Here is a 72,089-nt window from a genome sequence, read left to right on the forward strand (position 1 = left end):
TGCTTATGGTTAGATGATCAATTGTCTATTACTCTGTCATGCTGTATCTTCAAACCTGATTTTGAGTCCAAACTCTACAAATTTTAAATGTTGTGACCTTAGACCAATTTCTCAGACTTTTTGCATTGTTGTTTCTTCATCTCTCAAAATAAGGTAGTAATTCCCAATTAACTCACAGATCTGCCACCGTGGTTCAGTAATCAATGTTATGTTCATATCATCTTTCTCCATTGCTTTATTACTTTCATCTTGGCCTAGGAGCACTGTGCCTAATTAAAATAACTAACTCTTTCAGTTTATTCTGAATGTTTCAGGACAGAGATGTAAAGAAAAGAAGGAAGCTGCTTGGGGAAGACACTCCTAAGGACTGTGTGTTCCAAGACCTGAAGTACTTAAAATCCCATGTTTTACATGTCACTGTAATATTGAGGTCATATTGCTACCCATAATTTTGCTCTATGTGTATGGACAGTTATTATCTTCTTGTGGCTTTCAGAATAACCAGTACCATGCCCTAGGCTTAAACGGAAGTTTTGCCTAACTAAGTTTCTATGTGGAAGACTTTAGAAGAGCTCAGGGATTGTTCAGTGGGGGTAAGACAGGAATGATTTCAAAAACTCTTATTTATACTCCACAGCTTTGACAATGATCTTATTTTAAGATATATTTTTTTAACTTGAAGAACTGTTCTAAGAATGAACATATTTAGAAATACGCTATATCAAGACAACATTAACGCCATGTATAAATGCTTTACAAATGATTTATGATGTATTTTAAAGTGATGTTCAGTTATAACACAGCAACAGCCATTTCAAATACATTTACTTTAAGTTACCCCATTGATCATAAATAGCACACTTGAAAATGCTAAGCAATTATATTGAAATGTGACATCCTTTTTGAACAACAAAAGATAATATAGTTCTTATTGATGTTAAAATTGTTCTACCCTATAAATAGATTGTTCTTAGTATTCACAGATTGCTATATACTATACACAGTGGAAAAACATAAAGGAAAAAACTATCGTCCATATTTTTTTAGAGCAGTCCTAGGATTTGAGAAAAAATCCAGTTTATTCTTAATACAATAACAAGAGGAGTTTGTTTTTCTGACAACTCTAATGACTCCTAAGATGTCTCCATTGTTTATCCGTTGCATCCACTCTCCCTTCCACCTGCTCATCCATTAGCCATCCCGTTATTAATATTAATTAAATAATAAATATTTATTAAGAGTTTACTAGGTGCCAGGACCTATGCTTAGCTTGGAAGATAAAAGTGTTGGCAACATAAGGTTTCTACTCACTTGCAGTTTACAGTGGAGCCAGTAATACAGAAAAACAGGGTAACAATGCAGTGTGCAAAGACCGCAGGCAGGTGTGCAGAATGTTCTAAGAACACATAGCAATGAAACATCCTGGTCTTTGGGGATTAAGGGAGAATATATTATTTAAACCGAAATATCCAAGGGAAGAGAATTGCTAAGGGTCCTCCAGGCTGAGCGAATAGCATATGTGCAAGCCTGGAGGCAGGAAAACGTGGGATTAAAAAAAAACATTTGGAAGTTCATCAATTTGGAAGGTGATGTAAAAAGTGGTACAGGCTAAGGCTAGAGAAACAGATAAGGATGAGGCTTGGGGAGTCTTTTAAGGAGGGTGGACCTAATTCTGAAAGTAACATTAAGATGGTGAAGCATTTCAAGCACTGAAGGAATTAACGTGATCTGATTTTAAGTGAACTATTCTGACTTGTCAGCATTTGAAAACACCTATACTATTAAAGCAGGAGTTTATTCCTACCTAGTTGCTGAATCCAGACTAACCTAGAAAGATCCACTCGCACTGGGAGAGGAGACTAGAATCTGTTTTGTGGCTTAGATTAACTGTCCACTCTACCTATCAGATTCTCAACCGCATTCTTGCTATGTTCTTACCTTAATGATCTACTCAGTCCAAAAAGCAGGGCTTCTACCTTGGTTGCTAATTAGCCTTCCTGTTCCACTTCCCCCAAACCATCTCAGCCTCCTTGAAGAGAGTACCTGTTACTCATGTCCTTCTAACATTTTTTGGTACTGTATGAGATGATTTGTCTTTATTTCCTATCACTAGCTAGGACTTTGAGCAAAACCAGGGACTCTTGTAAAAAGTAAAATGCATATCCACATATTCCGATCTGGGTTTCCCAAATGTTTGGACCTAAGCCTCAGAATACTTCTTGTTTTCTTCTGTGGATCCGTGTCAGTCAAAATAATGTTTCTGATCTTTATTGTCTGGAGCTTGGGTTTTACACTGGATATGCTTTTCACGTGACTTCTGTTTTGCCCTTCTGGCTGATTGTGATATTATCCAAAACGTTGATCCCTTTTTCTTTTCAAATGCACATACTACAGACTCATGGTATATGCATGCTAAGTCCCTTTAGTCGTGTCTGACTCTTTGTGACCCTGTGGACTGTAGCCCGCCAGGCTCCTTTATCCATGGGATTCTCCAGGCAATACTGTAGTAGGTTGCCATCCCCTTCTCCAGGGCATCTTCCCAACCCAAGGATTGAACCTGTGTCTCCTGCATTGCAGGTGGATTCTTTACTGTTGAGTCACCAACTCACATGAAAACTGACCCTGTTGAATACTTGTTTCAGACAGATAAGGCCCTAATTTATTACATCTTCTTGGAAACTATAATCTGGATAATTTAATAATATACCAAAACTGTAAAAGCCTTAGCCCTTTAACAGTCTAGTCCTGTATTTCTTTTTCTTTCTTTTTTTATCTTGTTGTGATACAAGTTGCTTTAAATTTAAACTTATTTGAGGCAGTGGACTGTGATCTCAGACACATGAAAAGGTCCTCTGAGTAGCAATGATGTGCAGCTGAGTCCAAATGGCTTATTTCATGGGAGATTAAAATCATTCTAAAATACTCATCAAGTTCTCATAATTTGAGTCAAAATAAAGCAACAGATTAGAAACAATGGAGCATACTAGTATGAAAGAGAAAAAATGACAGCCATCCATAGAGAATGAAGTTCAATTTACTTAATGCAAGCCCAGAAAGTATAAAGCATTATCAAGGTATATAAAACAAAACACTTATGCAGTTTAATAATGCATCTTAACAATAAGACTGAATCACCAAGAAATAATAATATTTTGACTTATGTACTCTGTGGAAGAAACTATAGAAATGCTGATACATTTTAAAATGTTTTCCATCATAAGTAGCTAAAATATAAATAGATGGCACTTAAATAAGTGTTTGTAATAACAGTAGAAAATGCTTTAATGTTTGGACTATTGTTTCTAATGGCAGCAACATGTCATGTTCAACTCTGTTTCTCATATAATATTTGAATGCTGTAAATAAAACATAATTTAGTGGAAAATAATAGGCATAGGCAATATTCAAGAGACTTGGGTATTCTGACTCTGTTTCTTATCAGTTGAATGATCTATGGCAAGATATTAAACCTGAGCCTCATTTTCCTCATTGATAAAATGAGAGTAATTAATAATCACTTTTCCATAATGCTCTAAGAATTACACACTGTAAGTAAAGTACCAAATTCAATATCTGATATATGACTACTGAGTAAACGTGCCATCATAAAGGGTGGTAAAAATTGTACATGGCTATATTCATTCTTAAGATAGCATTTCCCATCTGGGAACTTATTGCATGGATATTAGAACAAGATTTATATAAACACCACATGGTATCTCCTTAATTTCAGATGCTCTGTATGAGAAGTGTTGCCAGATTTCACATTAGAGTCTTTCTTAATACAACAGAAGTCGGACATTCTACAGATGGGAGTTCCAAGGTCTAGAAAGGGTAGAGAGAATTGGCTGAGAACATACAGAAGATAGCAAGTCTCTGTCTTCTGCCAAGAATATTTACTCAACCTCCAGCCCTCCAAGGTTCATATTGGCATCTTAAACATCTTGCTGAGCATCTCTACTTCATGTTCTGACATTATTTGAAATTAGCCCAGAGGTGGCCCTCTTGTTTCTATGTCTGTGGCTTACGGAGAAGCATTTGATAGGGGGTAAAGATATAAGCATCTGAATGCAGAGTTCCAGAGAATAGCAAGAAGAGATAAGAAACCCTTCTTCAGTGATCAATGCAAAGAAATAGAGGAAAAGAACAGAATGAGAAAGACTAGAGATCTCTTCAAGAAAATTAGAGATCCCAAGGGAACATTTCATGCAAAGATGGGCTCGATAAAGGACAGAAATGGTATGGATCTAACAGAAGCAGAAGATATTAAGAAGAGGTGGCAAGAATACACAGAATAACTGGACAAAAAAGATCTTCATGACCCAGATAATCATGATGGTGTGATCACTAATCTAGAGCCAGACATCCTGGAATGTGAAGTCAAGTGGGCCTTAGAAAGCATCACTATGAACAAAGCTAGTGGAGGTGATGGAATTCCAGTTGAGCTGTTTCAAATCCTGAAAGATGATGCTGTGAAAGTGCTGCGCTCAATATGCCAGCAAATTTGGAAAATGCAGCAGTGGCCACAGGACTGGAAAAGGTCAGTTTTCATTCCAGTCCCAAAGAAAGGCAATGCCAAAGAATGTTCAAACTACCACACAATTGCACTCATCTCACATGCTAGTAAAGTAATGCTCAAAATTCTCCAAGCCAGGCTTCAGTCATACATGAACCGTGAACTTCCAAATGTTCAAGCTGGTTTTAGAAAAGGCAGAGGAACCAGAGTTCAAATTGCCAACATCTGCTGCACCATCGAAAAAGCAAGAGAGTTCCAGAAAAACATCTATTTCTGCTGTATTGACTATGCCAAAGCCTTTGACTGTGTGGATCACAATAAACTGTGGAAAATCCTGAAAGAGAAGGGAATACCAGACCACCTGACTTACCTCTTGAAATATCTGTATGCAGTCCAGGAAGCAACAGTTAGAACTGGACATGGAACAACAGACTGGTTCCAAATAGGAAAAGGAGTCCGTCAAGGCTGTATATTGTCACCCTGCTTATTTAACTTATATGAGGAGTACATCATGAGAAATGCTGGACTTGAAGAAGAAGCACAAGCTGGGATCAAGATTGCCAGGAGAAATATCAATAACCTCAGATATGCAGATGACACCACCCTTATGGCAGAAAGTGAAGAGGAACTAAAAAGCCTCTTGATGAAAATAAAAGAGGAGAGTGAAAAAGTTGGCTTAAAGCTCAACATTCAGAAAACGAAGATCATGGCATCCGGTCCCATCACTTCATGGGAAGTAGATGGGGAAACAGTGGAAACAGTGTCAGACTTTATTTTGGGGGGCTCCAAAATCACTGCATATGGTGACTGCAGCCATGAAATTAAAAGATGCTTACTCCTTGGAAGAAAAGTTATGAGCAGCCTAGAGAGCATATTCAAAAGCAGAGACATTACTTTGACAACTAAGGTCCATCTAGTCAAGGCTATGGTTTTTCCAATAGTCATGTATGGATGTGAGAGTTGGACTGTGAAGAAAGCTGAGTGCTGAAGAATTGATGCTTTTGAACTGTGGTGTTGGAGAAGACTCTTGAGAGTCCCTTGGACTGCAAGGAGATCCAACCAGTCCATTCTGAAGGAGATCAGTCCTGGGATTTCTTTGGAAGGAATGATGCTAAAGCTGAAATTCCAGTACTTTGGCTACCTCATGTGAAGAGTTGACTCATTGGAAAAGACTCTGATGCTGGGAGGAATTGGGGGCAGGAGAAGAAGGGGACGACTGAGGATGAGATGGCTGGATGGCATCACTGACTCGAGGGACGTGAGTCTGAGTGAACTCCAGGAGTTGGTGATGGACAGGGAGGCCTGGCGTGCTGCGATTCATGGAGTCACAAAGAGTCGGACATGACTGAGCGACTAAACTGAACTGATGTAAGAAAAATATCTTTAAGATTGGATTTATACACCCAACAGATGATTAAAATTGAAGTTGTATTTTCAAGGAGCAGAATGTGAAAATCAGTGCTAAAATCTCTCCCAGCTACGCTTATCAATGCCACTTACTAAATTTAGCCATTATTTTTGTCAAAATAAATCAAAACTTAGTCATCCACATTTTTTTTCAGGGAGTAAACTTGCAGTGCTTTGCCCTAAATTGACTTTTCAAGATCATCCTTTTCTTTAGCTTTTTTTCTTCTCATTCCCTGTATCCTTTTAGCCATTGTTTGCTTCTGTCTCTCTGAAAATATCTTTTTTTTTTTTTCAACTTTGTGTTCTTGGTATGGCTCTAGTCCAGGTGCCACATGTTTGCCAATTAGGTGAAGGTGAAGGTGAAGTCGCTCAGTCGTGTCCGACTCTTTGCGACCCCGTGGACTGTAACCTACTAGGCTTCTCCATCCATGGGATTCTCCAGGCAAGAATACTGGAGTGGATTGCCATTTCCTTCTCCAGGGGATCTTCCCGACCCAGGGATCGAAGCCGTGTCTCCCGTATTGGAGGCAGAGGCTTTAACCTCTGACACTTGTGCAAAATATTTTAATTGGTGCCCTGTCCAATTTCTCTTACTTTGTTATTTTGTGTATTGTTTTCAGACCACTTGTATGAAAACACCTCTTTCCTTTTGTTCAGTTGAGCCCTTTGCTGGATCCTCCAAAGACAAAACAAAAGACAGTCTGCTCTGGACCAACATCCATTCTCTTTTCTGATTTCTTTGTTTCATGCATTTTGTTCTTTTCCTATTTCTTACCTCAAATACTTAGTTTCTTCATTTTCTAAACTTCCTTCTTACATGAATGAGGGCTGTTTCCAAGACTGCATCCTGTGATTATGAATCTGGACAGTATTATTTTAATGACAGTATTTAGCATATCATGCTATATTATTACATTATTTAAATTCACATGTATAAAAGATATTTCTAAGAGTGTTATTTATTCATTGCATGAGGGTAGATTTGTTTTTTATTATGGTAAAAAAAATCACATAATATGTTATCTAAACACTAAAACAAATTTAAGTGTATAGTATATTGTTAAGTATAAGCACGGTGTTGTACAGCAGATCTCTAGAACTTCTCCATTTGATGACTGAAACTCTAAACCCTGTGAACAGCAGCTCTCCTTTTCTCCCCCGTTCAGCACCTAGCAACTACCATTCTACTTCTTGAAAGTGCAAGTCATTCGGTTGTGTCCAACACTTTGCGAGCCCATGGACTATACGGTCCATGGAATTGTCCAGGCCAGAATGTTGGAGTGGGTAGCCTTTCCCTTCTCCAGGGGATCTTTCCAACCCAGGGATTGAACTCAGGTCTCCCGCATTGCAGGCAGATTCTTTACCAGCTGAGCTACAAGGGAAGCCCAAGAATACTGGAGTGGGTAGCCTATCCCTTCTCCAGCCGATCTTCCTGACCCAGGAATTGAACTGGGGTCTCCTGCATTGCGGGGGAATTCTTTACCAGCTAAGCTACCAGGGAAGCCCAATTCTACTTCTTAATCTTATGAATTTGACTACTTTGGATGCCTCATATAAGTAGAACCATGCAGTATTTGGCCTTCTGTGACTGGTTTATTTTACTTAGCATAGTATCCTCAAGTTTCTTTCATGTTAAAGCATATGGCAGGGTTTCTTCTTTTTTTATGACTGAATAACATCTCATTGTATGCATATACCACATTTTCCTTATCCATGCTTTGGTAGATAGACGTTTATGTTGCTTTCATCTCTTGGCTCTTGTTAAGTGATGCTGCAGTAAGCATGGGAGTGCACATATTTCTTTAACATCTTGATTTCAATTCTACAAAATTAAACATACTCTTAATATTTGTTGTTCATCCTCTCAGTCATGTCATGTCCAACTCTTTGCTACCCATGGACTGCAGCATGCCAGGCTTCCCTTTCCTTCACTATCTTCTGCAGTTTGCTCAAACTCATGTCCAGTGAGTTGATGATGCCATCCAAATATCTCATCCTGTGTTGCCTCTTTCTCCTCCTGCCCTCAGTCTTTCTTTCCCAGCATCAGGGAAAGTTGGCTCTTTGCATCAGGTGGAATGTGATCCAGAAATCCTACATCTTGGTATTTACCAAAAGGAGTTGAAAACTTATGTCTACAAAATCCTAAACATGGATGTTTATAGCACCGTTGTTCATAAATTACAGAGCTTTGATGCACTTAAGCTGTCCTTCAGTTAGTGAATGGATTAAAAAAACTGGTATATTCATACAATGCAATATTATTCAGTAGCAAAAAGAAGCCATCAGGCTATAAAAAGACACAGGGAAATGTTAAATGCATATTAGGAAGTGAAACAAGTCAATCTGAAAAGGCTACATATTGCATTATTCCAAATATATAACATTATAAAAAAGGCAAAACTATGAAGGCTGGTTAAAAGATCATTGGTTTTCAGGGCCTGGGGAAGGGAAGGATGACTAGGTAAGCACATAGGCTTTTTAGGGTGGTGAAACTACTCTCAGTTCAGTTCAGTTCAGTTCAGTTGCTCGGTCGTGTCTGACTCTTTGTGACCCCATGAATCGCAGCACGCCAGGCCTCCCTGTCCATCACCAGCTCCCGGAGTTCACTCAGACTCAGGTCCATCGAGTCCGTGATGCCATCCAGCCATCTCGTCCTGGGTTGTCCCCTTCTCCTCCTGCCCCCAATCTCTCCCAGCATCAGAGTCTTTTCCAATGAGTCAACTCTTTGCATGAGGTGTCCAAAGTACTGGAGCTTCAGACTAAAGTGGTGGAGACATCAGTAAATTTATCTAAATCCATATGTACAGCACTGAGTGATGTATCTGTGATATCAAATATATATTATTAAATTTTAATTTTTTTCTACTACTGTCCAATTACTGAGCAACTTTCACTTTTGCTTACTACTTTTTTTCAAATCCATAAACAGTATAGCACTTATAGTGATATATCTGTGATGTCAAATGTACTGACATTATTTCAATTTCAATTTCGTTTATTTTTTGCCTACTATTCTGTGCTACTATTGGAGAAGTATACTGAAAATATCATACTTCAACTTAAATTTTTACCAACTTTTCTTTATAAATCTGATAATTTTATTTTGTATATTTGGATGTATTGCTTGGTACATATGAATTTGTAACCTGACATACTTTCCTTATCACTTATGCCTTTTCTTTCTTATAGTCTTTTTATTCCATCTAGTACTTTTAAACAAAAATTCTACCTTTTGATTTTAAAAAAAAAGCCTGATTTTTTTTCTCTTAATTGTTTTTTGATTTGCATTTGTTTGTCTCCTTCCTTTTAGCCTTCCTATTCAGTATTTCACATTTCTTTTTAAATGTATAATTTTAAGTAAGATAACTGAGTTTTCTTTTATATTTGACCTGTTTGCCTGATGATCTCTTTCTTTTAATGAGAAAAGTCAGTTCTTTCATGTATTGCATAGATTGATAAAATTTATTTTACTTACATATTTTACTTGATGTCTATTAGTTTTTAAAGTTATTGTTTGCCTTTTTCCTTTTAAGTTTTCTTTTTCTTTTTTTGATCAAGCTTATTCTCATTTTTCCTTTGTAACTCTAAAATTTTTATTAAGGTTACTATATTCAAATTAAGAACATATCATGTAAAAAGGGATATTAATAGCAATCTCAACAGAGGAAAGAAGACAGGAAAAGCAATATAAGGAGGCTGTGTATAAAGAGGAAATAGTAGCCCGGTCAGTCAGCATCTGGAGTGCTCATGGTGTGGAGCCTGGCTTCAAGGGCCATTCACTGGGTACAAAGCTAGTGGATTTTATAGCTATTGAACTAAATTTCCCCTCAACTCCTTCCAGCTCAAGAAACTTTGATTCTATTAATACAATTAGCCTCATTTTCTCTGGAATAATTAAAATTCTTTATCTGCTACCTTTTTCTAAAATCTTAATGAGAAAAATTCAGAGAAAAGATATAGCAGTGTCCTTTTACTCAATGATTACTCAAGATCTTTCATGTTTATTACTTTTCTTCCAACCTGTACCTTTCCTTCTTATTGTCGTGTAACTCTCCCTGATCCATGGAGCATGCCCCCCTGGAATCAGAACATAGATTTTCACTATGAGCCTTGGGCAGCAAAGTGAAGTGGAGAGCTGGAAATTTCCAAATGAATAAACTCTGCAATGGTAGGAAAACAAAAGAAGTATGAAAAATTATTTTTTAAATATCAATTTTAATGCAGTAGATATGAGTTGAACACATTTTGATTTCTTTAATATTTTTATTTGGATATGTAAAGAATATATTTGTAATAGCAAGAGAGTTAAGGTCGCATCTTATGATTCCCTAACCAGCTGTACATCATAGTCTCCTGGGCAGGTTATTACTAAATGTGAATTTTTAGACTGTACTCTAGAGAGTCTGACTTAGAAGATTTCATGCAGGCCCCATGAATCTGTAGTTTGAAATTTCTCCTTGAATGATTCTATTCATAGAGAGCTTGAAGAACTACTAAGAAAAGGGCAAAACCCAGTTTGTTGTTTCTTTCTCTAAGATTCGAATGCATAAAATTTTAAACTCAAAAATGTTGATATTTTTGAATGAACTGTACAGCCAATATGAATAGGTCAGAGTAGTGGTAGTCACTCAGTTGTATATGACTCTGCCACCCCACGGACTGCAGCTCATCAGACTCCTCTGTCCATGGGATTATCCAGGCAAGAATATTGAAGTGGATTGTCATTCCTATCTCTAAAGGATCTTCCCAACCCAGGGATCAAAGCCAGGTCTCCCGCGTTGCAGGCAGATTCTTTACCATTTGAGCTACAGGAAAGTCTATGAATATGTCAAATTCAATCAAAACAAATAATTATGTAGTCCAAGTGTCACATTTAAAGCAGTTGTGAAAATTTACTGGAGTGGGTTGCCGTTTCCTTCTCCAATGCATGAAAGTGAAAAGTGAAAGTGAAGTCGCTCAGTTGTGTCTGACTCTTTGCGACCCCATGGGCTGCAGCCTACCTGGCTCCTCCATCCATGGGATTTTCCAGGCAAGAGTACTGGAGTGGGGTGCCATCGCCTTCTCTGGCTGTCCATCTAGTGACAGAGTTTCTATCTTAATTTAATTCATCTTAGCAGATTTAGCATGATCCTTTTTTCAGTCAGATCACATATTTAGAATACATAAGAATATACTCTAAACATATTATAACACCAAAAATGTAAACAAGTGAAGGCTATGTTAAAGTGGAATAGCAAATCACCATTTACTATATACATGACAATCCTGTAAGAACCAAAATATGTAAATACGGCTTTGATTCAATATGTTATTGGTCTCAGAGCAATATACTTATTCCAGTTTTTTACATGCCAAAATGCAGTGACTTTTTAAAAAGGAACTGGTGATAATTGACATTGCAAATTTGTATGGCCACCAAGAACATTGAAATACAAGCTAAGGTAGATTATTGATTACTGTGGATGAGCAAGCCATTCTTTCCATTTTGGTCTCATTATATATATATATAAATCCAATGTAGCATCAGAGATTAATGTTTGCAATTGGATTTGAAGCTGCCTTTTTACTTTTAACATGTATCATGTATTCAGATTTAGTTTGCAGTTAGCACCTGCTGCTGCTGCTGCTGCTGCTAAGTCGCTTCAATCATGTCCCACCTTGTGCGACCCCGTAGACGGCAGCCCACCAGGCTCCCCGTCCTTGGGATTCTCCAGGCAAGAACAGTGGAGTGGGTTGCCATTTCCTTCTCCAGTGCATGAAAGTGAAAAGGGAAAGTGAAGTCACTCAGTCGTGTCCGACTCTTCACGACCCCATGGACTGTAGCCCACCAGGCTCCTCTGTCCATGGGATTTTCCAGGCAAGAGTACTGGAGTGGGGTGCCATTGCCTCCTACTAGTACGTAAATGGAATAATCCAAAATTGAAATTATATGCAAATAAAAACCATCATTTCACCCAAAATGTATCTTTATTTTAGTTTCAGACGTGAGCTTGCTATCCTGCATCACCCCTGACCTAGTTCAAGAATGTGAAGAGCAGCTATTAAGCCAGAAGAATAATTATTATCAAAGAAGGAAAACTGATCAAGTTGTTTGGAAAACTTGGACTTAAAAGATTTCATTGTTGTTCAGCATATCCCCACTCCTCTTACTGAGTGAAGTATTGTAACACATAAACGAGCTGTCTTGAATGGTATTTTTAGTGTTTAATACACAGGGCAGCAACTTTATAGCTTATATTCCTGATTATTCACATCTCTGAAGTGAGTTACTCATGATTTTCATTGGCACTTGACAAGTAAATTGATTGAAAATTAATGCTATGTATATCGTATGTTGCTCTTTAGCTTTTCAATATTGCAGTTGCTTCTTTGGAGAAACTAAAGTACCTTGGATGATATATTGATATTTTAATCTACATGAGTTTCATGGAAAGTATTACATGTTAATAAGAGGACCCATAGTTGTCTGAAAGTACCAATGGTCCACTTCAGCATCAAGTACTCTCATGTTGCCCATTCAGAGTGGCACACTTGAGTAACAGATATCTAAGAAGTATTTGATCCAATGAGAACTGCAATCAATGATTCTCATGCTCCAGACACTACAGGCAGCAACACAACCTGCTAAGCAAATGATTCACCAGGTCCCAGGGACCCTTTATTGTCTCATCTCTTAGACTGTATTATCTTTAATCTCTTTATGTTTTAATTAATTTATTTTTTAATTAAAGGATAATTGCTTTACAGAATTTTGTTGTTTTCTGTCAAACATCAACATGAATCAGCCATGGGCTTCCATGGTGGCTCAAACAGTTGAGAATCTGCCTGCAATGCAGGAGACATGGGTTCTATCCCTGGGTTGGGAAGATCTCCTGGAGAAGGGAATGGCTACCTACTCTTGCCGGGAGAATTCCGTGGACAGAGGAGCATGGTGGCCTAGGTACAGTCCATGGAGTTTCAGAGAGTCAGACACAACTGAGCCACTAACACCTTCACTTTCACTTTTCAACCTTTACTTTGACCTATCATTTCTCCAGCCAAACAGAGCAGAAATTCACTTTGCAAGGTTGTTTATGGGGAAAAACAGGAAATTTCCAGTTCTCCTAGGGAATCAGAATATTTATGAAATGATAAGTAGCAAGTGAGAGTTGTATAGACTAAGCACTAAGAGGATGATACAGAAAATTCATGGAAAGAAAGTCTTGTGAGGAATGTTTAAGAGAGGATGTGGGCCTCTAGTTCATTCTTTGATAGTGAAAGTGAGTATGTGCTAAGTTGCTTCAGTCGTGCCTGTTTGTGACCCCGTGGACTGTAGCATGTCCATGGATTCTCCAGGCTGGAGTGGATTGCCATTTCCTCCTCCAGGGGATCTTCCTGACCCAGGGATCAAACCCACATCTCCTGTATTGCCGGTGGATTCTTTATTGCTGAACCACCAGGGAAGCCCCTTAATAGTGAAAGGGACTTAGGTCAATGTGGAAGAGAGAAAAGTGAAGGAAAGTCTATGGAAGATTGACAGCATAAGCACAAGCAGAGCAATGTTACAACCCTTGACATATTTAGAGACAATTAAGAAATCTGTTTGGGTAACTATTGGTTTTTATGACAGAAAAAATGAAAAAATTGCAAAGGGAGGTTAATGCCAGAAAATAACAAAGATATGAATAGACAACTGATAGAACAAATTGACTGGAGAAGGCAATAGCAACCCACTCCAGTACTCTTGCCTGGGAAATCCCATGGATGGAGGAGCCTCATGGGCTGCAATCCATGGCGTCGCTAAGAGTCAGACATGACTGAGCATCTTCACTTTCACTTTTCACTTTCATGCATTGGAGAAGGCAATGGCAACCCACTCCAGTATTCTTGCCTGGAGAATCCCAGGGACGGGGGAGCCTAGTGGGCTGCTGTCTATGGGGTTGCACAGGGTTGGACATGACTGAAGTGTCTTAGCAGCAGCAGCAGCAGCAGAAGAACAAATTGAAAATGTCAATTAGCACTTGAAAAATGTTCAAAGTCATGTTGGTTAGGGAAATGCTAATTAAGTTATCAAGGTTACCGTTTAAACCCTTCAGTGAGGCAACAGTTTGAAAGATTAAAGTACCTATTCTAGAGAGGATATGGAGTAAAAGGGGATGTAATAGAAACACCTAGTGTACACGGGTATCTGGTCTTTCTTGCTGGGCACACAGGATTGCACAACACCCCCCACCCCCACCCCCGACCCCTTTGGAGTCCAGATATGGCAATTTTCCTAATTCTGACTAATCACTGGGCAATATGGACATGTGTGAATTCTGTATCCGAGCACTTACTTGTCCTTGACATTAGCCTGTCTCCCTTCTCACTTGCCATCATAATTTTGGATGAGACTTCACATGATTGAGGCTTCAAGATGACTATTGAGTTGATAGCCCCAAATTCAAAGAAGTCAGAGTTAGTTCATAAGGTCAGTTGGCTTGGAGAATTGCCTGGGCTTATGTATGATTTTGCATAAGTGAAAGTAAACATTTTTGTATTACCCCCAGAAATTTCAAAATTGTCAGTCACCATAGCACTGTCGAGTCTACTCAGATGGATACAGTTGTCTTCCCACATTGATGGAAGAAATGTGAAGGGTTAAGCCTCTTCAGTGGAGAAGGCAATGGCACCCCACTCCAGTGCTCTTGCCTGGAAAATCCCATGGATGGAGGAGCCTGGTGGGCCACAGTCCATGGGGTCGCTAAGTCGGACACGACTGAGCAACTTCACTTTCCCTTTTCACTTTCATGCATTGGAGAAGGAAATGGCAACCCACTCCAGTGTTCTTGCCTGGAGAATCCCAGGGATGGGGGAGCCTGGCGGGCTGCCGTCTATGGGGTTGTACAGAGTCGGACACAACTGAAGCGACTTAGCAGCAGTAGCAGCAGCAGCAAGTCTCTTCAGAAGGCAATCTAGCAGCACCTACTAAAAAACAAACAAACAAACAAACATAAACCTTTGATTGATCAAATTCACTGTTGGGAATTTATCCCATAGAAATAAAATGCCAGTTAGTAAAGCCATTACAAGGATACTTATTGTAACATTGTTTCTTAATGGCCAATAATAGAAAATGCCCCTAAATCAGGGAATGTTTCCATAATTGTGCTTTTCAAACCCAGCTACATATCACAGTCTCCTAGGCAGATTATTTCTAAATATTAACACACATAGCCCTTAGAAAGAATGAGTTTGCGTCCTGGGAGATTACTGGAAGAGATTTATGCAAGGTTTAACTATGTATATATTATGATCCTATTTTTTGAAACAATGACAAAAAACTGATTAAAATATTTATATGTATATCTCTATAGGATTATGTAAGTATGGATAAAAATAGGAAAAAAGGCATCTTATATTGTTGGTATTGCTTACCTCGGTAGGGATAGAGAATGGAGTAATGGTACAAGAGAAGAAGGAAGAAAACAAGTTCAGCCTATCCTGATCTCTCTCTGTCTCTCACAGACAACATTCTTGCACACATATATATTCATATATATTTTACACATATGAAGCATTCATACATATGAATACTATTTTAAAATTTAGGAAAGGTTAACTACCCTGTGGGAATGAGTTAGTAACTGAAGGAAAACAGTCAACTGATCATAAAGGATGAATTGATCACAAGTCATGCTTCCATGAGTCCCATTCTTCCTGAAACAGCCCTGCAAATAACTCAAGGCAATGATTTATATAGACCCTTAGAAAAGACCCTGATGCTAGGAAAGACTGAAGGCAGGAGGAGAAGCGGACGAGCGAGGAGAAGATAGTTAGATGGCATCACTGACTCAATGGACATAAGTTTGAGCAAGCTCTGGGAGATGGTGAAGGACAGAGAAGCCTGGTGTGCTGCAGTCCATGGGGTTGCAGAGAGTCAGACACGAGTTAGCAACTGAACAACAACAACATAGAGTGTATATATTGAAGGAAAGCTGGAGGAAAAAATATTCTGGCTTCAGGGGCTTCTCCCACATGTCTCTCTAGAGCTAGAGCTCCTATTTAATATCAATTTAATATCAATATCCTATTTTAATATCAATGTATATTAATATAATTTTAATATTAATTTTGAATTTCACCTAAGATAATTCTTGCTTCTTCTATACTTTGAATCTTAAAAAACATTTGATCTCAAATTCTGCACTATCACATTTTTACATTTTTAGTCATATTTTTATTCTTTGAATTCTGTTTGCATTTCAAAAATATAAATTTTTACCTATTATCTTCTTTTATTAAAGGATAAACATTTGATCCCTTTACCTTTATTTTAGAGGCATGCTAAGAGGATTTTCTAAGTCAGAATTCTGTGTGTGGTCTCTTACAATATTCTGACAACTTAATTTGTCCTCAAACATCTGAAGAATGCAAATGCCATATTCCCAAGGAACACTCACATGGATTATTTTCCACATCTCTTTGATTTTCAAAAGTCTTCTTAATTGCTTATTTTAATATGTCCCTTTCTTAAATTCAGATAATAAAGGAAAACAATAAGTTTTAATTTTCAAAGATTTACATTACTTTGGTGTTTTTGGCCAATGCCAGCTATTTGGGTTTGATGAGACTTATGTTTGATCCATTATTTTTGACTTTCCAGAATAAATAGATGAAATAAGAAACAACTAACAAAATGATTCACTATGATTAGTACATCAAGGTTTAAGAGGCCCTTTGTCTGAAATTATTTGACACACATGAGTTAATTTCTGTATCTTTCTTAAAAAGCTGACTAAGAATTTTGGTTGGTTTAGGAAATTCAAAAAAGACTGTGAGAATAGGTTACTTAGTAGCATGTGCCAGGCTGATCTACTGTTACTCGACTGAGATTTTGTCATATAACACTCATATTGACTGTATTTGGAATAAATATTAATATGTTGCTAGAGATGGAGATTGGAGAAGGCAATGGCACCCCACTCCAGTACTCTTGCCTGGAAAATCCCATGGGCGGAGGAGCCTGGTAGGCTGCAGTCCACGGGGTCGCTAAGAGTCAGACACGACTGAGCAACTTCACTTTCACTTTTCACTTTCATGCATTGGAGAAGGAAATGGCAACCCACTCCAGTGTTCTTGCCTGGAGAATCCCAGGGATGGGGGCGCCTGGTGGGCTGCTGTCTATGGGGTTGCACAGAGTCGGACACGACTGAAGTGACTTAGCAGTAGCAGTAGAGATGGAGATTGTCCATAAGGAAAGTAATTTTTTTAAAACAACTGTTTGGTTTACTATTGCATACAGAAGCTAAAGCAATGCCCGGCACATAGTAGGAACTCAATAGTTTTTTTTTTTCAAGAACATTAATACTAACTTAGGAAACACTGAAAAATGAATGTGATGAACTAGAGTAGGGTTTAAATAAGACAAGCTCTATGGTGGTCACTGTGTTCTGGTTTCAGTGGTTGAGTGGGATAGAGCCTTTAGAAAGTGACATTCAGATGGCTTGAGAAAATATCCCAACTTCCAAATTAGGGATACAGTAAAAGATTTTTTTTTTAACTGTGGTAGAATACATATAATATAAAATTTACCATTTTAAACAATTTTGTGTGCACAGTTTAGTGTCAATAAATACATTCACAATGTTGTACAACCATCACCAGTAGCCATCTCTAGAACCTTGTCATCATCCCAAACTTGAGCTCTGTACCCATCAAAAAACTCCCTTTCCACCCTTCTCCAAACCTCTGGCAACCAGTATTTTACTTTCTGTCTCTACGAATTTGAGTATTTCAGATAGCTTGTATAAGTGAAATCATACAACCTTTGTCCTTTTGTGTCTGGTTTATTTCATTTGGTAATTCAACCTAGACATGATATACTTAATAGGTAATTTGTACCAGTTGAAGAGTAGATCATTAGATTTTTATAAATAGAGCCTCTTAGTCCCTTCTTAGAGTTTTCCATCAGGTGTGAGTTAAGTGGGCACTATAATTGGAATTTCTTTATTGGAGTTTATGATAAATGCCTTGTTCCTATATTACTTGAAGCATAGTAATGGCTTATCCCTTGAGGGTGATATTGGATGTTGATATTACTAGAATGAGGCCTTTTGGATATATTTGTCATGTCAAGAAGTTGTTTACTATGTTTAAGAATGGAAAGTTTATCAGACCTACTGACCTTTGGAGTATTTCCCAATAAGAAAAGTTGCTCATAGTTCTTGGTAGCATTAATGTAAATTTAATTACTTGGTATGCCTGTGGTATAATTTTTCTTCCTTATAAAGGTAGGTCAGCACATTAGAAAGGTTAAGAATCTCACTCTAATTGGAGCCACAAAATATCGTTAATTAAATCCCCACAGGAGTCCCTCCAGATTGAACTATGTATATATATTGAACTCATAGAAGATTAAAGAGTGTAATCCTTTTATTTCTCTAAAGGAGTATAGTGTATTTTCTTTTTCAATTATGATCTTTAAAATGCACACTTACATCCTTTTCCTAGCTGGCTGTAAGACTTGTAAATCTCTTTCACAAGAAAAATGTCTCTTCAAGTGCATAATCCATTAATAATACTAATACTATTAAGAGACCATGCAATGCCTTTCACCCAAACCAAGATGCCCTATGAGTAGGTTCTCATTTTCTATTTTCTGATGGGACAAAATCATAACCAGGTTATCTTTATATCTTTCAAGTCCTTTTACAATAAATCCTTGTGTAGAATATAATAAAAGAATTTCAGGGTCCCATCAGAGAAATTAGCTGGTCTTATCCTGTTCCTTCTAGCGAAATTGTGCTCACAATGCCATATACCCAACTTCCCAAGTGTACTTTGAAACATTTTTACTGTAGGTAAATTCACAGTGTAATTTTACCCTTCTTTATAGCTCCATTTGCCCTCTGGTGATCCATATGAAGTTCAGGCAATTCTATACAGTTGTTTTAAAGGTTATATGATTTTCCCTGGAAAGAGTTTGATGTGTCAATAACTTGCCTATGGAGTATTTTTTTTTTTTTTACTGTAAATTGTAGACAGAATCGTCTATAGAACTCCCCTACAATTGCTGCCCACCTGTGAAAGATAAATGTCCAAACTCGCTTGATAATACCGATAAAGCTGTTGAAGACCTTTTCAGAATGACTCAGACTGTTCCCTGCGGGTTCTGAGCCAACCACGACAAGCATAAAATTCAGGTTCCAAATATAAGCTTCTCCCACCCCCCATCCTCTGAAAAATCTGTTTTGAAGGAAATGGCTTCTATTTATGATCAGAATTGCCATCTTAATCCTGAATCATCAAGTTACTGAGCCAAGAAACCTTGTTCCCAGCCGACTTCTGGGTCCTTACCTATCACCCCAAGGTAGAAAGCAGAGAACAGTTATTCAGTATGCTAAAGCTTGAGCAAGAGGTAGGCTGAATCACTCAACACATCAATCCTGCCCCAAAAGGGGGTATGAGCCAGCGGGTCACAGAATCATTCCCTCTTGCCAATCAGATAAAGGATTAGGCATGTGTTAGTTACAAAGAGCGGAAAAGGAAGTGGCAACCGACTCCAATATTCTTGCCTAGAGAATCCGGCCATCAATAAACCTGACTTTGCTTTTATTTTTAATTTTTTGTGGATTCTCTTGCCCCAGTATTATCTACATTATGGTATGAAATAACTCATGCATTTTCCTTTGCTTCTTATCCTATGCTTTCTTATTCTTTGCCTGCAGAACTGGTTATTATGTGTCCTTTATGACCCAGTTCAAGCACCAGTTTCTTTAAGAAGCCTTTCTTGACTCCATCAAATAGACAGGACTGTTTCATACGTCCTTGTGGTACCTTTATCCTTACCTCACTCTACTTAACTAAACTAACCTGCAATTGTTTTTTATTGTCTGTCTCCCTAAATTGACTGTGAAAATAGAAAATATCTACCATGTAATGCACTTATAATAAATGAATGAATGAATAAGGAGTGAAAAGCTGTAAGTCCAGGGCTCTAATATTAGTTTTGCCACTAACTGTGTTACATCTATTCTTTTGTCAAAAAAAAAAGTCGCTCAGTTGTGTCCGGACTCTTTGCAACCCCATGGACTGTGGCCTACCAGCTCTTCCATCCATGGGATTTTCCAGGCAAGAATACTGGAGTGGGTTGTTGCTTCCTTCTCTAGGAGATCTTCCTGACCCAGGGATTGAGCCTGGGTCACCTGCATTGTAGGCAGACGCTTTACCATCTGAGCCACCGGGAAAGTCCTGTCTATTCTTTTGTCAAATGAATGTATAAATAACCCTTTATATAATTTTCATTGTTATCTGCCATGGATAACATTATTTAATCAATCTAATTGACACATAGTTAATGGGCACCTTGGTGTGTGTGTGTGTGTGCCATTGTGCTTTATGTTACATAAAATTAGTTCAGGGGGCAAGCATGGTCTTATTCACTTGAGCTTACATACTTACAAAGTATGCTAAGAAAGCAAGACTATTTCTATCAGGATAAATATAATAACTGTGAGCACTAAATTGAAGATGGAAGAACGTTGCATATTAATTCAGGCTAGACTGCCAAGGTGTGGGGAACCAGGCTGTGCGTAATTCATCCTGGCAGAAGGGTAGCTCTTCTGTGAGATAAATTATAATAGCTAGTCATCATGGATGGGCAAGGGACTCATGTGATAATCACTACAATTCCATTTCATAGATGAGAGCTAAAATAAGGTTGGATGTAAAATAAGGGAATGGCTGACATATAACCTTGTATCTTAAGTTAATTGGCTTGAATTTTAGTCTGTGATAGTGGGGAGCCATTGTTTGAATTTTTTAAAGCATTATCATACTTGTTTTTTAGAAAGATTAGTGGCTATGAGGAAAACGCATTAGGCAGGAGAGGGCAAGACCTTAGCAACTCAGGGTAGGTGATGTCCATCTTAGTAGCTGCCAGTATAACAAAGTAGAGAGTGCTGACTGGAGTGAAGTAAAATATCAAAGAGACTGTAAGGAAGAAATACCAGGTTAGATGATTCACTGGGTGTGTGGTGTGAAAAGTAAGTGTTAGCAAAATGCCTAATGTGATAGATTTGGGAGCAAATGTTACCTTTTACTAGGGAATACATAAAATAAGAAATATGGAGAATCAGGAGGTTTGAGTAGGGGAGACATATGTTTTGAAATGTTGAACCTGAGGCTCAGTACATCACAAGCAGGAGTATCCAATTTGTATTTGTCTGTACAGATCTCACTAACTGCAAATGCAGGAGACATAGGAGACCCAGGTTCAATCCCTGGGTTGGGAAGATACCCTGGAGAAGGGAGTGGCAACCCACTCCAGTATTCTTGCCTGGAGAATCCCATGGATAGGGGAGCCTGGCAGGCTATAGTCTATGGAGTTGCCAAGAGTCAGACACAACTGAACATGCACGCACACACATATAGACCTAGAGAGACAAATGAGGAAAGAGACAGTGTGACCAGTACTCGGGAACCAGTACTGTGAGAGCTCATAGAAAGAACTCCTAAGCTGACATGGCTGGTGGCTAAACAAGGCTTTTCTGAGAACATGATCTTAAGTGAGATACAGAATGTCTCAACAGCATGGATTTTTTTTTTTCAAATTTAAATCAAAACACTTGAAATTTAAACTTTTCACAAGGTTTTTGATACTACAATAGGCACTCCTCAGAAATGTAATAAGAATTGACATCTGGTAGTGAGCGAAAATGACTTTGAAATGCTCTCGTACTCAAGATGCCTTCTAAAACACATAAGAAAAATCATTATATGCTTGGCATCAGTTCAGTTCAGTTCAGTTGCTCAGTTGTGTCTGACTCTGCGATCCCATGAATTGCAGCACGCCAGGCCTCCCTGTCCATCACAAACTCCTGGAGTTCTCTCAAACTCATGTCTATCGAGTCAGTGATGCCATCCAGCCATCTCATTCTCTGTCATCCCCTTCTCCTCCTGCCCCCAATCCCTCCCAGCATCAGATTCTTTTCCAATGAGTCAACTCTTCGCATGAGGTGGCCAAAGTATTGGAGTTTCAGCTTTAACATCAGTCCCTCCAATGAACACCCAGGACCGATCTCCTTTAGAATGGACTGGTTGGATCTTCTTGCAGTCTAAGGGTGTAACATTAAATATATTCCAATATCCTTGAGATTAAAATCTAATTTCTGACAGATATGGGAACTGTCCAAGCAAGAATCTCTGTCCTGGGAGAGAAAATATTTTGTTCATCAAAATATTTGCTTAATAATTATTATAATAGCTAGTATTTATTGAGTGCTCACAATAGGCCAGTCAGTTTTATACATTTCTTACATGGATACACTTGGGTAAGTCTCACATCAACCTCCTTTTACAGGTAAAAAGGTTGAGGCACATGAAGGTTAAGAGTTAGTGGAAGAAATCCCATCGGCACTTAGGCAGATTGGCTGCAGAAACTGCACTGATATTGATGATCCTGTGGCAGGCCCCTCCCCAGTCTCTCCAAGCAAAGAGCAGATCACATTCTTGGCTACCTTAAGCACTGATAAAAGTATATTAATAGTGAAATTTGAAGGTATTAATTTTTAAACATAGATTATCTGCCCAAATACAAAATGGAAGGTATTTTAGTGCTTTACTCAGCACATCTAAAATAACTGCACAGTCCTAATGGCTTCATGTTCTGCTGTGGTTAGACTCTGGGAATCCCACAAAGGGCTGAGTTTGGGGCACCTTTAATCACAGCAAGAAGAGTATATACCAGAAGAGTTCAAGAAAATGTAAAGGTAATTGAAATCCCACATTAATTTTTCTGCTAAACAAATGCTTTTGTAGCAAATAACAGCCAAGGAAAAGACAGGGAAGAAAAAATGTGTTCGATCAAACATTATATATGCAGAGATGTGTTTGTTGGGAACCTGAAGTTTATCAGTAAGCCTCAATCATTTTTAAACATCTTTGTGAATATATAATACAATAATGGGGACTTCCTGGGCAGTCCAGTGGTTACGACTCTGCACTTTCAGTGCTGGGGTCATGGGTTCAATCACTGGTTGGGAAATTAAGATCCCACAGGTCAGGTGGCAAAAAAAAAAAAAAAAAAGTTATTTGTTTCATTACTAGTTGCAAGAGAATTATTTTCTACAGCAAATGTGCTGAGTTTTGACTTCATTATAGGCTAAATAAGCTTTTATGTGTTGGCTATGGGAGCCACCCTACCGTTTATAACACATTTTATGGGAGAAAATGCTGTGAGTTCCACACAATCAGTTTTCAAATGAACCACTGGAACATCACCTGTTTGTCAGTCGGGAACTGCCTTTAGGAGTCTGACTGTCCTGCCTGGTCCTGGGTCTGTAATGAAAAGTCCATGTGTTTGGCTGACAACTCTCAACCTCAGTTCACAGAATACGGTTTCACTCTTCTCCATCAGCATATCATGCCTGAAAGCTTCTGACCAGAGCAGGAGTTTACAGGCCCTTTGCACAGGACTTTAACACCAGCAGTGTGGAACTGGATATGCCAATTTTTCATCTTTTAGTTGATAGATGCTTTACAGCTTCGTCTTCCTAATTTGTCAAGATCCTTAATAATTGATTGGTGTTGTCCGTATACATATATATAAATGTGTGTGTATATATATATCTATTTATTTATATACATACACATATTTATTGTTAGTTGTTCAGTCTCTAAGTTGTGTCCTACTCTTTGCGACCCCTTGGACTGCAGCACGTCAGGCTTCTCTGTCCTCCACTATCTCCTGGTGTTTGCTCAGATTCATGTCCATTGTGTTGGTGTTGCTATCTGACTATCTCATCCTCTGCTGCACTCTTCTCATTTTGCCTGCAATCTTTCCCAGCTTTGTGGTCTTTTTCAGTGAGTTGGCTCTTTGCATCAGGTGGCCAAAGTATTGGAGCTTCAGTATTGATGCTTCAGCATCAGTTCTTCCAATGAATATTCAGTGCTGATTTCCTTTAGGATTCACTGGTTTGATCTCCTTGCAGTCTAAGGAACTCTCAAGACCCTTCTCCAGCACCACAATATGAAAGCATCGAATTGTGCTGGAGAGGCACCAGCCATTGGCGCTCAGCCTTCTTTAAGGTCCAGCACTCACATCCATACATGACCACTGGAAAAACCATAACTTTGACTATATGGCCCTTGCCGGCAAAGCGATGTTTCTGCTTTTTAATATGCTGTCTAGATTTGTCATAGCCTTCCTTTCAAGGAGCAAGCATCTTTTAATTTCATGGCTGCAGTCACTGTCTGCAGTGATTTTAGAGTCCCCCCAAAATAAAATCTGTCATTGCTTCCCTTTGTTCACCTTCTGTTTGCCATGAAATGTTGGAACTGGATGCTGTGATGTTAGTTTTTTTAATGCTGAGTTTCAAGACAACTTTTTCACTCTCCCCTTTTACCCTCATTAAGAGGCTCTTTAGTTCCTTTTTACTTTCTGCCATTAGGGTGGTATCATCTGCATACCTGAGGTTGTTGATATTTATATACATGCACACAAATATATGTATATAAATTTGTGTGTAATTCATGTGTGTGTATGTGTAGATGTATATACATATATACCGTTGACCCTTGAAAAACATGGATTTGAACAGTATGGGTCCCTCTATATGCAAATTTTTCTGTAATGTGTACTACAGAAATATGCAATTTGCATGTGGTTGCATTTACAGATGCAGAGGTTTGATTGTAGTTATATTTGGGTTTTCAATTGTGCCAGATTGTGCCTCTAACCCTTGAGTTGTTCGAGTTTCAGCTGTATAGAATGGTGTATAGGTGTGTCTATACACATTATTTTTGCCTTTTGTATTTTGTTCACTATTTAATTCTAGAGCACAGTCAGATATTTCTGTACTATTCATTAGACATTCTTAGAAAGAGTCACAAATAGGCTTTAACTCAGTTGTTCCATTTATTTGTCCATATGTAGAGAGAAGTTTGATAAAATAAGCTGTAGTAAATTGATCCACTGGCATTAACAGAGGCATTTAACATGTTTCCTTTTCTGTCATGACAAACACACTGTAGTCAAGCAGGGGTAGAGACCAGAGGAACCATAAGGAGGATGTTCAGCTGTAATCCATGTGCAAGATGTCAACAGTTTGAATGAAGATGGAAGTGGCAAAAATAAGTGATTAAATTCTAGATAGATTCTGAAGGCACAGATGTCAGGATATGGAATATGAGAGCAGAGTCAAATATTTATTCAAAAGTTTTTACCTTTACTAACTGGGAAAATCAAATTGCTGAAATTCTTCATGCAGAGTCAGTGGGTAAGACTAGGTACCAAGAAGTCACTGTTGGATATGTTTCAGTTCAGTTCACTTCATTCACTCAGTCGTGTCCCACTCTTTGTGACCCCATGAATTGCAGCATGCCAGGCCTCCCTGTCCATCACCAGCTCCCGGAGTTCACCCAAACTCTTGTCCATCAAGTTGGTGATGCCATCCAGCCATCTCATCCTCTGTCGTCCCCTTCTCCTCCTGCCCCCAATCCCTCCCAGCATCAGAGTCTTTTCCAATGAGTCAACTCTTCTCATGAGGAGGCCAAAGTACTGGAGCTTCAGCTTTAGCATCATTCCTTCCAAAGAAATCCCAGGGCTGATCTTCAGAATGGACTGGTTGGATCTCCTTGCAGTCCAAGGGACTCTCAAGAGTCCTCCAACACCACAGTTCAAAAGCGTCAATTCTTCGGCCCTCAGCTTTCTTCACAGTCCAAATCTCACATCCATACATGACCACTGGAAAAACCATAGCCTTGACTAGACAGACCTTTGTTGGCAAAGTAATGTCTCTGCTTTTGAATATGCTATCTACGTTGGTCACAACTTTCCTTCCAAGGAGTAAGTATCTTTTAATTTCATGGCTGCAGTCAACATCTGCAGTGATCTGGGAGCCCCCAAAAATAAAGTCAGCCACTGTTTCCACTCTTTCCCCATCTATTTCCCATGAAGTGATGGGACCAGATGCCATGATCTTCATTTTCTGAATGTTGAGCCTTAAGCCAACATTTTCATTCTCTTTCACGTTCATCAAGAGGCTTTTTATTTCCTCTTCACTTTCTGCCATAAGGGTGGTGTCATCTGCATATCTGAGGTTATTGATACTTCTCCTGGCAATCTTGATTCCTGCTTGTGCTTCTTCCAGCCCAGAGTTTCTCATGATATACTCTGCATATAAGTTAAATAAGCAGGGTGACAATATACAGCCTTGACGGACTCCTTTTCCTATTTGGAACCAGTCTGTTGTTCCAAGTCCAGTTCTAACTGTTGCTTCCTGACCTGCATATAGGTTTCTCAAGAGGCAAGTCAGGTGGTCTGGTATTCCCATCTCTTTCAGAATTTTCCACAGTTTATTGTGATCCACACAGTCAAAGGCTTTGGCATAGTCAATAGAGCAGAAATAGATGTTTTTCTGGACCGCTCTTGCTTTCTCTATGATCCAGCAGTTGTTGGCCATTTGATCTCCGGTTCCTCTGCCTTTTCTAAAACCAGCTTGAACATCAGGGAGTTCACGGTTCATGTATTGCTGAAGCCTGGCTTGGAGTATTTTGAGCATTACTTTACTAGCGTGTGAGATGGGTGCAATTGTGGTGTAGTTTGAGCATTCTTTAGCATTGCTTTTCTTGGGATTGGAATGAAAACTGACATTTTCCAATCCTGTGGCCACTGCTGAGTTTTCCAAATTTGCTGACATATTGAGTGCAGCACTTTCACAGCATCGTCTTTCAGGTTTTGAAATAGCTCAACTGGAATTCCATCACCTCCACTGGATATGTTTAGAGATTCCTAGAAGTCTTCTGGGGCAGACATTGAGACAGAAATTGGATATATAGTTGTTTAAATTTCAGCATTATGAGGTCAAAGTAACAGAGATTCAGGACAAAGGCTAACTCTGGTAATGACGAATGTATACTAACATGGTCTATATCCAAGACCTAAGAACAATGATAGGTTGCTGGGCAGGGAAACTAAACAGCAAAAAAAGAGAAATCTCATATTTAGGAAAGTCAAAATGATTTTTTCACAAAGAATGGTAAAGTCAAGATCAAGACCTAGATCTGATGAGGTTGGCAATCTGTTTTTACCCACTAGAGTGGTGTATGTCATAACATTTAATTTGTTTTTCTAACATTTCTCCAGTGAAGAATTCTGCCGTCTTTTTCAAAACATTTAACAATTATTTTAAATGCATATGCCTACCGGATCCATCATATATTTTTACTGTGTGACAATATGGATTGACCAAACATTTGGTACTGTTTATGGAAGGTTTTCCTTTCTCCTCATATTCAACCAGTATTCCAGATTCCCTATCCAACATAAACACATTTTTTTTTAAACCCAGTGCTAATTATTGAACTGTTGTTATTGTTTAGTTGCTAAATTGTGGTCAGGTCTTTTGTGACCCCATGGACTGTAGACCACCAGGCTCTCCTGTCCATGGGATTTCCCAGACAAGAATACTGGACTGGATTACATTTGTTTCTTCAGGGGATCTTCCCAACCCAAGGACCGAACCTGTCAACATTGCATTGACAGGTGGATTCTTTACCACTGAGTCACCAGGGCAGCCCATTTATTGAATTGAGTTCCCTCAAATTCATATGTTGAAGCCCTAATCCCTGCGATAATGGCTGGAGATGAGACTTTTGGGAGATGAGGTTTAGATGAGGTCATGAGGGTGGGGTCCTCATGATGGGATTAGTGCCCTTATAGAAAGAGCCACCAGAGGGCTTTTTCTTCATCTGTCTCTTTCTGCACTGTGAACACAGTGCCAAAAGCAGCTATCTTCTAGTCAGGAAAATAATTCTCACCAGGTCCTTACTATTGTGCTGCCTTGGTCTCAGACTTTTAATGTCCAGAACTGTGAGAAAATATATATCTGTTGTTTAAATCATCCAGTCTATGCTGTGCTGTGCTTAGTCACTCAGTCATGTCCAACTCTTTGTGACCCCATGGACTGTAGCCCACCAGGGTCCTCTGTTGATAGGGATTCTTCATACAAGAATGCTAGAGTGAGTTGCCATGCCCTCCTCCAGAGGATCTTCCAAACCCAGGGATCAGACCCAGGTCTCCTGCATTACAGGTGGATTTTTCACCAGCTGAGCTACCAGGGACACCCTATAGTACTTTGTAAAGCCAATATGCTGATTCTCCCAGGAAATGAGATGGAATGCATTGAATGCTCATCTAGGTACTATGCTATTCCTGGATTTAATTTCTCCTATGTACCTGGAGTCGCAAAGAGTCGGACACGACTGAGCAACTTCACTTTCACTGTTCACTTTCATGCATTGGAGAAGGAAATGGCAATCCACTCCAGTGTTCTTGCCTGGAGAATCCCAGGGAGGGCAGAGCCTGGTGGGCTGCCGTCTATGGGGTCGCACAGAGTCAGACACGACTGAAGCGACTTAGCAGCAGCAGCAGCATAATGGAGTTAGCAGTTTGTAAAGCACATTCTATGTCTTTCCTTTGCATATTTGGTTATGACAAAAACCCTGGACAGTAGATTGTAGATCATGTATGTCTTAGTAGGAAAAGAACACACTTTCCCTGGTCTCAACCTTGGTAGGAGAAGGCAATTGCACCCCACTCCAGTACTCTTGCCTGGAAAATCCCATAGACGGAGGAGCCCAGTAGGCTGCAGTCCATGGGGTCACTAAGAGTCGGACACAACTGAGCAACTTCACTTTCACTTTTCACTTTCTTGCATTGGAGAAGGAAATGGCAACCCACTCCAGTGTTCTTGCCTGGAGAATCCCAGGGACAGGGGAGCCTGGTGGGCTGCCATCTCTGGGGTCGCACAGAGTCGGACACTACTGAAGTGACTTAGCAGCAGCAGCAACATTGGTAAGTGATGGAAGTGGATGGAAATGAAATGCTGCTTTTTTGGTTTTAAGCCTCATGCCCTGTCCATGATTACAGGACTTCATTACCACCTACCCATCAGGTAGTGATTTGAAAGAGAAGTAGCAAGCAAACCAGTTAATAGCACAGGCTGTGGAGCTAGACCTTTGGTTTAAATCCTGCCTCTACTTCTTTCTGTATTTATGATTTTAGGCAAGATGTTAAAGTTTCTGTGTATCACTTTCTTCTTTTGAAAAAATGAGATAATAATAAAAATAACATGTGGATTTGAGGATCAAGTGAGTTAATTCCTGTAGAACATCTCAAACATCTTAAACATGGAAAGTACCCTATAATCATTAGTGATGATTAATATTATTTTTTGTTTTGATACATTTCTGAAAGCTGTGTACAGTGCCCTCACAGCATCCTTAGTACAAAAAAGCAAGAAACGACTGTTAAACTTCCTCTTTCTCATCCTTTGTTGTATTCCACAATTATAGTTACATATGGTATTTATCATCCTCTATTTTAATGCCAAAGAATAATTCTCTAATTCCTCTGATGTCCAGTCTGAGAGATATTAGTAATCAATTATGGTCTCCTCTAATCATCCTCATTATGGACTGTTTGGCAGAAAACAACTAATCTCTCCCTCTCCACCTTTGTCCTCTTTCTTTCCCTAGATACATTTTTCTATTGCTTACCATTTAATCATCATAAAATAAATCCTTCTCTCATTAAAAAATAAATTCATCTCCCTTAGAGATCATTATTTACTATTAATAACTTTCTAAAAATGAAGCCAGTTCTTCCTCTGGTTTACTTTTACCATCTGTTTTATTCTATATAATATCTTCATAAAAATCGAAATCATTTTCTCTTATTCTCCTCATTCAGTTGAGCTCTATGTTTTGTTTGTTATCTGCAGCATACTAAAGGTAGAATCTTCATAATTATGATGCCAGTATTTCTGAACTATTTTCCTCATTTTTTTCCCAAGTGTGCCATGATAGAAAGTGTTGACAGAAGATGGGGCGAAGCAGAGTCCAGTTAATGGCTCAGTGGAATTGCATTATAGCAGTAATTTCTCATATTGGAATGCAAACGCAAAGTATGACTCAAAATGGACTGAGAGGCAGCTGTCTAGCACAGGGAACTCAGCTTGGTGCTCTGTGATGACCTAGAGGGTTGGGATTGGTGGGGAGGGAGGAAGGCTCAAGAGAAAATTGACATATGTATACATATAGCTTATTCACGATGTTGTACAGCAGAAACTAACACAACATTGTAAAGCAATTATTCTCCAATTTAAAAAAATTTAAAAAGACTATTCCAATAGACAGAAAAAAAGAATGAACTGAGTAACTTTAATACTGCACCTCAGTATGTACTGTCCTTGTGACTGTAGACATCAGTGGGCAGATGGTAGGTAAGAACACAGTCTCTGGACTGGGCCTGCCTGACTTTGCATCTGGCATGCCCATGACCTGTCTCTGTGACCTGCCGTGTCCCTGGGCATCCCTATTCTCATCTGGCAGTTCTAAGATGATTGGGAAGATTACGGTGAGTTACATATGTGTGACAAGAGGTGTTGCCGTACTCTAAGAAACAACTTAAAATCTGTGTGTCTTATTGAAACAAAGATTTATTTCTCTTTATACGAAGTCATTTATGGAATGGAGTAGGCCTTGGGGGCAGTGAACATGCAGCGGCTCAGCCATTCAGCCTGCCTTAATCCTGTCCCTTGGCCATCTGGACAAGAGAAAGGTGGGAGGACTGGCCTGGGCTTTTCCCTGGCAGAGCTGAGCCATGACACCTGTGCCATTTCATGCCTCTCTGGGTAAATGAAAGAACCTCCAAAATGAGGAGAGAAAAGGAATGTTTGATAAACATCATTGGTTCTGCCCCAAGATGTAAAATGCTTAGAACACAGATTCTGGCCACAGAATCAAAGCCCAGTTCACACTCACTGTTGCTATTTTCCACGAAGCAGGCTGTGACCAAAGGACTGTTTTTAGATTTCAGTGAAAGGGGACTAGGAAATGAATTTGCATGTTTAGAGCAAGTGTTATAGGAAAATTATGTAGGTCCAACTTGGGGTTCTCATCCTCATCTGCTGTAAATTAAATTTTCCTTTCCTGTTTCTGCTACCTAAAAATCTTATATCATTAGAATAGCCTTGTAACCTTTCCATAATTCAGTTATATCATCTGCAAAAGGGAGATAATTCTAGCTCCTTCCTCAGAGAATGAGTGTAAGTGGCTATTTGTTCTAATGTTTTAGATCACACATTGTAGGAGCTCATTTCAGTTGTTATTACTCTATGGCGTACAAATTTGAATAGGCTCTTGGTCATCTTTGTTCTCAGTTTCAAACATCTGTATCTAGAAGGTTTGATTGATATTATCGCTAAGAATGCCTCTATTTTCAAACTACTGAGTAAATAATTGTTTTTCTAAATTGGAAAGTCTGTAGGCAGCAAGGTCTGTTTCTGTTGGGATTAAACTCACAGGATACCCAGGCTCCGGTCTTTCCCGTCACGCTGAGTCATCCCCCAGTTCCCAGGATAAAATCTGACTGAAAAGATATGTCACTCCCTGTAGCCCTGATTTCCATCCCATCCCCTTTCATGATATCAATTCTGATTACTGGGACCTACCTTTTTCTAAAATTACACCCCCATATGTCCCATTGCTTCATCATTCAGATGAAGCCCATTAGGTCTTGAGCACCTTTCACTCGTGTAAAAACTGAAACTCAATCCAGTGGCCAGAGCCTACTGCTCACTGATAGCCATTATTATCAGAAAAGGATGCCTACATGTCTCTACATCTGAAGATGACTACTTTGAATTCTTTAGAGATATGCTCAGCCTATTCGTTGAGACGTGCTGACACTTCGCTAACCAACTGATGACCTGGTCCATGGCAACAGTTACATGTATACCAGAGTGCCATGCCAATCCACCAGAGTTAACTGAGGGTGTGATGAGGGTGTCTCTTCTGGCCATTTGTTTGTGATCAGATACCCACACTGCACTGAGGCCCAAGAGGGCACATGCACGGAAACTATCAGGGTATTATTACAGCATGTGTGTGCTCTGTGCTATCATGTCCAACTTTCTGCGACCCCTTTGATTATAGGGCTCCAGGCTCCTCTGTGCATGGAATTTTCTAGGCAAGAATATTGGAATCGGTTGCCATTTCCTACTCCAGGCGATCTTTTGGACCCAGCAATTGAACTTGTGTCTCCTGCATGGGCAGGTACATTCTTTACCACTGCGTCCCTTACAGTCCCTTAATAAACATGCTCTATTCTCTGGGATGAGTTTATTTCTGAATTCTTTGTGGCTTTAAAATTGACTAAAGTCTAATGCATACAAGCTCATGTCTCATTATGTGTCATACATTTTAAGAAATAATTTTTAAAACCATGTTTTTGCAAATGTTTTAAGTATGGAAGATTAGCCTAGATACTTACAAATTAGATGCAAATTTATATGCATAAAATAGTAGATAGAAATCTAGTTAAGTCTATTTGTTTTTATTAATTCAATTTCTATCATGCAGAAATATTCATGAATTTCACATTTTAGCTTTTTCTATTCTTCTATATTTTAAATAATTTTCCGTTTTAATGTTTCTTTTTTCTCTTGTGAACTTCCTCTCACCTTTTTCCTTCTCTCTAGATAAAACAGATGTTCTAGTATTCAGGCATAAATTTATATTGCTTGATGAAGGTAGAGAAGAAGAGAAAACAGCAGGAATCCTGATTTATTTCACTGGGCTTTTAGGAAGTTTTGAAATATTATTTGAGCTGCCTTCCGAAAGAGGTAGTTGTGGTCAAATGTTGTTAACTGTGTTTCCTGGTAATGTTACAGTTCAGACCCTTAGAAAAGGGCTCTGTTCTTATTATTTTTGTTTTTGTCATTGGAACTTTTTCAAACGCTACACAAAGAACTCTGAAAATCTAAATGGGACAGAGTTAAACATTATATATTTTAAAGCCCAATACTACAATTATTCTAATGTAATTAAGCTTCATGAATATGGTATGCACATAAAATTGTCAAGAACTATACCAAAAAGAATTGTTCTTGAACAGAGAATAGCTTGGTTCTGAAATTCTTATAAGGATCACTGTTTTATGAATTTCTAAGCAGAATATCATTTTGTACAATGGAAAAAATACTTCAAGCACATCATCATCAATATTTAATCTGCACATTTTTCTTGAAAGTGGCATGTTTTGATAAAGAGGAGAAAAATTTTGTCTGTGTGCGATGGAAAGGTTTGAAGTATCAATATCTAGAAAGGGTTGAGATGTTAATCCTTTCCCCAGGTTTATGAAGATATAATTAGCAAGTAATATTATATAATTAAGTATACCTTGTGATGATTTGATATATGTATATATTATGAAATGATTACAACAACAAAGTAAGGTAACACATCCACACAACCATTACCTCACATAGGTAGCATTTGTGTGTGTATGTGTGGTGAGAAGATTTAAAATTCACTCTCTTTGCAACTTAAAAGTATACCATATAATGATGTTTTTGGTTATAGTCACCACATTGTACGTTACATACCCAGGACTTAGTCATCTTATAACTGCAAGTTTCTGCCTTCTGACCACTTTCCCCTATTTCCCTCATCCCCTAAACTCTTCCTCTGGTTTTAAACAAACACCAATCTGTTCTCTTTCTGTGACTTAGGGGTTTTTTTTTTAGATTTTTTTAGATTTCACATATATGTGAGATCATACAGGATTTGTCTTTCCCTGTCAGATTTATTTCACTTAAAAAACACCCTTCAGTTTCACCCATTAAATTATTTTTTTAATGTCTGAATAATATCCTATTATGTATACACCATATTTTCTTCATCCATTGGTTGATGGACGCTTAGGTTATTCCTATGTTCTGACTATTGTAAACAATATTACTATGAACATTTCTTGGCAGTTTACTTTGGATATATATGCAGAAGTAGAGCTGTTGGATCATCTGGTAGTTCTATTTTAAAATGTTTGAGGAATTTCCACCTTGTTTTCTATAGTGACTGTACCAATTAACATTCCTACTAACAGTACAGAAGGATTCCCCTTTCTCTGCATCCTGACCAGCACTTGTAAACTCCTGTCTTTTTGATAATAGCCATTCTGACAGATGTTATATCTTTAATGTAAACAGTTTTTTCTTCAGGTGGAATATAACCCGATACACTGTGCTTCTTGAAAAACAGCTTCAACAGAGATGTTTTATGTGGTGTTGATTTCTACCCTGTAAATGTAATAACAAAAAGTCAGGCTTGTGCCATCAGAGTGACCTGAAATCCTCCAGCAGTCATTTTCTGAAGGTTACAAGGAGCCATTTGGTGCGCTCAGTGAGGAGGCAGTTGACTGCAACCTGGGTTGCTTCCTCTACCGTGGCGCTTCTTGCCTCGCATGTTGACCCAGGCCTCATGTCTGGCTGTTTGCTGTGACCCCTTCTCTGTTGATCACCCCTTGAACCTTCCAGTGTCTTAAGCCTGAAGAGAATTAGCCCAGAACAGAATCACAAGGAAATCAATTCAAAAAAAGAGCTGGTTTGTTTGTGATCTTCTCAATTTTGTGATTATACAATTAACTTTAGAACAAAGAAAAACCTTTCCCAAATCCTATAACCCTATCACCAAGAAAGTATCTTTGATATCATTCTAATATTCTGTCCAAAGTTTATTGTTATCTTTTTAGTATAATGCAGACATTTCTTCTTCTTCTTTTTTTTTTTTTTGTAGTTTTGGTTTTTGAAACTGAAAATCAAATCCTATGTATGTATATGCTTGTGTTATTAAACATTGTTTTTTATATCAGCATACCATTGGCCATATGGGAATAGCTTTGTGTAACTGCTCCTGCAGCATTACACACGGGGTCTGAGGGCAGTGGCAAACTGCTCCTAGGCTTCAACTTTGTATGTAGAAAAGACTAAAGAAAGCAAATGAAAAATCGATCTCTTGTCATATTTTTACATTTTTTCCCCCAGATCACAGTGGAATAGTCTACGAATTGACTACATCTAAACAAATTAAAAGTAGTTCAGTTCTTTAGACACCAGAAATTGGATTATACCATGCACAACCTGTGCTTTCTACTAATGTTTTAAAAAATTACAGATTTCACTTTGGGAAGAATGAAACTCATTATTGATAGTGTTATCTGCTCAACCAAAAATGATGATTGATTGATGGCAGTGGGTGGTGTTTGAATTAGTTACTCTACATTAGCTTAATTAAATAAATGGGTGTACTTATACAGAGCTTATGTCAATTCATTTCCACCAGAGAATCACTAGGCTGCGTACCTTGACATCTCTTCCCCAACCTTCAGTTTTGCAATAAGATCATTTATAAGATGAGTCAGGCACTGGCTACGAGTCTGTACCCATTCCCAACAGCCTGATCTTTGCATGAGAAGGCAATGTCTCAAGCTGAGACTCCTTTGCAGCATAGCATCTCTTTTGTCCACAGATCCCGAGAGGTCTTCCTTCAGTAGTTTCTGTTAACATTTTAATTTTCATTTCATATTGGCTATTTGTGGTTGATAATCAAAGGACAGTTTCCTTTCCAAATGGTCTATGCTGCTGCTGCTGCTAAGTCTCTTCAGTCGTGTCTGACTCTGTGCGACCCCATAGATGGAAGCCCACCAGGCTCCCTCATCCCTGGGATTCTCCAGGCAAGAACACTGGAATGGGTTGCCATTTCCTTCTCCAAAATGGTCTATAGTGTAATACTAAGAGCATTAAAGCCTACCGCTGTTATTGTAGAAATTAGCCTCACATGGTGAAGGATGCAAGAAGCAGGTGACTGGGGGAACTTTTTCCTTCTTCCTCTGCAGTCCATCCCGAGCCCCATTTCTCTCCTGAGATCCTGCCCGTTGCTGCCCATTTTCTCTGGGTCGGCCCCCTGGAGCCTAAAAACTAGCTACTGCAAACTGAGATATATCATCAGTTCAATTCAGTTAAGTTCAGTTGCTCAGTCGTGTCCGACTCTTTGCGACCCCATGAATCGCAGCACGCCAGGCCTCCCTGTCCATCACCAACTCCCGGAGTTCACCCAGACTCAGGTCCATCGAGTCGGTGATACCATCTAGCCGTCTCATCCTCTGTCGTCCCCTTCTCCTCCTGTCCTCAATCTCTCCCAGCATCAGAGTCTTTTCCAATGAGTCAACTCTTCGCATGAGATGGCCAAAGTACTGGAGTTTCATCTTTAGCATCATTCCTTCCAAAGAAATCCCAGGGCTGATCTCCTTAAACCAACTCTTGATAGTTACTGTTTTCTTTTTCCCTCTCTTTCACTTGTTGGCTTCACCATTTTACCAGTCACCCAGACTGGAAAGCTGGGGGTCACATGGGTTCCTCTAACCCCCTTACTCCTTGCACTTAATGAGCTGGAAAGTCCTGACATTTCCATCTCTATGTGTGTCTCAAGTTTATCCCGTCCTCTGAATGTTCTGTATTACCTCATCACTAGATTGTGCTATTTTATCGGCTCCTAACTACTATCCATATTTCCAGACCTTTCCACTTTAAACCAGTGGGCTCCTCAAGGACTTTCCAAAAAGAAACCTCATTTCTCAGGATACAACTCCTCACTCCTGCACCATCTGTGTCTTTTTTCCCAAAGGGTAGATTGCTAATCACCTACTTCATAATTGCCTGAGGAGGGCATTGTTAAAAAATGTAGATTCCTGTACCCAAGGCTTTAGAATCTGAATCTAGTGGGGGCAAAGTCCAGGAATCTGGATCATAAAGAAGCTCTCAAGGTGATTTTAAGTATTCAAAGCATATGAATCACTCACCCACCTCTAGAATAAAACTCAAGTTCTTGCTCAGGACTGGTTCTTGCCTACCTGTTTAGACTCTTTCAGCCTCATCCCTGTTCCTATTAGAGAGATCTGTTTTCCACATTCCCACAGATCATTGGACTGTTCACATATGCTTGCCTTCACTCAGCTTTTGCTCAGGAAAGCACCAGTTCCCAGCTTCTTGGTGCAACTAATCATGAAGTCAATGGGCAGGTATGGTGGTCTCCTCTAACATGGACATTCGGGATGTAGTCCTCAGACTGGCAGCTACTACTTAAACATGGGAACTTGTTAGAAATGTGCACTCTTGGGTCCCACCCCTGATGTACAGAATACGAACTACAAATTTACAATCCTCGTGTTATCTGTATCTACAAATACCTGTAAGAAAGCCTGCTTTGGAAAAAGGTGCTAGAGCTCTCCCGTTGGACACCGCTGTATCTTTGTAGAGCACTCTGAGTACACTCTCTGTACATGTCTGTCTCTGCCACTAGACTATGGGCTCCCAGAGGGCAAGGACTCTTCCTGATCATCTCTGTACTTTCAGTCCCTCTTATTGCCCCTGGCCCATGGAATGGCTCAACAAATGTTTGTTTATTTAAACTGAACTGACCTGCGTGTCAGCCTGGAACTAAAAAGCTGGATCCCTGATGCAATGTTCTTTTGCACAGATTGGTTGCACTTTCATTTTTGGATGCTCTCACTTTTGGCTGAGCTGATGCTGTTTTTGCCTCATCTTTCTAAATTCACAGATGGTCTAGAGCATTTGCTCTCACAGAGTGGATTGCTGCCCGATGTGGATTGCTATGGGCCAGGCAGCTGGGATTCCCTGTTGGTTACCAGCCAGGCCCTGCTGATTGAAACTTCCTTTAGGGACTGGGTAGCTGTTCTGCTTCCAGGACGAGTTTCATTTGAGTTCAGGTGTTTGTGTGTGTGTGTGTTGTCGGTGGGTAGGGGGTGGACTCGGGGCTCTTGGTTATGAGGATGTTGTTTATCTTCACACACATCTAGGTTATTCAAGTTGCTAATGCTGTTTTCAGTTCAAAACTCTTTAGCATGAAACCTCCATGATTTGACTCAAAATAGCTTCATAGTAAATTTCCATTTTCTCTTTCCTATAAGATTAGACTGCAAACTGCATGAAAGCTGAGTCTATTTTTGTGATCATTTTAGCATGATGCTTGGGAAATGTGTGGAATGAATGAATCAATGAATGACATCTATCAAGTTGCTAATCTAGGTTATAATCTCAGGTACTCCTATATAGCCTTATATTCCTCTTTATGTATATATTTATTTAAAATAAAAATAATATTTTGTGGATATATTATACTTGAGAAGATATTATGCTTTAGAAGAACAATCTGATAACCATTCTTTAATACCAGTCAGTATATATGACCCTTTTTAATCCAAGAAATGTTTCTCTTGATTTAAATTGTACTCCCTTCATCCAGCCCCTAGCAGCCAATGATCTGTTTAATTTCTTCATAAATTTACCTTTTCCAGGAAATCCTATAGTTGGAATTATACAATATTTAGCCTTTTCACATTGACTTCTTTCACTTAGTAATATGCATTTAAGTTTCCTCTATGTCTTTTCATGGCTTGATAGCTCATTAATAAATAGCTGCAAATATTAATTCAGTCATTTAAAACTCTAAAGAAAAATCATAGAATGCAGGTGCTATAATATAAAATTTAAGGGACTGGATTTGGTTCATGCATACTTTTTTTTATCTTACATAGTTTATTTTGAGATTGAACATTTAAGTGTTTTGGATAGGCCCATACTCTGTAGTTTGATGCAGGACCAACATCCTTGACTGTCTCAAATGCAGCCTGCTTATTCCACCATTTTTTGAACTCTGAGAATGTTTGGATTTGCAATCCGTGATATAGAGGAAAACACATTTGTTTTGGAGTCAAACTACCTATTTCTAATGCTAGCTCTGGCTTTCACTAATCTTAAGGTCTCGGGTAAATCACCAATATGTATTTTATATATAAAACAGATAGAATATCAGTGTCTACCTTCTTAACAGCTGTAAGAAATTAGTAAATTTATCACAGACAACAGTTAGACATTCTCCAAATAGTTCCTTAGCTCCTATAATTCCTTTGCCTTTATAAAACATCTAATGTATCTGCCTGAAATGTTCTTGCTATCTTTTTTGTGAAGCCTTCCTAGATCACCAGAGTCAGAATTCATCAATCCTAAATCTGTACTCCCAGTTTATATAGAATCCCTAGTGCAAAGTTATATGTAGAACTTGTAAATAGAGTTGAAAAACAATATGGTTAAAAGCAGGCTTTCCTGATGGCTCAGATGGTAAAGAATTGGCCTGTAATGTGAGGGACCCTGGTTCAATTCCTGGGTTGGAAAGATTCTCCTGGAGATGGGTATGGCTACCCACTCTAAGATTCTTCCCTGGAGAATTCCATGGAGAGACGAGCCTGGTGGGCTACAGTCTCTGGGGTTGCAAAGAGACAGACATGACTGAGCGACTAACACTTTCACTTCCATGGTTAAAAGCATGGAACTTGGGAGTCTGGGGTTTTCTGTGGGCTCCATCACTTATTGACTGTGTGATGTTGGCCATCTTACTGTGAAACTGTGAAATGGGGTAGTAGTAAAACCTATCTATCTCCTAAAGATGTCATAAGCATTAAATGATTAATCTATGAAAAAAGTTAACACAGGGCTCCCCTGATAGCTCAGTTGGTAAAGAATCCACCTGCAGTGAATCAGACCCCAGTTCATTTCCTGGGTCAGAAAGATCCACTGGAGAAGGGATAGGCTACCCACTCCGGTATTCTTGGGCTTCCCTTGTGATCCAGCTGGTAAAGAATCCGCCTGCAATGTGGGAGACCTGGGCTTGATCCCTGGGTTGGGAAGATCCCCTGGAGAAGGGAAAGGCCACCCACTCCAGTATTCTGGCCTAGAGAATTCCATGAACTGTATAGTCCATGGGGTTGCAAAGAGTCTTACATGACTGAGTGACTTTCACTTTCACACAGTTTCATAATTTTATAAATTCCTTTTGATCTTCATATTTTCTTTGTGTATGGTTACAGACTGCCAAAGAAGCCACCATCGAGAAACTTGGCATTGGTGATCACCAATCCTCCCTAACGATTCCATTTCAGTAGGACTTATAACTGATATCAGAGAAGAATCATTGATGAAGGCAAAGCTTTAACTCAAAAACCATAAAAACATTTTTGATGGGGAGTTTAAGATGCAGAAGGTAACTTAACTATCAGGGTATTTTGGCTGCAGTTCATGACAAATAAACCTGTAATGGATAATTTATGTTGAAGCTGTTCATGTCGCATGGAAGAGGGTTCAATTTGCGCAACACACACTTTATTACCAGATGATTCATTGAAAATCACAATTTGCAATGATCTGCCTAGTAGAAGGGTTGCTGGTCATAAAAACATCATAGAAGAAAATTCAATGATGGATATTATTTATGCCAAAGACATACATTTGTATTAGCTGCACACATCCCAATGTGTGTGCATTAAAATTATAACAGCATTGGCAATTCAGATGAGACTTGGGGAAGGGTGAGTGTCAGCATTTCTGATAAGCTGTACAAGATAATAGCTTTTTATATAAAAAGGAGTATAGCAATACATATACCAAAGGATACCTTTCTTAATAACAAAGTAACATTTTCTTATATACTACTAGTAGCAAAATAACTAAATACATAAATAACTAGGGAGAGGTAAAGAAAAGACAAAGAAGTAAAGGATGATCTTCTATACCATATTTCTTGGTTTCTTGAAGGATTCCATTGTACTTGCATATACACAAGAGAGCCTATTAACTCATTCAAGCCCTAAGGCTACCATTGAGTCCCGTCTAGAAGCAGTGGTGTGAAAAGAGCTGATAATACTTGCTGTGTAATAGTATTTACTTTGAAATTAGGTTGCTGGTATAAAATATCTTCTACAGATAAAAATCTTTTTCTTTTTAAACTTTAGCAAATCCCATTTTATTTTGATATGCAACATTTTCTCCTTGTTAATTTTATTTTTTATTGTAGTTTTGAGTTCTTCACACCTATAGAAGAAATTAGACCCATCTTAACTTGTTCATGATGGACAGGGAGGCCTGGTGTGCTGCGATTCATGGGGTCACAAAGAGTCGGACACAACTGAGTGACTGAACTGAACTGAACTGAACTAACCTGTTCTAACTTCTGGGGAACTTCCCTGGTGGCTCAGATGGTAAAGCGTCTGCCTGCAATGTGGGAAACCTGGGTTCAATCCCTGGGTCAGGAAGATCCCTTGGAGAAGGAAATGGCAACCCACTCCAGTACTCTTGCCTGGAAAATTCCATGGATGGAGGAGCATGGTAGGCTACAGTCCATGGGGTTGCAAAGGGTTGGACATGACTGAGTGACTTCACTTATTCACTTAACCTGTTCTAATATGCTCAGGTGGATCCAAGTATGGCAGGGGGATATAGTGGTTTTGTGAGACACAAATATATCCTGTTGCACCTGAGTCACTCCACATTATATATTCTTTATTAGCCTGTCCCTTTGTTCCCTATAGGTACAATCAGAAGTTCCGACAACTTCAGATTATAGGAAGTATTACAGCTTTATACTAGGCTAATTGTGTATATTGTAGTTACATGACACTTTTTAAAATTCATGTGATTATGGAAACATGGAATAACAATAAAACAAAAATGCAAATCAAGAAACAATTATAATATGTAATATTTGTTTCTAGCTGATGTACTAGTTTAAAGCTTGTCAACATTCTCTCATTTAGTCCTCAAAAAAGTCATCTAAAACAAATCTTACATTTTTGTTTTACTAGAAATATGTAGTTTTTTCTTTAAATAAAGCAAGTGCAAGAAATATGAAGTGAAATTATCTCTCTAATTCTGCTCTTTGATTTTCCAGATATAATTAGAATTAACACTTTTACATAAAAGTCCTTTCTTTTTAGCATAGGTATCATTTTGCAAAAGAATATTATATGTTCTGTGATGTGCCTTTTTTTTCATTTAGCAGTGGCTCACAAGCATTTTTTTATGTTGGAAATATATATATCTTATATACTTTTGGGCTTCTCAGTTGGCACTGGTGGTAAAGAACACAGCTGTCAATGCAGAAGACCTTAGATACATGAGTTCAATCCCTGGGTTGGGAAGATCCCCTGGAGGCAGGGCATGGCAACCCACTCCAGTATTCTTGCCTGGAGAATCCCATGGACAGAGGAGTCTGGCCAGCCACGGTCAATAGTATCGCAAAGAGTCGGGCATGACTGAAGCTACTTAGCAGGCACATAGCATGCATGCATATACTTTTGGTATTATGTACCAGTTTTATAGGCAGAAAACTGATGCTTTGAAAGAATTAATTTTCCAGTAAATGGTGTAGCTGAGATTGCAGCTTGCACAGTCTGATTCTAGAACCCATGCTTATAACCACTATATAACTGCCTCTTGGAATATACTGAAAACATCTAATTGTGGATATTCTGAAAACTAGAAAATTCTTTTTCAAATGTTTTTATAAATTATTTAAATTTTCCTGATTTTTCCAATTCAAGGTTATTAATGGCTCAAAATATATAACTTTAGTCTAAATTATTTATAATGTGATAATAAGTCTATCAGGGAATGTCACTGAACTACTCAAGACAAAATGAAATTGCTTTATCCATCTTAAGAACTGCATCATTTTTTGAAAAATATATTTTTAACAGCCTATTCTATAACTAAAATTGGTGGTGTTAAAAGCAATGAGAACATTTTATTTCATGAAATAATTCTACCCTTTCCTTTATGCTTTGTCTGGATGGGATGGAGAGGAGATTGACAAGGAAGCCTTAATAGAGCGCTTTCATAAGGGCTGTTAGATGATTCATTTGTTTAGTAGTATTTATTGGACACTACCTGTTTTCTAGGCACCAAGCTAGGCTCATGCATTTAAACTGAGAACAGTGAGGAGAATCCTGGTTTCCACATTCTATTGGACAGTTACATTCCACTGGCAGTAGTTGGAGATTGGCTAAGAGCTACTTAGCCATTTGAAGTTTGGTGTAAATTATAAGTAAATTAATTAAATACAAACTTGGACTGATACTAATCACTTTTTCTTCAGTTTTGTTTTTTTTTTTGCCAGGTACCAAAAGTTTTATGTGATATGTTAGATTAATAAATAAATTATGTCTCTAAATAACCTGAATATCTTCTCCTCATTTGTGCCAATGAGTTGACTAAGGTCCTCCGTTAACCTAATACTTGGTATCACTAAGTGATAAGTCTGATTTGGTATCAGTAGCCAACAGAGATTAGAGTTTTCTGGCTTAATTCTGGACCAGAAGGTCAGGAGGCCCTCATAATTTATTATTTTTAAAATTTTTCTCTTAAAGTTCCGCTTTGGAAACAGAGTGATTGAGAGGCATAGTCTAAGAGGAACTCATCAGGATGGGCTCAGCCTCCCTGGTGATAATTTGGAAGTTGATGTTATTTTTGGACGGCAAATTAAGATCTGGCATGTTGCCAAGCCAAATCCTGTGTTTAATTACAGAGGTGAGATAATTATCAGGGGAACATTTCAGTTAATAGTTATAGAAATCCTAATTTAGCAAGAAAAACAGGGTAGAATAAAAGCTGATTTCAGCCAAACTGATTGTCAAAAATGGGAGGTTGTGAAAATTCCTTATCCATTGAAATCAAATTGAGTCCCCTAATGGCAATGGCAGTGCTATTGTGGAAAATCTTCACTCGGTTTCTCCTCCTATATTAAAACTGAGTTTGATTTCTAAAACAGTTGCAAAGACAAAGACCAGAGAGGAGGAAAACTGTATTAACAAGTTTCCTTTATAATGAAGGTGGGTCATGTTTTACTGAAAAAATAGAAATAATATTTTACCCTAATAGTTTATACTTCTCAGCAAATTCTAGACATCTATCTAAAGAGAAGATAAGGCAGGAGTGCACAAAACTATTCAAGATACTGATTTTTTTTCCCCAAATCAGTTAATTCTTTGTAGAGTTGACTCTCCAGGATTCATGTTTTCATTTCATAGTTAACATTCTTATTAAAATTTTTGTGATTATACTCCTTTACCAGTGAGTCCCCTGGATAAGTTTAGGTTTACTTTAAACCTAAATTCTGTCTTTAGTTCAGTGGTTGTTAAATGTAGCACTTTAAAGATTAGCACAAAGTCTTGTCTAAATAGGAAAATGCCCATTTGTACTTAAAGTGTTTTGCATACTTAATTATTATATATACACATTATATATAACTGTTATATAATAATACAGCATTTCCATAGGTAATTAGAAATATGTTAACTTCTCTCTTAAATTAAGGAAATTAAAAATTTTAAAACAAAATTTTTAAATATTTCCTCCTACTTTTAAGATACAGTTAATTGTAGTGACTTTTTTCTATTTTCTTAATTAGAGAAAACATTATATCACTTCACATTTTTATTGTTTTTGAATACTTAAAAAGTCAGAGTCAATTTGAAAGAATTATATATAACTACCTATGGTAGTTAAGGATCCATTTTAAAAAGATATTAAAAATGAGCCAGAAAAGAAAGAAAAAAGAGATTCTTCAATCTTTCTCTACAATATTATATAGAATATTTGAAGATGGGGGTTATGAGAGAGGGACACAGCTCTGGCATTGTGCAATATAAGTTTATTGTAATGTACCCTTCCAAAGAAAAATACAAGTCACTTCTTGTCATTTTGCCTCAAAATCGCTTAATAGCTTCATGTTGCTTTGGGGTATAGGAGATGCTTATAATGGGAAATGCTTATAAGGCTGTTGTGATGGCCTTGTGTGACTTGTCCACACCCACTTTTCTCTGCATCCTTTGGACGTCATTTTAGCTTTTGAATGTGCCAGTTTTATCTCATTGTCAACTGTTCAGATCCTCTGTGTCAAACATTCCCAGCCTGCCTCTGTCCAGAGCTAATTCATACATATTCTTCAGAACTGAGCTTTACTCACTGTCAAGACTTTGTGGGACCTCTTCTGAACTCTTATCCCCCTCTTTCTTGCCCCTTTACTTGCACAAATAGAACAGCAATGAAAAGCTGGGGTAGGTACTTTTATTTGGAGCTGTCAGAGCATATATACTTCTTTAACATAGGAACTTACAGTAACTGTTCATTTAATGATCTACCTTCTCTAGTATAGACAGTAATTATAATTTAAAATTAGAGTGTATTTCTATTAGGTATATCAAGGTATACTAACAGTGTGTTGAAAATACTTGCACAGTGCCTGACAGAAAATGGGTGTTCAACAATATTTGTTGAGTGGTATTATATGGGCCTTGTTCATAGATATATAAAAGCTAAGGGGGTTAATTCCTAGCTCAAAGCCTACTTTGAAGTATAAAACAGACAATGCCTAACACAGTGCCCGACTCCCTCAAAATGTTACTTCCATAGCTTTTTCTTTCCTTCATGGAAAATATTGTTCACTCTACCAGATGATGTTAATTTGGTTGACATAGATCTCCAACAAATGCCAGTTACCATCTATGGAAAAGAAATGGAATGTTTAATTTTTACTTGAAATATATTTAGAATTTTGGATATGGCTAGATGAAAGCAGATGATAGGATCTTTACAAAGGAAAAAAAGAAATCTTGGACTGATTTTATGTCTTAACGTTTTATCAATTTGACTAGTTATATAGTAATGGACTTGGGGGAAAACTCCATTTTAAATAGACTATTTCTGTTTTCAACCAACTCTAAAGACCTCATTTATATGCATCCTTTGTCCTTAGGCTGCATAGTTACTCAACCGAAATGGGAAACTCTTATAGGAAAGGAATTTGATAGTGATATTTATGGAATTAGAAATAGGGGAGGTTTTCAGCTATTGGCATTAACTATCATTAGTCTTGGTACAGTATCAATTCTTAAAAAGATATATATTTATTTTAGATTTTATTTATCTTACATTTTCTGAATGTAGAATAAGCCTACTATTTAATGATAGTTATAAAATCAATAAAAGATGCTGCATACTTACAAACAGGTTAAAGAAATGGCAAACTCAACTAGCGATGCTGTCATAAGAAGAGTGAATGTTTGCCTCTTCACTACACAAAAGCCCTTAAAGATTCACTGGACAGTTAAGACACTAAATTTTTTCTCATCAGAAAAACAGCCACCAAACCCAAATGACTTGAAATGTTTAGGATCAGATTTATAGAGTGGCAAAAACTCTTGTTAAGAAAAAGAAAGTGTATGTGCACACTTGGTAGATAATATTAATTGCCACATAAACTGAAGCTTTGATTTCATACAGATACTTTTTAGTGGCATGTCCATGGTAGGCAGGGGATTCTTTCCTTACTTTTGTAGGAATGATCCATGATGGATGAGTATTGAAGACTGAGATCCTCTGTGGCTTTAAAAAGTATTCTGTTTAAGTCATATGCAAATTAGTTTAAATTAGCTCACATGGCATTTAAACTTAAAGGTGAAAATATAACACTGATTACCTGCGGGCGTTTCCCCACATTCCCTATCTCAATAAATGGCATATTTCAGTATGGGATGAAATACTGAAATGATGAAATACTGAAATATGTTTTCTTGTCTTTAGTTTCCTAAAGTTTAATTATAAGGTGTCTTGGTATAGATTTCTTTGGGCTTATTTTGTTTGGAGTTTGACCATCTTCTTGATTTGGTAATTTTGTGCTTTCCATAAAATTTGGGATGCTTTTAGTCATTAATGCTTTGAATATTCTATTAGTCCCCTCTCTTTCTCTTCTTCTTCTTCTGAGATTCTGATGATATAAATGTTGGATCCTTTGTTAGTCTCATACAAATCTCTAAGGTTCTGCTTATTTTTGTGTGTGTCTTTTTTTTTTTTTTAAGTCTATTTAGATTGTTTGATTCTCTTTATCTGTTCTCCAGTTGACCCATGTATCCTCTTTCATTTCTACTCTCTACTGTTGAGTGTATCCAACAATTTTTTATTTCTATTGTTGTATACTTTAGTTCTGTAATAGCCATTTGGTTCTGTTTTGATTACTTTTTTTGGGGGGGGCGGTTGTGCTGGGTCTTTCTTACTGCGCAGACTTTTCTGAAGTTGTGGTGAGTTGGGGCTACTCTTGTGATGTGCAGGCTTCTCCCTGCAGTGGCTTCTCTTATTATAGAGCACAGGCTCTGGACGTTCGGGAGTCGGTAGTTTCAGCATGTGGCCTCCACAGTTGTGGCTCCCTGGCTCTAGAGCACAGTCTCAAAGTTGTGGTGGCTTAGGTTTGCACAGCATGACATGGAGGATCTTCCTGGACCAGGAATTGAACCTGTGTATTGGCAGGCAGGCATTCTTTACCACTGAACCACCATGGAAGGCCAACTTCTTCTTTTTACACTGAGGATTTTCTATTTTCCCATCTATATCAGAACATGTAATTTGTTGCTGAGTCATTTCTGGGAAAGCTGCTTTAAAATTCTTGTCAAATAATTAAAACATCTGCTCCATCTCAGTGTTGACATCACTTAACTGTCTTTTTTTCATGCAAGTTATGTGTTTTGGATACTTTTGTATCACAGATAATTTAGTGGTTTTCTATTGTATTCCGGACATTTGTTCATTATGTTTGGAGACTCTGAGGTGTATTTAAATTTTTTATTTAAGCTGTTTTATTTACGTTTTTTAGTTTTAGCAAGCAGGTCCTGGTCTAGTTTTTTTGTGATTCCAATGAGGGTTTAATTTTAGAGAACTCGCATTACTTTTTTGGTCTGCTTTGCTGTTGCTGGGGCTCTAAGTGGTCACTGTTGTTGCTGCTTGGGGTGATGGAAGATGTTTCTCCAGGAAGGGCTCTTTGAAGATCAAACTGTAGGAGAAGGGACTCCCAGGCAAGTAATGGCATGTGGCTTCTGGGGCCACATGCCCATTGTGGCTGAGTCCCTCTTGATGATGCTGCCTGCCAGCCTCAGATTTCTTGAAGGAGGTGGTATACCCCAGGCTCTCATGGTTTCTTGTTGGTTGGGCTGCCAGTTCATGCCCTGCACCAGTGGTGTCAGGAAGCTGATTTCAGAGGAGTTCCTTTTCTTTCCACAGAACTGGGCTGCTTTCTGTTGTTTTGTTGGAGTCCAGGAAACACTGTTCTTGGTTCACCTTCTGTTGGGTTGGGCGACAAGACACTCTGCTGCTGTGTTGTTCTTTTAAACTTGAAGTCAAAATTAGTTTGGCTTCTCCTTTCATTGTTCTTTTCTGATTGTCTCTTGCACAATTTACAGGGTTCATAGTCATTCTTAGAGTGGAGGAGGATAGATCAGTGAAGGAGGAAAGGTGGGAGGAAAGATCCCATTTTATCTAGACTGGAATTCTTATCCTGTGTTTTTATTTGCTAAATATAGCAGCCCTAACTAGGCCACAGGTAACCTGGACATAAGTAGTTAGTTGCCGTGTATAGTTTTCTTTCTTTTTTTGGTTCACTTTTGCTTCATGATGAAAGCTGATTAAGTGGACTTAAAACAATCAGTAATATAGTACTGGGGTCCCAAACTATATCACCTGCCCAAGGGCAATACTTGCCCTATAGCTTGTTTTGGAATGGCCTTCAAGTTAAGAATGGCTTTCCATTTTTTAGGATTAAAAAAAAAATGTAAATACTCCATATGTAGTCAGTAAAACTTAAACCAGTACTCTCAAACATTATAAAGAAGAAAAAAAATTGCTGACACCTAGTCCAGGAAAATGAAAAAAAAAAAAAAACCAAAAAACTAAAAAACACTAAACTTCGGATTCAGAAAAGGAGTGTGGGGTTCTTATCTTTGAAACTGATAAGCTCTATAATGTTGAGCAAGTCATGAAAATTCCCTGGGCTACATTTTTCTCTTTATAAAATAAAGCTTTATATAAAGTAATTCCTGAAATTCTTCCAGTATGAAGTTTTAAATTACACCATCATAGAACTGTTCAGTTCAGTTCAGTTGTGTTCATTCACTCAGTTGTATCCGACTCTTTGCGACCCTATGAATCACAGCACGCCAGGCCTCCCTGTCCATCACCAGCTCCCGGAGTTCACTCAAACTCACATCCATTGAGTTGGTGATGCCATCCAGCCATTTCATCCTCTGTTGTCCCCTTTTCCTCCTGCCCCCAATCCCTCCCAACATCAGTCTTTTCCAATGAGTCAACTCTTCACATGAGGTGGACAAAGTATTCAAGTTTCAGCTTTAGCATCATTCCTTCCAAAGAACACCCAGGTCTGATCTCCTTCAGAATGGACTGGGTGGATCTCCTTGCAGTCCAAGGGACTCTCAAAAGTCTTCTCCAACACCACAGTTCAAAAGCATCAGTTCTTTGGCACTCAGCTTTCTTCACAGTCTAACTCTTGCTTCCATACATGACCACAGGAAAAACCATAGGCTTGACTAGACGGACCTTGGTCGGCAAAGTAATGTCTCTGCTTTTGAATATGCTATCTAGGTTGGTCATAACTTTTCTTCCAAGGAGTAAGTGTCTTTTAATTTCATGGCTGCAGTCACCATCTGCAGTGATTTTGGAGCCCCAAAAGATAAAGTCTGACACTGTTTCCCTATCTATTTCCTATGAAGTGATGGGACTAGATGCCATGATCTTCATTTTCTGAATGCTGAGCTTTAAGCCAACTTCTTCACTCTCCTGTCAGAGTCAGCTAAATTCCTAAGTGAGGCTTATTTTCATCCCCCACCCTGTTTTTATCTTGAAAAAATTCAAATCTGTGAAAAAGATGAACAAATACTACAATGAATATTCATACACCTTTCACAAACATTCAGCAATTTTAAATATTTTGCCACATAAGATTTTTTCTAATAATTTGTGCATTTATTTGTCTATGTATAAATCTTATTTTTTCTGAAACATTGAAAATACACTGAAGTCATTATAATACTTTGCTACTAAGTACTTTAGTGTGTATTGTCTAAGAACAACTTGAAAGGAGGTGGTATCTCCTAAATTTAGTGGTATGGAAGGAGAAGAGAGGAATAGTGTAAATTTTTGGTCCTCTAGAAATGAAGGAGAAACCATTAGCCAGACTCATCAAGAAACAAAGGGAGAAAAATCAAATCAATAAAATTAGAAATGAAAATGGAGAGATCACAACAGAAAACACAGAAATACAAAGGATCATAAGAGACTACTATCAGCAATTATAAGCCAATAAAATGGACAACGTGGAAGAAATGTACAAATTCTTTAAAAAGTACAACTTTCCAAAACTGAACCAGGAAGAAATAGAAAATCTTAACAGACTGATCACAAGCATGGAAATTGAAACTGTAATCAGAAATCTTCTAGCAAACAAAAGCCCAGGTCCAGACGGCTTCACAGCTGAATTCTACCAAAAATTTAGAGAAGAGCTAACACCTATCCTACTCAAACTCTTCCAGAAAATTGCAGAGGAAGCTAAACTTCCAAACTCATTCTATGAGGCCACCATCACCCTAATACCAAAACCTGACAAAGATGCCACAAAAAGAAAAAGAAGACTACAGGCCAGTATCACTGATGAACATAGATGCAGAAATCCTTAACAAAATTCTAGCAATCAGAATCCAACAACACATTCAAAAGATCATACACCATGACCAAGTGGGCTTTATCCCAGGGATTCAAGGATTCCTCAATATCCACAAATCAATCAATGTAATACACCACATTAACAATTTGAAAAATAAAAGCCATATGATTATCTCAATAGATGCAGAGAAAGCCTTTGAGAAAATTCAACATCCATTTATGATAAAAACTCTCCAGAAAGCAGGAACAGAAAGAACATACCTCAACATAATAAAAGCTGTATATGACAAACCCATAGCAAACATTATCCTCAATGGTGAAAAATTGAAAGCATTTCCCCTAAAGTCAGGAACAAGACAAGGGTGCCCACTTTCACCATTACTATTCAACATAGTTTTGGAAGTTTTGGTCACAGCAATCAGAGCAGAAAAAAAAGGAATCCAAATTGGAAAAGAAGAAGTAAAACTTTCACTGTTTGCAGATGACATGATCCTCTACATAGGAAACCCTAAAGATTCCACCAGAAAATTACTAGAGCTAATCAATGAATATAGTAAAGTTGCAGGATATAAAATCAACACACAGAAATCCCTTGCATTCCTATACACTAATAATGAGAAAATAGAAAGAGAAATTAAGGAAACAATTCCATTCACCATTGCAATGAAAAGAATAAAATACTTAGGAATATATCTACCTAAAGAAACTAAAGACCTATATATAGAAAACTATAAAACGCTGGTGAAAGAAATCAAAGAGGACACTAATAGATGGAGAAATATACCATGTTCATGGATTGGAAGAATCAATATAGTGAAAAAGAGTATACTACCCAAAGCAATTTACAGATTCAATGCAATCCCTATCAAGCTACCAATAGTATTTTTCACAGAGCTAGAACAAATGATTTCACAATTTGTATGAAAATCCAAAAAACCTCGAATAGCCAAAGCAATCTTGAGAAAGAAGAATGGAACTGGAGGAATCAACCTGCCTGACTTCAGGCTCTACTACAAAGCCACAGTCATCAAGACAGTATGGTACTGGCACAAAGACAGAAATATAGATCAATGGAACAAAAATAGAAAGCCCAGAGATAAATCCACACACCTATGGACACGTTATCTTTGACAAAGGAGGCAAGAATATACAATAAATTATAGACAGTCTCTTTAACAAGTGGTTCTGGGAAAACTGGTCAGCCACTTGTAAAAGAATGAAACTAGAACACTTTCTAACACCATACACAAAAATAAACTCAAAATGGATTAAAGATCTAAATGTAAGACCAGCAACTATAAAACTCCTAGAGGAGAACATAGGCAAAACACTCTCCGACATACACCACAGCAGGATCTTCTATGAACCACCTCCCAGAATATTGGAAATAAAAGCAAAAATAAACAAATGGGACCTAATTAAACTTGAAGATTCTGCACAACAAAGGAAACTATAAGCAAAGTGAAAAATCAGCCTTCAGAATGGGAGAAAATAATAGCAAATGAAGCAACTGACAACTAATCTCAAAAATATACAAGCAACTCTTGCAGCTCAATTCCAGAAAAATAAATGACCCAATCAAAAAATGGGCCAAAGAACTAAGTAGACATTTCTCCAAAGAAGACATACAGATGGCTAACAAATACATGAAAAGATGCTCAACATCACTAATTGTCAGAGAAATGCAAATCAAAACCCCAATGAGGTACCATTTCACACCAGTCAGAATGGCTGCAATACAAAAGTCCACAAGCAATAAATACTGGAGAGGGTGTGGAGAAAAGGGAACCCTCTTACACTGTTGGTGGGAATGCAAACTAGTATAGCCACTATGGAGAACAGTGTGGAGATTCCTTAAAAAACTGGAAATAGAACTGCCTTATGACCCAGCAATCCCACTCCTGGGCATACACACCGAGGAAATCAGAATTGAAAGAGACACTTGTACCCCAATGTTCATTGCAGCACTGTTTATAATAGCCAGGACATGGAAGCAACCTATATGTCCATCAGCAGATGAATGGATAAGAAAGCTTTGGTACATATACACAATGGAATATACTCAGCCATTAAAAAGAATACATTTGAATCAGTTCTAATGAGGTGGATGAAACTGGAGCCGATTATACAGAGTGAAGCAAGCCAGAAAGAGAAACACCAATAGAGTATACTAATGCATATATATGGAATTTAGAAAGATGGTAACGATAACCCTGTATGTGAGACAGCAAAAGAGACACAAGGTATACAACAGTCTTGTGGACTCTGTGGGAGAGGGCGAGGGTGGAATGATTTGGGAGAATGACATTGAAACATGTATAATATCATATAAGAAATGAATTGCCAGTTTAGGTTTGATGCAGGATACAGGATGCTTGGGGTTGGTGCACTGGGATAACCCAGAGGGATGGTATGGGGAGGGAAGTGGAAGGGGGGTTCAGGAGTGGGAACTTATGTATACCCATGGCGGATTCATGTTGATGTATGGCAAAACCAATACAATATTTTAAAGTAATTAACCTCCAATTAAAATAAATAAATTTATATTTAAAAAAAAGACAGAGATTTTTGCCTATAATGATGTTATGTTCATAGCACCTGGAACTAAATCATGTAGCACTTTAAAAATGTCTTTAAGTTAACAAATGAATTTAAAAATATATTTTTAAAAATGGAGAGTAAAAATAGAATGCATATAAAACAAATTCCAAGAATTAAGAGTAGAATCTTAATTCCACTAGAATTAAGAGTACAATTGCTAGAGTTAAGAATGGAATCTATATACTGAAACTGACAAAATATCATACATCAGAAAAAGCTGACATAGAAGCAACATCTCCAAGACATATCTTAGTTAAGCAATTAGGCTTTGAAGATTAAAGTCAAAATACCATGTTCATTACTAAGTAAAGAATACATTGCCATCAAATTTCTCAGTTGCAAGATACAAAGCAAAATGGTAGTTCAGCAATGTTTTTAAAAAATCAAGCAATGGAAGTATGAGACAAGAATTTCATATATTGTCAGGCTACCTATCAAGTACTGAAACTATAAGGGAAAAAAATGGAAAAAATGGACAGTTTTAAATATGCATGCTGTAGGGTAAGGGAGTTAGAGAAGGCAAGGTTTAGAAAAAGAATGAGACGGACACTTTACAGGAACAGATCACCTTTAATGAGGCAAGAAGGGGCAGCAGTCAGAGTAGTGAGCTGCTACACTAACTCAAGAACAGAGTAAATAATATAGGTATATATGTGGAAATCTACTGTCTTAAGGGGGCCTGTTCTTCTCCAAGGTTGTTTGGAGTAGTTATCTCTTTAACGGCTGGGGCAGGGAATTCTGGAGATATGCCAGAGGCTGGGACCAGCTAGGAGCTGGCATAATCAACCTTAATGTCCTTTTTTTTTTTCCCTTCTGGTGAGAGAGTTCTTTGCTTTGCATAGAATGGTGGGGAGGACCCGGAGGGGAGTTTACTCCAGGCTATTTTGAGCCATGTAACTTTCCTTCACATGGGATTGAAGTTGGCATATTAGTTATTTACTTTTGATTTCACATATTATTTTTAGTGGAAGAGATTTTCAAAGTCTTAGATAGGAGGGAAAAGACACTACTTCTTTGAGTATTTATTATAAAATGGATGTATATAAATTTGAATTAGGTCTAATTACCTTTATTTTACAATGAAGAAACTGGGACTCAAAGAAATCAGCTACTGTGATTCAGTGAAAGTGAAAGTGTTAGTTGCTCAGTCATGTTCAACTGTTTGCGACCCCATGGGATGTAGCCCGCCAGGCTCCTTTGTCCGTGGGATTCTCCAGGCAAGAATACTGGAGTGGGTTGCCATTCCCTTCTCCAGGAGATCTTCCTGACCAAGGGATCAAATGGTCTCCTGCATTGCAGGAGGATTCTTTACCATCTGAGCCACTGGGAAAGTAATTCAGTGAATATCTGTCAAAGCCAGGATTCAGACCCTTTTTACTTTCACTCTAAAACTTTGATCTTTCTTCTGTATCATGCTCATTGATGTTTAGTTGTTGTTGGTATAGTTAAAAGAGCGAGTGATCTTCCTTACTACTCTATTTAGCACATTTTTCTCTGGCTGGTGAAGCTAGTCATAATCTTGCTCAGTTGACAGGTAGTACTACTATTTTCGCAGGAGTTTGAGCTCCGAACACTATAAAGAACAGAATGATTTAATTAAAGGTTTGAAAACAGTTGATTTGAAAATGTGATGGTTTTACATGCTCAAATTTCCTCCCCCAGAACCAATCACATTTGAAAATAAAAACTAGAACTGAAAATCCTAAAACTTAGCTTTTCAAACATTCACTGAGTCTGTTTTTGAATATATGTATAATAAGCAACACTTTTGTTACAAGTATATCCCCAAGAGAAAATTAGCAGAGCATATTAGACTATAAATGTTAATAAGCTGGTATTAGTATTATCACGTTCAAGCAGAGGACAGGGATCCTTTGGTGCTGTTTCTGAGGCTATAGTGTCTTATCAGCTTCTGTGACAAACCACTCTTAATATCTACTGCCCATGGTAATTAGTTTATAGCCTCCCAGCCATGTGTCTATACAGAAGACAACAGAGTCTATTCAAAAATGCTCCCTCCTTCTCATAAAATGCAAAAACAAGCAATTCTTATTTAACATAGATGCTAATGCAGGGAAATATAATAGTGTCTGGCTTCCAGAAGACAATAAGAATATATTACTAAATTAAATTGCACACATTTTTCGAAAGTTGGCATAAGATTTGTATCTAGCTTCAGAATTTCTAAAACGCATCCTTACCTTACTAATCCAATGAATGAGGGGAAAAAATCTCTGAGAAAGAGAATTAGAATGCTTCAGAATGCCCCAGTCAGATGCAGGCTTGGTACCAGTGATACCATAGCAGGACCTAGCCTGGTCAATATGTATTTTTAGCTGATCTGCCATTTCCATTACTAGAACATTTTTTTTTAGCTCTTTATAACTAGGACATTTTCATTCTCACCATCCTGAAACTTGACGGAAATTGTCAGACCACATGTATTTTGAAGAATACAACAGATCTATTTTGACTCATAGGCAATTTTAAACTCTAACATTTGCTAGGTCATTTATGAGAACTCTGCTCCAAAAACAAATGATTTGGGTAAACGTCTTCTTTTTTTAAAATAGTAATCATACCATATATTGCATTGCCTTCTTCTCTGCTTTTGGCAAAACATCAAACTCACCTTGTAAGGATAGGAAAATTTATAGGGGTTTGTGACACCAGCTTCATCAATTTGTTGTAAGACTAATGGAAGATGACATAGGTCAGGTGCGCAGAACAGGGTCCAGCAGACTGCAGCCATTCCATTCATATGAGTTTATCTTTGCCTCTAAAAAATAGAAGGCCACTGCTTCAGGTTATTAAAAGAAAGTAAAAGGCAATACAGCAAACCCGGATTTCAAAGGAATTCACACTTAATATGAGGTATGCTGCTGCTAAGTCGCTTCAGTCGTGTCCAACTCTGTGTGACCCCGTGGACTGCAGCCTACCAGGGTCCTCTGTCCATGGGATTTTCCAGGCAAGAGTACTGGAGTGGGTTGCCATTGCCTTCTCCTAATATGAAGTATAGTTCTTGGTAAAGATACTGTCACATTTTAGTTAAACAAGAAAAAATATTAGAGCAATTTAGAGGGAAAAGCAAATGCTAATAGACTGGACACTAACTTTTAGCCACCCCTTAAGTAAAATTATGAATTTTATTTATTAATAAGTAATAAAATCACTAGAATTTCTCAGTATGGTTTGCTTCCTGTGAAAGAGCTGCCAAAAGTTCGTGAATAGCTAACTATAGCAATCACATGTAAAAACAAATGCAATAAAAAGGAGTCATATTTCTTAGGATATATATTTCTAGACTGCTTCTGGGAATTTGAATTAACTCTTTCACCATAAGATGATATAGCTTTATGTGATATAGTATCAGAGTAACAGAGAGCATTCTACCCAGCAACTTTGCAGAGGTGCCAGTTTAGAAGCAGGAAATAGCATAGGCTCTGGTGGAGACTTGTCCAGTGTTCTTAGATGACCAATGTCATCTCTTATCAGTCTTACTGGATAACTGAGATTGGTTTTAATTTTTTTTTTTGGTAGATCTAGAAAGAATGTTATATGATTTTTCTGGGGTATCTGATCATGAAGAAAAGTAGGGACAATATGACTTTTTTAGAATTGACTGCCACTGCTTGACTGAGCAACTTCACTTTTCATTTTCGTGCATTGGAAAAGGAAATGGCAACCCACTCCAGTGTTCTTGCCTGGAGAATCCCAGGGACAGGGAGCCTGGTGGGCTGCCGTCTATGGGGTCGCACAGAGTCGGACACAACTGAAGCGACTTAGCACCAGCAGAAGCTTAAATTCTGCTCCATAGGGCAAAGGTCAAATTTATTTATTTATTTATTTTCCTTTAGTGGAAAACCAGTAAATGTAATAATCTGCAATGAATTACCCCATTTCCAACATAGAATTAGCCAAAGTCGACTCTACCCTCAGATCCTAAAGAGAACCAGCATGGGCTCATTTTCTATGACAGTGTCTGTCACTTCAAAATTAAAGTGGAAAATTGAGGCAACAAGTTGTGGAATATAAATTCATCAATACTTGCTCTTACCTCAGTTTACCGGGCTATTTTAAATAAAAGATTAAAGTGTAAACATGTTATGAATATTAGTGATTCTAATTAGAATTCTAGATTATAACATTCAGTTCAGTTCAGTTCAGTTCAGTCGCTCAGTCGTGTCCGACTCTTTGTGACCCCATGAATCGCAGCACGCCAGGCCTCCCTGTCCATCACCAACTCCCGGAGTACACTCAAACTCACGTCCATGGGGTATCATAATTCTGTGTAAATAAGATATTAAGGTAACCCCCTAAAGTTAGAGTAGATAGATCAATGAATTTGGTGTTTTTCCTCCATAATACCAAGTAAGTGATATGATAAATGACTGAACTGTAAGTCAAGTAGTAAGGTTGGTAGCCTGTAGCCATAGTCACACATGAATGGTGTAAAATTTGTTGAGATTAGAAGAGTGAACTAGAAAACCTTTATGGCTTTTATGACTCAAATCATTTCTATCTTGAATATAGAATGATCAACTTATGATCATTATACCAAAATTAAGAATATACCAGATATAAGTGAGAATATACCAAAATTAAGTGGATGGTGGTTGAGGAAACAGAAGAGTCTCATAAATACATTTAATTTTCAGAATGCATTTGTTACTGTTGTTCAGTCACTCAGCTGCGTCTGACGCTTTGCAACCCCATGGAATGCAGCATACTCCCTGTCCTTCACCATCTCCCGGATCCTGCTCAAACTCATGTTCATTGAGTCAGTGATGCCATCTGACCATCTCATCCTCTGTCATCCCCTTCTCCCCCTGCCTTCAATCTTTCCCAGCATCAGTCTTTTCCAATGAGTCGATTCTTCGCATCAGGTGGCCAAAGTATTGGTGCTTCAGCTTCAGCATCAATCCTGCCAATGAATATTCAGGCTTGATTTCCTTTAGGACTGACTGGTTTGATCTCCTTGCTGTCCATGGTACTCTCAAGAGTCCAAGAGGATAGTCTGAAAGCATCAGTTCTTCGGCGCTCAGCCTTCTTTATAGTCCAACACTCACATCTGTACAGAGTTAATGGAAAAGTCATAGCTTTGACTATATGGACCTTTGTTGGCAAAGTGATGTCTCTGCTTTTTAATATGCTGTCTGGGTTGGTCATAGCTTTTCTTCCAAGGAGCAAGAGTCTTTAATTTCATGGCTGTGGTCACCATCTGCAGTGATTTTGGAGCCCGAGAAGATAAAGTCTGTCACTATTTCCCCATCTATTTGCCATGAAGTGATGGGACCCAGATGCCATGATCTTCATTTTTTGAATGTTGATTTTAAGTCAGCTTTTTCATTCTCTTTCACCTTCATCAAGAGGCTCTATAGTTCCTCTTTGATTTCTGCCATAAGGGTGCTGTCATCTGCATATCTGAGGCTATTGATATTACTCCTAGCAGTCTTGATTCCAGCTTGTGCTTCTTCTAGCCCGTCATTTTGCATGACGTACTCTGCATATAAGTTAAATAAGCAGGGTTACAGTATATGGCCTTGACAAACTCCTTTCCCGATTTTGAACCAGTTCATTGTTCCATGTTCAGTTCTAACTCTTTTCTTAACCTGCATGTAGGTTTCTCAGGAGGCAGGTAGGGTTATCTGGTATTCCCATATCTTGAAGAATTTTCCACAGTTTGTTGTGATTCACAAAGTCAAAGGCTTTAACATAGTCAATGAAGCAGAAATAGTTTTTCTGGCATTCTCTTGCTTTCTCTATGATCCAACAGTTTATGGCAATTTGATCTCTGGTTCCTCTGCCTTTTCAAAAACCAGCTTGTACATCTGCAAGTTCTCTTAAAAATGCCTAAATATCCTCTTAAGAACACTGTTATGTCTTTTTATTTTTAAAAACATAGTAAACTATCTTTGTTACATTGCCAGCTTTCTGTAAAGATTACTTCTATGTAACAGCAATGAAAATTTTTTAATGTTTCATAGTTAAATAAAACCTATAAATATGGTTCATGAATTTATAGTGATGGCAAAATTTTCTCAGTTCCTCAGAGATTTAGATCAGCTCTAAGAAGTTCTGAAAAGAGCACAGAAGAGACATTTACATCAAATAACTCATTTTGAATCTGGTATCCTTTTTAGCACACAGACCAACTCTGGTAGTTCAGAATGTGAATTTAAAAAAATTTTCCTGGCCTTCTGTTTGATTATTTTCCTTTGTTTGGTCTGTGAATATTTTAGTGAGGATTCACTTTAAAAGCAATCTCAGTCCTTGCTGTTGCTTTGCAATGTTTGAGAAAATGACTAGAGGAGCTTTAATGCTGTCTTGTTCATCAGCGTGAACCAGATAAAAGATTAAAAACAATACCTAGAGAGAAGCTCTTAACTTGGGTTTCTGTCTGTTGAATTTTAATTCCATAATAAGATTCTTGTTCAGACAGAAGGTAAATAAATAAATAAGTTCATAAATTCCACTGATTTCAGCAGGCTATGTCACAGGGGATGCAGTATTTTTAAGCCAAAATATCATCAGTGTTTTACATGACTGCATTTGAGACTCCAGCCCTCCATGATTCCTTTCCAAGGCCAGCACCACCTGCTTACCACACAACCACACAAAGGCTTTGAACATTAATGGAGGAAGCAAACAGAGAAGTCAGTAAGCAGTCTCCACAGATGGCTGGTAAGGATATGACACAGACAAGTCACAATTTATCTTCTTGAGCCTTTCAGACATTTTAGCAAGTACCACTGGTTTCCACTGCCTTCTCTTCTGTTGTGTCTCCTACTTAGGGAGACAGAGAACAGTGGGTGTTAAAATTGAGGTGGAGGCCATGGAACGTGAAAACATAGGCAGCCTTTGGTCCCTAAGTGCCAGTCATTTTGCCTCTAGAGCATGTCAGAATTCCTGAAGTGACTGTATTTACTTCTCACCTGGCTGGAGAGGAAAGGAGTGTGGCACTAACATCTGTCAAGGAAATTACAGATGCAAGCAATTATTGGGGCTAGGGGCATTAAGGAAAAACAATTATATGCATTTTCAGTCTAATTTGATGAGAGAGCCTCAGGTTTCTGGAGCCTTGCCAGGCCAATTGCCTGAGTTGTAAAACCTGAAGCACCTGGCTTTTCAAAGTTAAGGCACTCTCCATTTTTAAGTCTATTGATTGGTTCAGTGCAAAAGGAGTGTAAAGGACGCTGCCTTTTTTAGAAGGGAGTTTGATAGAATTTGCTACAAAAACTTATATTGTAAAATAGAGCTGTAGCAGGTTTCTAGCCTTTACTCTGGTTTGCACTCTGGAAATCTGTTTATATATTCAAGATTTATGTATTTCAGTCACCTGCAAATGTTTGCTGAGTTTATCCCCTCATATCACAGATACAATGATCAATAGCAACAAAAGAAACACAGCCCCCTTTCTCTTGGATCTTACAGTTGAGAAAGGACTGCATTTCTATACCAGTGATACATATGATAAAAGTTATTAAGGTTGTTGTGGAATTATGCAACTGGGGATACAGTTTGGTTTGGGGAGGGAGTATCAGAAAAACGTTTCCCAGAGTAGTGGCTTTTAAGGTGAAGATTAAGAGATGAGTTGACCAGGGGAAGAGTGATAAAGAATATTTCAAGCATTGACATGACCGTGTACATAGGCCCCTTGATAAGTAGTAATTGGGGAGCAAGTAAAATATAACAAGTAAAATGGGGAGGTTGGCTCAACAAGAAGCTCGAGATGAGGTCAGAGACCAGCTTGCCTGCCTAGGACTTTGTAGCCCAGAGTAAGGAGTTGGGCTTGATTTTAAGACAAAGAGTAACTGCTGAGAGATTTGAGCATGGTTATTTGAAGAGCAAGTTAATGCAGTAACAGATCTGAGCACCTACTGGATACCAGTCATTATGCTCAAAATTGAGATATAGTGACAGTGAGTTGGTCCCTGTCTTCAAGGAGTTCACCACTTTATATGGAAAACAGGTAAGAAAAACTCTCACTACAATGAGAGGATTTAGATTTGCATAAAGGTATGAACCAGTCTTCCCTTGTGTCTTAGTGGATAAAGAATTTGAATCCTCCAGTCAATGCAAGAGATTTGGCTTGGATCCCTAGGTCGGGGAGATCCACTGGAGAAGGAAATAGCAACCCACTCCAGTATTCTTGCCTGGAGAATCCCGTGGAGCCTGCAGGCTACAGTCCATAGGGTCAGAAAAGAGTCAGGCACGACTTAGTGACTAAACAACAACAACAAAGGCATGAACCAAGTGCTGTGAGAAATCAGAGAAGAAACCCAGAAGAGACTGTAACTCAGGCTTTGAGTATCAGAATGTGTCCAGGGGAGATGGTATTTGATTCAAGTCTGGAAGAACTTGTAAAAGTTGACCACGTGGATCAAGGGTCAGAAGGGCCTTCCAAATATAGGGAAAAACATACCTAGTGCCCTGTTTGGCACACTTAGAGAACTGCCTGTAGATTAGGATAACTAGAGAAGGTATGAGTAGGAATGAGGCAGGAAATGTGGCTGGAGAAGTTTATGTAACATACTCTTGCCCTGTTAAGGAAAGAGATATCAAGGAATTTATGTCATATCACCTTCCAATTTTAGTGAGCAGTCACCAAAGAAAAATTGCAGATTTTACCTTTGAAGAGAAAAAAAGCCATTAAGTGGGCCAACTTTTAGTAATAGAAGTTACTGTCTTAACCATTTCTGTCACTTTTCAAAAGTCTACAGAAATGTATACCTATTCAACAAAATGTTAATTTGTGCTTCAGGAAAAAGATCAGTGGAATGTGCATATATGTTAAGGTGATTGCTTTTTCATTTTGGATCTGAGTTCTGCATCAACCTGAAAAATGGAATAAATTTCCCCCCAAAAAAGACATCAGATACTCAACAGAGAGAAAGAAAAAGGTCCCTATTTATCATGTTGCTCCAATCACCACTGAGTGATGTATTGTGATTACAACTTTTTTTAATTGGCAGGCTTCTGGGATGCTATGGGAATTGGTGACACGATGATGAATCAGTTTCTCCATATTGTCTGGTTGATTCAACAAACCTAAAGCAGATATTGACATTTGTCATTCAACAGTGGAGTCCTACAGACTTCTCTGCTGATTAGTCAAATACTTCACCTCCCTTTAATTAATGTCTTAAGAGCAGAGCCTTACAGGGATGCTCAAGGGAGCAAAGTTTTACAATATAATGGAAAAGAAAGGTTACACAGTATCAGATGAATCAGAAGAAATGAGCATGGTGGGGAAAGGAAGAAATCAATGACAATGTTTAAACAGCTTAACCCTGTTGGCCCTGCATGTTAATAGATTATTTATGCATCACTTTGCCAGTGAGAAGTAATTAGTATGATTAGCATTTTCTGTTTATTGACTGCTCATCACAAATTGGAAAAAAATGTTTATATGTATTTTTGTTTATTACCTTGAAAAATCATTGACAAGAAAGGTCAGGAGAAGAACTCATCCTCTCATATAAACTCAAAGAATTTTATACTAAAGAAAAAAAAGAGTGCAAATGAACAGAAACATATTTCTCATTGTGCTGTGAAGAAAAAGGAAACTATTTTATTTCCAGAGAAAAGCCTTTTGAAATAGATGGTTAAAGAAGGAGCTTTGAAGTTTGACATGAGTCTAATCTCATTCTTTAGTTAATAGTCAAGGATTTTCAAAGAGTCTTTATGATGTTTGCAGAAAATTTTCACCTCTTCTCTGTCTCCCTCCACCCTGATCATTTGGAAAGTTTCTTTTACCATACCACTTCAATCACGCCCTTTTTGGAAGACAGCTGCAAGCTAATCCCATAGTAAAAGCAATGAAACAAAGATACTTAAGAAAGGAACCAGAAAGGGTTTAGATTTCTACCTTAAGTAACTTAAAAATTCACAGATGTAGGTTAGGTATTATTTAGGGAAAATGAATGTTGGCATCTAGAGTCCTGTGAATAACAAGTCCGCAAAGATCTCTGCTGTATTCAGCAACCATAGGAGCAGGACCCAGATGTAGGATCCCAGACTTGGGAGAGATTTCCAGTTGTCCTGTCTTGGTTTTTGGTAAACTAGAAATGTAGACCCTGGAGAAAGATTTGATACAGAGTCTCAAATACTTTAATTTCCAGTAAGTAACCTTGGGCAAGACTTACAAAGTCGAAGCACTCTAGAGATGAGTTTTGTTTTGTTTTGCTTTTTTAAATCTCTCCCTGCCTCCATCTCCCTACCTACCTATCATCTATATAAATACATGCTAATTGTCCTTCCCTTCACGTTTCCCTCCACTTGGCCCAACTATTCATTGTTTGAATGAGACTGGTAAAGCGAAGAAGGATCATCACACTTCCTGATGCTGATTAAGCCTCCAACTTGCTAGGAATACGATGATTTTCTTTACTCTTACTGAAGCAACCACTGAATTCAGGATAGGATTATGCATTTGGAAGTCCTATTGTTGAAAAATAAATGCTTAGGATTCATATGACTTTAGGAAAATATTTGGGAAGAGTTTCTTGTAATATAAAATCACATTTTCTTCCTAGGAATAAAACGGAGAACTGTCTCATCTATTTTTAGAATATGTTCTTCTGAAATCTAGTCCTGATCATAAGATTGAATGCTAATGTCTGAAATCTATGGTTCTCTAAAGTTAAAGAAGATATTGACAAAACAAAAATTATGCTGCAAAACCAATATGGAAAGAAAAATCAATATGAGAAAGGTTTATACAGATTTTATTCTTTCAAACATCCTGAAAAAAGCTCTAAAATCAATTGTATCTAGTTATAGTTAAATGTGATTTTCATTTTATCAAAGAAACATATAATATACATAGATTATAAAAAGCAAGTAATAATACAAACCTTATAAAAATCACCACAAATCCCATTTTCAAAAGCGACCCTTTTCATTTTTTATTCCCCTTCCCTCTTATTTCTAATTGTATTATTAAATAACATAACAACATAAAATTTATTAGTTTTTAATTTTAGCCATTATTTTCTTTTTGTTTTCTATTATAAAGGATTAGCATTTAGATCTTTTTTTGTGTGTGTTAATACACATTTAAGCATTTCTCCTTGCCTATAATATCCAAACCATTTTTGGCTCCATCAATATTCAGTGTTTATCTTATTTTAACTATGGAAATCTTATACACAGAGGAGTTACATGGTATATTATGATTATATGTTTTAAACATTTTGTTTTTCCCTGAAGTTAACACACACACACACATACATACATACATACATACATACATACATACATACATACATACAATTTTCTATTTGCTAGCTGCCGATTCTGGCAACTCTACCTCTCACTTATCTTTCAAGAGCTATGTTTTTTGGTATTTTTTTTTTCCCACCAACACGTTCATCTTTTTCAAATCAATAGAAAGGTTGCCCACATCAAGTATATTTTCTACCCCAAACATACCATTTTTATAGAAAACATGTAATCTCTGTATGCATACTTTGATTACTGACCCCAGATTTATTTACCTTTGTGGCTAAGGAGACCATATGTTTTCCAGCTTATTGTGAAGAGGCCTTTTCTAATCAGTGTGCATTTCTTTTTCTTTTTTTAAATTTTAAATTAATTTATTCATTTTAATTTGAGGATAATTACTTTCCAGAATTGTGATGGTTTTTTGCCACACATCAGTGTAAATAGGCCCTAGGCATACATGTGTCCCCCTCTCATCCTGAACCCTCCTTCCACCTCCCTCCCCACCCTGTCCCTCTATGGTGCCCCAGAGCACTGGCTTTGAGTGCCCTGCTTCATGCATTGAACTTGCACTGGTCATCTATTTAGAGAGCTCTTTACTGGTAGAACACTTTGCAGATGCAAGTTTAAAAATGAAGAAGGCTAGCTTAAAGACTTATCTGGAAATATACTATTTTTTATTTATACTCGTATTTCACAGTGGTGGCATCAAATCCAGTCTAAGATGAGATGAGAGTTTTTCCAGACACTGAGCAGTTCCCTACTTGTTCTTTAATAGGGAAACACAGTGTTTCTTTTTTGTCTGCATTAATATTGAAAAAAAGAATCTTCAACACTGTCCTCCAATGATCCATCTCCTTAAACCAGATGACTACTCTAGAAATTCTAGAACTCTTGCTGATACTTCATAGTTCGAATGTATTCTGTTTCCTTTTGTGATTCATTTTGCAGTTTAGACTTGAGGACATGACACTAATTTTCTGTCACAATTTAAAGGCAGACATGAATGGAGAGGGATTCAGGATGTGACTAAGTGGGAGCCCAGGACCTCAGCAACAGCTGATACAGAAGGAGTCAAAGGTCATAGCAGGAAAAGCCAAGTTTTATTATGCCAAAATCTGAATCGTTTATTAACATCCTCACTGTTAACATGTAACCCATCAACTAGAAGAATCTGCTGTTAGGTGACCCAGAAATCCTGAGTCAGACCTACTGAAGTTTGAGAAGTACTGGTCCAGGTCAGTTACTGACATTGAACTTGGTAGAGAGTGAAAATTATTCAGGTATTTTTCTTTATCCAGGTTAGTCAGAGAAAGGTTGGGATTTGGAATTAAGGGAGAGAAAAGAAAGTTGCTAAAACAAACTGGGAAATGTACATGCAAAAGGAAAACAGAAGTATATTAAACCAGCATAATTTTGGAATGGAAAGGAGCACATTATGACTTAAGAGTAGAGTGCAGGTTTAAGCTAAGACTGAAGGTATAGCAAGGGAGAATTGATGGACTTCCTCACATGTTTTACTAAGGACTTTAAACTTTCTCCTGCAGAAAATTTGGAATCCTTTGGAGAGTATTAAGAAGCAGAGCTATGATTATGTTTTAGGCAGGTTAATTTGTCTGCACTGTGGAGGATATTTGAGACTTGGAAAAGAGGCTGGAGAAAGAGACTATTTGAGAGAGATTACCATTGCCCAAAAAATGTTGATGATTTGAATTAAAAGAACAATAGTGAGAATTGATAAGATGAGATACACTGGGGCCAAATTAAGGTTGTAGAATATTAGATTTGTGTGGCTTGATGATAGAAGTAGTTGGGCAATAGAATGGATTGCAAAAAAAAGTAACTCATATGATTCTAGTTTAGTTCTCTTGTTGGTAGAGTAAGCTAAATTATTTCTTAGTATTAGTAGACTTGATTGTATCCTCGCAAAATATGTGTTCAGCAAACATACTACAAAAATTATTGGAACTACCAGGGACATCATAAGGATAGAGAAATGTCATAAAATATTACAGTTTTGTAGGGGACTCTTGTCAATTGGCTACTCAGCATCCAACACCTTCTTTCTCCTTCCTAAAGAAATTCTGATTCTGTTCATCTATTAATCTCCTGTGCAGCCCTGGTGACTCAACAGATGCTTACCTCCTTACCGAATCTGGATGGGAATTTGGTTAATCATATAAGTACTTGGCACTCACTCGGTGATTCTTTTATTCATCAGGGTGTGGACAAGTGGCCTAAGTTGGTCCAGACTTTATATTTCATTTTGAGAGAGCCAGCTCTGTTGCCTTTTCCATTCATTCATTAGCCTGTCCTTTTCTCTCTCCCCTAATATGAAAGCAAGGTAGATTTTTCCATTCTCTATTGGCAGCCAGCTAGGGCCATGAGGAGAACTAGTTTGAAGATGAAATGATATATGAATAAGAGATCATAGATATGAGCACAGCATAGCTCCTTGTTGATATTTCTGAGCTAGTGAGTCAAACAGCTCTGAAGTTGGCCCTACTTACCTACTTACTGTTATATGAGATGGTAAATGTCCTGTTTAAGCAAAAAAAGAGAAAGATGCTTAAGTCCTCAACTCTGGTACCTGTGACCTTTTTGGAAATGGGGTATTTGTAGATGCAAGTAGCTGAAACGAGGTCATACTAGATGAGGGTGGGTCCTGATTCAATGGATGGTGTCCTTAAGAGTAGAAAAGAGGGCAAAAAGAAATGCAGAAACAAGGAGGTCATGTAAAGACAGAGGCAGAGATTGGGGTTGTGCTGCTATGGGCCAGGAAGCACCAGGAGCTGCCAGATGTTGGGAGAGAAGGCAAAAACAAAATCATCCTTCGGAGCCTTAGGAGGGAACCTGGCCCAGCCAACACTTTGATTCCTAGTCACCGGAACTGTGAGAGAATAAATTGCTGTTGTTTTAAGCCACCCAGTTTGTGGTAAGTGTTATGGCCGCCATAGATAGTTCTACTTAGAATTTTGGAAGGATCTTTTTATAAATTTGTCTCATGAATGTAATAACAAATTGTCTAGAGCTTGTGACTAATACTCGTTTTCCCCTTTTTGGCTGAGAAAAAGGAGCAAGATGAGGTTTTTCTATTTTAATCTAATCTGTCATTGTGACTGCGGAGGAAAGTGGGTAGTTTTTTGTTCTCAGGATAGAAGTTTGCAATGGTTGGAGCACAAAACAGCTCAACATGATGTTTGAGGTACAGGTTTACAAAGATAAGGGAATGTTTTGTTTCCCTCTAAGGTTAATGAAGAGAAAATAAATTAATTAAAAATAATCAACCTTCTACAAGGCTGATAAGATTATCAAGAGTTTCATCTATAAGCTGAATTGAATAACTTTAGAAATATTAAAAGTTTCCATTATATAGTTTGCTTGATTGATCTGTAAAGCTTATTAAAGAATTAGATTGTTATTAATACCTCTTATATTCATAGACTCCATACACAGTGTGCAGTGTTTGATTCTTTAGGTTTAATTTATCTGGTCAGTAAAGAGTGACCTCTGGAATGTCTTTAAATTGCTGGAATTTGCATAGGCTTATACTTTTGCTTTCTAATTTAAAGCTCCTATGAGTTCCTTCTTTATCTCGTTTTATTTTTACTCATTACAGTCTCCCTTCATTTCCTTGAAATATGCAAATAGCCACTTTCTTATCATTTTTATAGGGAGGGAGAGCTATGATTCTTGAACACTGTTATTGATTTCTCTGTGAATCTGTACTATTCTATTTAGATGTAATTGTTTATTATTGCTTTGGGATTTAATTTTCTTGCTTTTGGAATGAAAAACCTAGAAGTACTCCCTGGTTGGTCAAAATATTTATATTGAAAGGATGAGATACTAGCACATATGCAGTGAATTAAGCAGGCCATTTATATGATATATGTATGCATAGGCATAAACACATTTGAATCCTGAGGTACTTTTATGCTAAGTATGAACAAATGCATATTTTAGGTTTATGTAATTATTTAAGTGTGGAGTTGGAATACACAAATTTTGATTTCTGCTCAGAGAAGGAACAAGCTAGGGTTTCTATCATCACTCCTGCATGGAAATTAACCTGAAAAAACTATAGAAGTGTTATAGGAAAACATATATTTCAGGAACCAACTTCAAAACAGAAAGCTGTAGGGGTGATAGAAGACCATCTTGACTTGGCTTGTATTGGGAAGGGATACTTAGGTACGTCCTGGGGTGAAAGCCACTGGGGCAATAGTGAGAACAGGTTGGAACAGAACGTTTAAAATTTTGTTCTTTCCGTCTCCCCTTATGGAACTGGGGAGCCTTCCCCATCAGGGCAGAATACAACAGTAACATCTGCCGTTGGCCTAGAGTAGCATCAGTGTATATGTACTGCTGATCTGAAGCTATAATGAAAATAGGACCTACTGATCAGATCTCCTCTACCCTTCTCCTCTTGTAAGCTCATCATGGCTTATGGATTACAACCTAGTCTTTCTGCTCCTAACACTGCTTCTTCCAGAGAGTTTTAGAGTAAAAGCTGACCAGGTAGGTTGCCAGGAGCTGTGGCCACAGAGCCTGTGGTCAGCAATTGTTCTGTGGTGCATTACTTGTGATACCTGAGGCTTTCCCCTTCTCCTCTGCTTAGACCCAATGGGGTCTAAGTGATTCTTGAACACTGTAAAATCCCAAACCTTTTACAGTTTGTGAAAAAACCAGGGGACATGGCCTTTCCCTAACATATACTACTGGACAGGGTAGCTAAACTTCACAGAGAACATGAGCTTATAAGCTGCAATAACTGCACATCTGGGAAGGAACAATATCTTCATAAGAGAGGCAATGAGCTGGGCAATATATACCAATTGTGATGGAATTAACAAAAATTTGCACTAAGGAAGATAAATATTTTTACAGAAATGGGGAAGACAACTGGACTGTGAAAGCATGAGAAACTATGGAAAAACAAGTAGAAGTAGTAGATAAGAAAATATAATAGTTGAAATAAAGGACACGACCAAGAGCAATAAAATAAGATTCAGCTAAATAGTGAATTAGGGAGCTAGAAGATAAGGTTGAAGAATTTTTTCAGATATAACAAGAAAAGATAAACTGGAAAAATCTGTTGGGGAGCTATGAAATGTGAAAGATATATGTAGAAGTGCCAAGAAATATTTGAAGTAATAGTGATAAATTTTGCAGAGTTAAAGATAGAAGACTTCATTTTGAAGAAACATACTGAATTACTTAAACCAGACACACTATAATAAAATTCAATAATATAAAAAATAAAGAATTCCAGATATTTTCACAGAATCAGAGAAAGTCCTGCCATAGAGATTTAAAAACAGAAAAAGAAAAAAGTTATCTACTAAAAGAAAAAAAAAAATGATTGGAATCAGATTTCTCAAAACATTACTAGATATTAGAATAAAATAGAGTAATTTTTATTGTGGTAAAATGTACATAACAAAATTTACCATTCAACTGCTTTTAGATGTACAGTTCAGTGACATTAATGTCATTCACATTGTTGTACACCAATAGAGTATTTTTTAAATGACAAGGGGGAAATGATTTTAAGCTAGAATTTTATATCTTACTAAAACTTTCTATAGACCATGATGCAAAAGGGATGATGAACAGGATGGTCAAGTCACAAATACATTGAAAAAAGTTATTGTGGTCTTTAAATTATGGCTACAATTTGTGAACTAAAAATAATTCCAGCATAATATTAAATCAGGTGTTTTTGTTTTCCATGATTCAGTGTCTGACCCTTGGATTTCTCTTGCTTAGTTGTTACTTTTTTCTTAAAAGGCTAAAAGACCTAAAGCTGTTTATTTTTCTCTGCCTCTACCAACATATAATGCCATTTTTTTTGGTCACTGTCTCTCCATTAGATGGTTAGAACTGGAAAAGAGTGACTATGTTTTGGCACAGAACACAAGTATAAGAAGACAGGAAATCAACTGGTACACGTGTCTTTGTTTCAGTTTGCTGAGGCTGCCACAACACTCAGATGGTAAAGAATCTGCCTGCAATGGAGGAGACCTGGGTTCGATCCCTGCAGAGGAAGATCCTCTGGAGAAGGGCATGTCAAGCCACTCCAATATTCTTGCCTGGCAAATTCCTTGGACAGAGGAGTCTGGTGGGCTACAGTTCATGGGGTCACAAAGAGTTGGACACAACTGAGCAACTAGCACTATACTATATACTAACACAATACCAGACTGGATGGCTTAAATAACAAACATTCATTTTCTCACAGTTCTGGAGGCTGGAGGCCTAAGATCATAGTGTGAACAGGTTTGTTTTCTCCTGGAGCCTCTCTCCTTGTCTGGCAGGCAGCCACAGTCTCCCTGTGCCCTGACATGACCTTTTCTCTTTCTGTTCCTGTGAGGCCACTAGTCCTACTGGATTAGGGCCTTACCCTATGACCTTGTTTAACCTTAATAACCTCTATAAAAACCTTGTCTACCAATCAGGTTGGCTCAGACGGTAAAGTGTCTGCCTGCAATGTGGGAGACCCGGGTTCGATTCCTGGGTTGGGAAGATCCCCTGGAAAAGGAAATGGAAATCCACTCCAGCACTCTTGCCTGGAAAATCCCATGGATGGAGGAGCCTGATAGGCTACAGTCCATGGGGTCGCAAAGAGTCGGACATGACTGAGCGACTTCTCTTCACTTCACCAATCAGGTTACGTTTTGAGGTAGTGGGGGTTGGAACTTAAACATATGAAATTTAAGGGAGCATAACTAAACCCATAACAGTCCTGCTTTAAAAGCTTTTGCCTGAAGCACTTAAATACTAATTCCAAGATAACAATCCTGAGAGTCTGGGGCCCAGAGGGTAAAGATTCTGCTGGCAATGCAGGAGACCCAGGTTTGATCCCTGGGTGGGAAAGATTCCCCTGGAGGAGAGCCTCACAATCTACTCCAGTATTCTTGCCTGGATCCCGTGGACAGAGGAGCCTGGCGGGTTACAGTCTATGGGGTCAACAGAGTCAGACATGACTGAGTGTTCACATGACTGTAGCCAACCAGGCTCCTCTGCCCATGGGATCCTCCAGGCAAGAATACTAGAGTGGGTTGCCAGGCTCTCTTCCAGGGGATCTTCTTGACCCAGGGATCCAACCCACACCTCTTACAAGGCATCTTCTGCATTGACGGGTGGGTTCTTTAACACTAGCACCACCTGGGAAGCCAAGTTTACGATATTGTGTTAGTTTCTACTGTACAGCAAAGTGAATCAGCTATACATGTATCTTTTCTTTTCTTTTGGATTCTTTCCCATCTAGGTCACCACAGAGCACTGAGTAGCATTCTCTGAACTATACTCACTAGTTCTGTTTAGTTCTCTATTTTATACAATGTATCAATAGTGTATATATGTCAATCTCAGTCTCCAAATTCATCCAACTGCCCTTCCCTACCCCCCACCTTGGTGGCCATGTATTTTTCCCTACATCTGTGTCTATTTCTGTTTTTTAAATAGATCATCTATCCTAGTTTTCTAGATTCCACATATATGTGTTAACATATGATATTTCTTTTTCTGACTTACTTCACTCCATATGACAGTCTCTAGGTCTACCCATGTCTCTTTTTAAATCTTCATTTTACAATAGAGAAAGCAGAATCTTTAGGTACTTCTCTAAAATCAAAAAGGTAGGAAAGGTGGGAACCAGAATTCAAAGCCAGGCAACCTGCCTCCAGCACCTCTCCTCTCATTCCTTGATCTTGTGCTGCTCTCTTCTCAAGTTGAGGAAACTGACATACATTTATTTATTTGACTTCACAAGCAGTGTTGTTGTGGGTGTTCTCTGTCAGAGTTGAGATGCTAGTTCAAAGAACACTGGCTCAAGATTCTTGGCTCACGTGACCCAAGGGGTTGTTTTGAAAGACCTTAAAGATAAGCTTAATTGAAGAGCACAGCTCTCCGTGCAATATATTTTATACCAAGCAAAATAAACTGTAGAGTGTCAGTGGGAGAGGATTTGAGAGAAAGTTTTTCTTGTTTTTATCTTTAAGAAAATGAAAAATGTACATCAGAACACAAGCTCAGAAGCAGATCAAGGATGAGTGCTTTGAGTACAGAGGTAAATAGTTACTTCCTTGCTCCCATAACTCCTTCTGGGTCTAGGAGTTCAGTGA

This window comes from Oryx dammah, unplaced genomic scaffold (genome assembly GCF_014754425.2).
Source record: "Oryx dammah isolate SB20612 unplaced genomic scaffold, SCBI_Odam_1.1 HiC_scaffold_1, whole genome shotgun sequence".
Taxonomy (NCBI): Eukaryota; Metazoa; Chordata; class Mammalia; order Artiodactyla; family Bovidae; genus Oryx; species Oryx dammah.